Consider the following 72,089-nt stretch of genomic DNA (forward strand, 5'->3'; position numbering starts at 1 on the left):
GAAAAGATAAAGAAGTGTCAAGAGGAAGTAATGGAAAAAGAGAAAAATCAGTTATCTGGAGAAGAGATTAATACTAAAAGGGATGAGCAAGGAATACTAAGGTTTTCATCCAGAATATGGATTCCTCATGTACCTGAATTAAAGAATAAGATCCTCCATGAAGCCCACCATTCGAAATTTTCAATCCACCCGGGAAGCACCAAGATGTATCAAGACTTAAAGAAGAACTTTTGGTGGCCAAATATGAAGCGAGACGTGGCAGAATGGGTTGCGAAGTGCTATACTTGTCAGAAAGTAAAGGCAGAACATCAACGACCAAGCGGATTAATTCAGCCCCTGAAGATTCCAGAATGGAAATGGGAAAATATCGCTATGGACTTTATAGTAGGACTACCGCGAACAAAATCCGGACATGACGCAATATGGGTTATAATTGATCGTCTTACGAAGTCGGCGCATTTCCTTCCAATAAATGAGAAGTCGTCACTGGACAAGTTGGTTCATCTGTATGTGCACGAAATCGTATTAAGGCATGGAGTACCCGTATCAATAGTTTCAGACAGAGATCCCCGATTTAACTCGAGATTCTGGAAGCAATTCCAGGAATGTCTTGGCACGAAGTTGAATATGAGCACGGCGTATCACCCGCAGACTGATGGTCAGAGCGAAAGGACGATTCAAACAATCGAAGACATGTTGCGCAGTTGTGCAATCGATTTTGCAGGAAGTTGGGACGACCACCTGCCATTGATTGAATTCTCATATAACAACAGCTATCATTCCAGTATCGGCATGCCACCATATGAAGCTTTGTACGGGCGAAAATGTAGATCACCAACAAGTTGGGATGAAGTAGGAGAAGGAAGAATTCTCGGCTCAGAATTGGTACAACAGTTGCATGACTCAGTCAAGTTAATTCAGAAAAGGTTGCTTGCTGCTCAAGATAGACAGAGGAAGTATGCGGATCCAGCGCGTAAGGATGTTCAATTCCAAATTGGCGAAGCTGTGTTGCTAAAGGTGTCACCTAGGAAAGGGTTGATGAGATATGGCAAGAAAGGAAAGTTAGCACCTAGATACATAGGTCCTTTTGAGATTTTGAGTCAAGTAGGAAAGGTGGCCTACGAGTTGGCCTTACCACCTCAGTATCGGCATGTGCATAACGTGTTCCATGTGTCGTTACTTAAGAAATATAATCCTGACACTAGCCATGTGATAGAATATGAACCCGTAGAAATTCAGGCAGACCTGTCATTTGTGGAGCAACCGGTTAAAATACTCGACTGGCAAGTAAAGAGTCTTAGAAATAAGTCAGTAAAGTTAGTAAAAGTACTTTGGAAGAACCCTAAGGTCGAAGAGTCGACTTGGGAGTTAGAGTCTGATATGCGTTCCCGGTATCCTCATCTGTTCTCTTAGATTCTGGGGACAGAATCCCTTAAGGGGGAGAGGATGTTACGACCGGCATTTTATGTAATATTATTTGTGAATTTGGTATAATATTAAGTCAAATGAAAATATATTCAATGATTGTACGTTTGTGTGAGTGAAAATTTCTGCATTATAAATTTGCTTTGGGTAGTATATGATTTTTCAAAGCAAGAGTTTATTTAATTTCTTTATTTTTGATTTATAAGGAATATTCTAAGCTTTGGAAAAATCTTCTTTTAAAAGGCATTTTGATCACAAATTTTGAAAATGATTTTATAAAGTCTCTAAAAATACAAGTTATTTTATGGTATAAATTTTATAATTTTTGAACTTGTATTTTATTTTATAAAAATAAATCTTTACAAATTTTATTTGTTATAATTATCAAATTACATGAATAACCTTGCATGCAAACTCTCTTTCTATTCTCTCAAAGGGCAAATAAGACTTTTCCAACCCCACTAACTCATTTGATTATTACCAAATTACTACCTTAGCCTTGCATGCAAAATGGCCTAACTTTAGCCAAGGGACATTTTTGTAAGTTCTCACTTCCACTCATTACTTGTCAACCAAATAGCATAAAACAAACAAATCAAAGTGGAGAGAAGTCATTCATCATTTCACACTCCAACACACCACAAAAATTTCTCTCTTCCCCTCCCTCCCTTTTGCTCTCGGCCGAACCCCATTTCCCCCACTCCCTTCCATTTTTCATTCCATTTCTCATCTTCCCTAGTGTAATTCTTTCACCTACATTTATTTTATATACTTCCCAAGAGTTTTGTGATTTGGAAGATGAAGTTTCATGGTTGCATGTGTAGTTTTGTGTGATCTCCAAAGAGAAACTCTTGATTCTTGTGAATTCAAGAGCTCTCTATGAGATATATTATGTATATGTGCTAACTAAGTGTTTTATGGAGATATCATGCTTTAAAATCCTTTGCATGCTACTGAAATCTCATTATAAATTTATGTTTAGCCATGCATGCTAGTTTTAAGACATTAAAATGATGATCAACCATGTTTTGCATGCTATTCTTTTCGAAATCATGTTGTTATCTATAAAATTCGAAATAGATGTGCTTAAATAGATTGTTTCCATGATGAATTTCTTATTAATACTTAAAAGGAGTTATATTTCATAATTATTAAGGATAAGTATTAGGTGCAAGTCGATTTTGCAAGCATTTACAACTTTATGCCTAGCCGAAATCTTGTTATGTGCTTTCCATGAGTTGCATGTTATATATTTAGTTGCATGTTGTTGTTTTTAGGCATGGATGATCTCACCCAATGTTATTTTGAGAATAAAGGAGTTAGTTCAGTAGATTACCATGTATAAGTCTTGGTTTAAGTATTGAGTTTTTGTTAGTTGAGTTGTCAAGTCAAAACCTTGGAAAAATGAGAGTTATAGTTTCTGCAGAAAAATCAGTTTAATACCCTGAGGTTTAGAGTGAGTTTTGACCATGTCATTGATGTGCACTTTGAGGCCCAAGCTACCAGAAGTTAGTATGGGGAGTATATAATAGGTTTTAGGAGTTGGTTGGAGGTTTGCATGTCATTTGGTTAGGTGCACAAGTAGAATAACAAAATCTGTCCAGCAGGGGACAGTTTTGTTGCAACTTAGAAATAGGGAGATTTGGCCATGTCATGGGTAGGCCCTCATTAGGCCCAATTGGGCCTTAGTTAGAGGGTATGTCAGAGAAGTTTTTCCAACCATAGTTCATAGGATATGAGCTAGAACCATGTGTCACAAGTTAATTCAAGTCAGGGCATTTTCTGCCCAGAAAAACAGGGGAACCTTGGACTTTTAGCTTAGGCCCAAGAAGGCCCAAGCCAGGCCTTTGAGCCACATCAAGCTTGTGAGATGCCCTTAGGTCAGGAGAGTCTTGTGTAAAAATTTTGAAGAAAAACTTGTAGTTTAAGAGTGTCTAATGCACTCAAGAAACCTTAGTTACCATTCTGAAATTTGCACCAGTGAGCACTTTCACTTATCACATAGTTTTAGAACACTTAGAAGTGAGTATTAGGTCAACCACCATAGTTGTAAGATAGTATAAGGTCAGTAGAGAAAAAGGCACAAGTGAGGGTCAATAGGTTTTGGATAATTTAGGAAAGGCACATTGAGTTAGGAAGCCCAAATTTGAAGACTTTGTTTAGTTAGCGACCAAGTGACTTAAGTGGTGAGTCGAGATCATCCAAGCCTAGTGTGGCATTATGGTGTATATGATGTTATTTGGTATTAATATACGATATGTGATTATGTGGCTACGTGTGTACATTTGAAAATATAATGGTGGATATGAATTAAGTGCGTATAGGCCTAAGTGCCATCCATGTTTAATTTCGGGTTGTAAATAGGTTAAGATGGTAAGAATATATTATAATGAGGATTATTATTATTTATGTAGGATCTCGAGACGAGGGAAAACTTGCCATAAAAGTCGAGTGAAGCTCCAGTTGTTGCTCCTACCAGTCAGACCAGACCAGTCTATCTCAAGGCAAGTGATTCAACTTGACCTTCGTATTTACTGTAAACAGTTCATATATATATCGATGCAATTATCCTGAGTCATTTTGATATATTTAAATCAAGCGTATCTTTTGTTTATCTTTGAGTTACATAGAGATGCCATGAACCCTCGAGTACGTATTGCAAGTAGTTCAAAAGTCTTTCATGATAGTTTAATGCCATGATAAAATAGAGATTTGTTATAATACCTTATTGATCCTTTTGATTATCATGCTATTGATCCCTGAGAAATCTTGATATTGCACCCTGATGCTTTGATTCAACTCTTGAAATAACCTCGATAGAAACTTTATCTTGATACCTAAAAGCCAATCATTTCTTAAATTCATTCATGATTGTTTGATAACCCTATCCTTACCCTAAAAGCTTGATACCCTGTTATATCTTGAGCTGATGATCACTTTCTTTATATTTTAACACCTCTATCCTATTGGAACCAGTGATGCTTATCTTCTTGATGTTCTAATACCTATACCTTGTCTACAACCATTGCTTTAAGCCTAGTTTGGCATTACTCTTTCATATTATCCAATAGCCTTGCTCAATTTCCTTGTCAAAGTTCTTGTTTATGGAAACCTCTCAATTACCCTAATATAGTAAAGTCTAGTGGATCATGGCCCTGAGATTTAGTGTCATATTTCCAGTGTTTCAAGTTGATCTATAATCCCTTGATAAAAATGATTACAGTCGAAAGAGATTTTGTCATAAATCGGCATCAGTTTTTAAAATGATTAAAATGTGGATTTTTCAGTCCCAAAGGGGGATAAATGTTTTCTTTGAATGGTGGATCTGGACTGAGACGCGAGTCCTTTCCACACTTATATTAGGCTTAAAAGTTGCCTAGGGATTCCCAATAATGTTTTAGAACCCAGCGAGGTTCGGGATTACTTCGCGGCTGATCACCGGCTGTAATCCGTAGCGTCATAAAATGATTTTGATTAAGAATGATTTTAAAATTGTTTTGATGCAAGCAAAATGATGCCAACTCACATAAGTTTTATCTCTCGTTATCATTGATTATGTCTTTCCATTGTCATTCCTAAAGGTATATCTCGATTTATGTTTTGCGTTGTACTATTAGCACTTGTTGAGCTTTTGGCTCACTTCTTGCTTTACCCTTATATTACAGCTAGCAGCTATGGTTAGATTCAAGCAGACTGCCCGTAAGACCTGTGATGCTGATGCTTATGTTCGAGCTCAGGTAGAATAAGTAATAATAGTTGTGTGAGGACTCGGTATTTGTAATCAGATGTAATAGTTGGTAGTGTTGGGCTGTTCCAAACCCTAAACTGTAAGATCTTGGATTTTGGTTGTGTATTCTTCATTAAAAAGATGTAATAGCTATATTTATTTCGCTATTTAAGTTGGGGGTGTGACAGGTTTTGGTATCAGAGCTACGGTTTAGAGTCCCTGGACAGCCCAAATAGGTTATAGGATTTGTGTGTAGGTTATAGATATTATGCGAGAGAGTAGGTTAAGTAAATTATTATTAATACTCCTCTTATTGGTTGTCAGCAAAGGGCGCATTCCTCATCATCCTCTGGGTCGGACGACACTATTGCTTTCTCCGTGTATGCTGAGTTGAGGCGCGAGTTCGACATGCTTCAGGGCAAGTACGACCGACTGATAGACCGACTGAAGAACGTGTATCCGGACAGCCGAAACTACGAAGGGAAGCCCAATGAGCAGATGATTGCGAGACTTGAGACCTTGGTTCAGTACGTCAACACTAAGCTTGAGGAGATGCCAGCACACCGGGACCGTACCAGCCAGTATGTCATTCAGATGGTGGCGGATGAGCTCCAGAGCATTGTGAATACGCTTCGAGAGGAAAAGACTACCAAGCCCCGTTCAGATGAAGTGGAGCCTTAGTTCTTTCCATTTACCTTTCATGTTGTTGTACTATCAGACTCTATGGAATCCCCAGTTGTTTCCGTCTTTCCTTTAAATAAGCCTGTTATTCCTAGAATCAGACTATGTCCCAATCCTATGTACTGTGACCTTTAAAAATTTCAATAATTATGTGCTATTGTTCCATTTGCTCTCAACTGTTATTTTATGTTTTTATCATCATATTTGCTTAATTTGGAAACTTGACCCCATATGTAAATGAGAATGCCATGCGATACCCTCGAATCATTTTATCATTCATATTTGTTATGACACAACTCTTATTTCAGGATCATGCCTCCCAAAAAGAAGAACCCAACAACCACCTTCACCACAGACCCAAATATTCTTCGACTACTGGAAACCTTGCAACAGCAAACCAATGCTATAGCTCAACAACAACTAACCCTTCAACAACGAATTGAAAACCAAGATAACCGTGAGCCACACCAACCACCTGAACCACCAGTACCACCTAGACAAATTATCACTTTCAAAGCTTTTCAGAATGTGAATCCACCTGTATTTCATGATACCACTGATCCAGTGATAGCAAACACCTGGATCAAGGAGATGGAAAGGGCTTTTGAGTTGGTACAGTTAGGAGACGATCAGAAGACGCCGTATGCCACTTACTTCTTGAAGGGAGAAGTCATCTATTGGTGGGAATCAGTAAAAGCTATGGAAGTCACTCAGCAGGTTTCTTGGGAGAGATTTAAAAAGTTATTTCTGGACAAGTATTACCCTAAGTACATGCAGAATCAGATGGAGCTAAAATTTCTTGAGTTGAAGCAAGGGAACATGACTGTATTGGAGTATGAGAAGAAGTTCACTGAGTTGTCAAGGTTTGTGACAAAGTATACCAGCACTGAGGAGGAAAAAGCAAAGAAATTTCAGCAAGGATTGGAGCCTTGGATCAGAGATAGGGTGGCTATGTTTGAGCTTGAAACTTATGCGGGAGTAGTATAGAAAGCTGCTCTGATTGAGAATAATGGGATGCAGTCAAGGAAAGAGAGGGATAACAAGAAGAGGAAGGTTCCATTTTATGGAGAAAAGTCTGAAGCTGGAAGTTCGCAAGATCGGAATGTAAAGAGGATTGGTTTCCAGAAGGGCGGAAATTTTCAAAGGAAGGGAAATTTGGGCAAAAGGCAAGAATCAAAAGCGAACAATCAGGCAAGCCAAGGGCAAGTTGGAGAAAACAGGTTCCAGAGGCTAGAATGCAAGCACTGTGGAAGAAGGCACCCCGGAGTATGCAATAAGCTGAGTATGACCTGTTATAGGTGCAATCAGAAGGGACATTTGGCAAACGAGTGCAAGATGCCGAAGCCAGGAGTTACGTGTTACAAGTGTGGGAAGACTGGACATATGGCTAGGGAGTGTAAGGCAACAGGACCAGTCAGAGCTCTGATGAACGTGGCAAGTACCAGTGCAAGCGTGCCAGCTGAGGTATTGGCGTTACCTCCACCACCCGCACCAACCCCGCAAGCAACAACAAGGACATTTGATCTAAAGATGAAAGATGCTGTTCAGAATTCTGAGGTGATAGCAGGTACACTTTTACTCAATAATGTCAAAGCTAAAGTATTGATTGATTCAGGAGCAACAAGATCTTTCATATCAGAATCTTTTGTTGATAAGCTCCAATGTCATAAAACGGTTATGAGTGAGGTAGTAAATGTGGTAATTGCGAACCAAGAAAAGATTCCTGTGAATCAAATTTTGTCCAAAATGTGAGATTGATATTTCGGGATATAAGTTCTCAGCCGACTTGATACTCTTCAAGCTGGAAGAGTTTGATATAATTTTAGGAATGGATTGGTTAGGAGAGAATAGCGCTCAGATAAATTGTAAGACCAAGAGAGTGTATTTAAAGATGAAGAGTGGAGAGAAGGTAGTATTTAAGGGGCAGAGGCAAGGGCAACTATTTCTTACAATTATTCAGGCTAAGAAGTTACTTAGAAAAGGTTGTGAGTCGTTCCTAGCATATGTAGTGGATTCAGAGAGAGGCAGCCCCAGCATGGAAGATATTCCTGTAGTTAATGAGTTCCCCGATGTGTTTCCCGACGAACTACCAGGCTTACCACCAGATCGACAAATTGAGTTCGAGATCAACCTTGCTCCAGGCACGGAACCAGTTTCAAAGGCTCCGTATAGGATGGCACCAGCAGAAATGAAAGAGTTGGCGAGCCAGCTACAAGAATTATTGGATAAGGGAGTGATACGACCAAGTACGTCGCCATGGGGAGCACCTGTTCTCTTTGTGAAGAAGAAAGATGGGAGTATGCGTCTATGCATAGATTACCGGGAGTTGAATAAAGTAACGATCAAGAACCGCTACCCGCTACCAAGGATAGATGACCTTTTTGATCAGTTAAAGGGAGCAAAATGCTTTTCGAAGATTGATTTGAGATCGGGATACCATCAATTAAAGATCAAGGAAGAAGATATTCCCAAGACCGCATTTAGGACCAAATATGAGCATTATGAATTCCTAGTAATGCCGTTTGGATTGACCAACGCTCCGGCCGTATTTATGGATCTGATGAATCGAGTATTTAAGAAGTATTTGGATAAATTTGTCGTGGTATTTATTGATGACATCCTTATTTATTCTAAGTCGGAAGAAGAACATATGCAGCACCTCTGGATAGTATTGGAGATACTCCGACAAGAGAAGTTGTATGCCAAGTTTACCAAATGTGAGTTTTGGTTAAAGGAAGTTCAATTTTTGGGGAATGTTATTGGAAATGAGGGAGTTAAAGTGGATCCGGCGAAGATTGAGGCAGTTATGAGTTGGGAGAGGCCAAAGACTCCTACGGAAGTGCGAAGTTTTCTAGGATTGGCCGGATACTATAGAAGATTCGTCAAGGATTTCTCGAAGATCGCCACGCCATTGACCAAGTTAACCAGAAAGAATCAAAAGTTTGAATGGAGTGCAGAATGTGAAAATAGCTTTCAAGAGTTAAAACAGAATTTGGTAACAGCTCCGGTGTTGGTACTTCCAGATGATCAAGGGAATTTTGTAATATTCAGCGACACTTCACATAAGGGTTTGGGTTGTGTGTTGATGCAACACAGTAAGGTAATAGCATATGTGTCAAGACAGTTGAAGCCGCACGAGTTAAAGTATCCGACGCATGACTTGGAACTAGCCGCCATAGTGTTCGCACTCAAGATTTGGAGACACTATCTCTATGGAGAGAAGTGTGAAATCTACACGGATCACAAGAGTTTAAAGTACATTTTTACTCAGAAAGAGCTCAATATGAGGCAGAGGAGATGGCTGGAATTGATCAAGGACTATGACTGTTCGATAAATTACCATCCTGGAAAGGCGAACGTAGTGGCCGATGCGCTGAGTCGGAAGGAGAGATTGAATATGATGATAACATCAAAAGAGTTATCTGAAGAAATCAGAAAATTTGAATTGGAACTTTGTGCTTATGGGAAAGTCAAAGAAGTTTATCGTGCAATGACCTTTCAGCCAACACTAATGGAAAAGATAAAGAAGTGTCAAGAGGAAGTAATGGAAAAAAGAGAAAAATCAGTTATCTGGAGAAGAGATTAATACTAAAAGGGATGAGCAAGGAATACTAAGGTTTTTATCCAGAATATGGATTCCTCATGTACCTGAATTAAAGAATAAGATCCTCCATGAAGCCCACCATTCGAAATTTTCAATCCACCCGGGAAGCACCAAGATGTATTAAGACTTAAAGAAGAACTTTTGGTGGCCAAATATGAAGCGAGACGTGGCAGAATGGGTTGCAAAGTGTTATACTTGTCAGAAAGTAAAGGCAGAACATCAACGACCAAGCGGATTAATTCAGCCCCTGAAGATTCCAGAATGGAAATGGGAAAATATCGCTATGGACTTTATAGTAGGACTACCGCGAACAAAATCCGGACATAACGCAATATGGGTTATAATTGATCGTCTTACGAAGTCGGCGCATTTCCTTCCAATAAATGAGAAGTCGTCACTGGACAAGTTGGTTCATCTGTATGTGCACGAAATCGTATTAAGGCATGGAGTACCCGTATCAATAGTTTCAGACAGAGATCCCCGATTTAACTCGAGATTCTGGAAGCAATTCCAGGAATGTCTTGGCACGAAGTTGAATATGAGCACGGCGTATCACCCGCAGACTGATGGTCAGAGCGAAAGGACGATTCAAATAATCGAAGACATGTTGCGCAGTTATGCAATCGATTTTGCAGGAAGTTGGGACGACCACCTGCCATTGATTGAATTCTCATATAACAACAGCTATCATTCCAGTATCGGCATGCCACCATATGAAGCTTTGTACGGGCGAAAATATAGATCACCAACAAGTTGGGATGAAGTAGGAGAAGGAAGAATTCTCGGCTCAGAATTGGTACAACAGTTGCATGACTCAGTCAAGTTAATTCAGAAAAGGTTGCTTGCTGCTCAAGATAGACAGAGGAAGTATGCGGATCCAGCGCGTAAGGATGTTCAATTCCAAATTGGCGAAGCTGTGTTGCTAAAGGTGTCACCTAGGAAAGGGTTGATGAGATATGGCAAGAAAGGAAAGTTAGCACCTAGATATATAGGTCCTTTTGAGATTTTGAGTCAAGTAGGAAAGGTGGCCTACGAGTTGGCCTTACCACCTCAGTATCGGCATGTGCATAACGTGTTCCATGTGTCGTTACTTAAGAAATATAATCCTGACACTAGCCATGTGATAGAATATGAACCCGTAGAAATTCAGGCAGACCTGTCATTTGTGGAGCAACCGGTTAAAATACTCGACTGGCAAGTAAAGAGTCTTAGAAATAAGTCAGTAAAGTTAGTAAAAGTACTTTGGAAGAACCCTAAGGTCGAAGAGTCGACTTGGGAGTTAGAGTCTGATATGCGTTCCCGGTATCCTCATCTGTTCTCTTAGATTCTGGGGACAGAATCCCTTAAGGGGGAGAGGATGTTACGACCGGCATTTTATGTAATATTATTTGTGAATTTGGTATAATATTAAGTCAAATGAAAATATATTCAATGATTGTACGTTTGTGTGAGTGAAAATTTCTGCATTATAAATTTCTGCATGCAAAATGGCCTAACTTTAGCCAAGGGACATTTTTGTAAGTTCTCACTTCCACTCATTACTTGTCAACCAAATAGCATAAAACAAACAAATCAAAGTGGAGAGAAGTCATTCATCATTTCACACTCCAATACACCACAAAAATTTCTCTCTTCCCCTCCCTCCCTTTTGCTCTCGGCCGAACCCCATTTCCCCCACTCCCTTCCATTTTTCATTCCATTTCTCATCTTCCCTAGTGTAATTCTTTCACCTACATTTATTTTATATACTTCCCAAGAGTTTTGTGATTTGGAAGATGAAGTTTCATGGTTGCATGTGTAGTTTTGTGTGATCTCCAAAGAGAAACTCTTGATTCTTGTGAATTCAAGAGCTCTCTATGAGATATATTATGTATATGTGCTAACTAAGTGTTTTATGGAGATATCATGCTTTAAAATCCTTTGCATGCTACTGAAATCTCATTATAAATTTATGTTTAGCCATGCATGCTAGTTTTAAGACATTAAAATGATGATCAACCATGTTTTGCATGCTATTCTTTTCGAAATCATGTTGTTATCTATAAAATTCGAAATAGATGTGCTTAAATAGATTGTTTCCATGATGAATTTCTTATTAATACTTAAAAGGAGTTATATTTCATAATTATTAAGGATAAGTATTAGGTGCAAGTCAATTTTGCAAGCATTTACAACTTTATGCCTAGCCGAAATCTTGTTATGTGCTTTCCATGAGTTGCATGTTATATATTTAGTTGCATGTTGTTGTTTTTAGGCATGGATGATCTCACCCAATGTTATTTTGAGAATAAAGGAGTTAGTTCAGTAGATTACCATGTATAAGTCTTGGTTTAAGTATTGAGTTTTTGTTAGTTGAGTTGTCAAGTCAAAATCTTGGAAAAATGAGAGTTATAGTTTCTGCAGAAAAATCAGTTTAATACCCTGAGGTTTAGAGTGAGTTTTGACCATGTCATTGATGTGCACTTTGAGGCCCAAGCTACCAGAAGTTAGTATGGGGAGTATATAATAGGTTTTAGGAGTTGGTTGGAGGTTTGCATGTCATTTGGTTAGGTGCACAAGTAGAATAACAAAATCTGTCCAGCAGGGGACAGTTTTGTTGCAACTTAGAAATAGGGAGATTTGGCCATGTCATGGGTAGGCCCTCATTAGGCCCAATTGGGCCTTAGTTAGAGGGTATGTCAGAGAAGTTTTTCCAAACATAGTTCATAGGATATGAGCTAGAACCATGTGTCACAAGTTAATTCAAGTCAGGGCATTTTCTGCCCAGAAAAACAGGGGAACCTTGGACTTTTAGCTTAGGCCCAAGAAGGCCCAAGCCAGGCCTTTTAGCCACATCAAGCTTGTGAGATGCCCTTAGGTCAGGAGAGTCTTGTGTAAAAATTTTGAAGAAAAACTTGTAGTTTAAGAGTGTCTAATGCACTCAAGAAACCTTAGTTACCATTCTGAAATTTGCACCAGTGAGCACTTTCACTTATCACATAGTTTTAGAACACTTAGAAGTGAGTATTAGGTCAACCACCATAGTTGTAAGATATTATAAGGTCAGTAGAGAAAAAGGCACAAGTGAGGGTCAATAGGTTTTGGATAATTTAGGAAAGGCACATTGAGTTAGGAAGCCCAAATTTGAAGACTTTGTTTAGTTAGCGACCAAGTGACTTAAGTGGTGAGTCGAGATCATCCAAGCCTAGTGTGGCATTATGGTGTATATGATGTTATTTGGTATTAATATACGATATGTGATTATGTGGCTACGTGTGTACATTTGAAAATATAATGGTGGATATGAATTAAGTGCGTATAGGCCTAAGTGCCATCCATGTTTAATTTCAGGTTGTAAATAGGTTAAGATGGTAAGAATATATTATAATGAGGATTATTATTATTTATGTAGGATCTCGAGACGAGGGAAAACTTGCCATAAAAGTCGAGTGAAGCTCCAGTTGTTGCTCCTACCAGTCAGACCAGACCAGTCTATCTCAAGGCAAGTGATTCAACTTGACCTTCGTATTTACTGTAAACAGTTCATATATATATCGATGCAATTATCCTGAGTCATTTTGATATATTTAAATCAAGCGTATCTTTTGTTTATCTTTGAGTTACATAGAAATGCCATGAACCCTCGAGTACGTATTGCAAGTAGTTCAAAAGTCTTTCATGATAGTTTAATGCCATGATAAAATAGAGATTTGTTATAATACCTTATTGATCCTTTTGATTATCATGCTATTGATCCCGGAGAAATCTTGATATTGCACCCTGATGCTTTGATTCAACTCTTGAAATAACCTCGATAGAAACTTTATCTTGATACCTAAAAGCCAATCATTTCTTAAATTCATTCATGATTGTTTGATAATCCTATCCTTACCCTAAAAGCTTGATACCCTGTTATATCTTGAGCTGATGATCACTTTCTTTATATTTTAACACCTCTATCCTATTGGAACCAGTGATGCTTATCTTCTTGATGTTCTAATACCTATACCTTGTCTACAACCATTGCTTTAAGCCTAGTTTGGCATTACTCTTTCATATTATCCAATAGCCTTGCTCAATTTCCTTGTCAAAGTTCTTGTTTATGGAAACCTCTCAATTACCCTAATATAGTAAAGTCTAGTGGATCATGGCCCTGAGATTTAGTGTCATATTTCCAGTGTTTCAAGTTGATCTATAATCCCTTGATAAAAATGATTACAGTCGAAAGAGATTTTGTCATAAATCGGCATCAGTTTTTAAAATGATTAAAATGTGGATTTTTCAGTCCCAAAGGGGGATAAATGTTTTCTTTGAATGGTGGATCTGGACTGAGACGCGAGTCCTTTCCACACTTATATTAGGCTTAAAAGTTGCCTAGGGATTCCCAATAATGTTTTAGAACCCAGCGAGGTTCGGGATTACTTCGCGGCTGATCACCGGCTGTAATCCGTAGCGTCATAAAATGATTTTGATTAAGAATGATTTTAAAATTGTTTTGATGCAAGCATAATGATGCCAACTCACATAAGTTTTATCTCTCGTTATCATTGATTATGTCTTTCCATTGTCATTCCTAAAGGTATATCTCGATTTATGTTTTGCGTTGTACTATTAGCACTTGTTGAGCTTTTGGCTCACTTCTTGCTTTACCCTTATATTACAGCTAGCAGCTATGGTTAGATTCAAGCAGACTGCCCGTAAGACCTGTGATGCTGATGCTTATGTTCGAGCTCAGGTAGAATAAGTAATAATAGTTGTGTGAGGACTCGGTATTTGTAATCAGATGTAATAGTTGGTAGTGTTGGGCTGTTCCAAACCCTAAACTGTAAGATCTTGGATTTTGGTTGTGTATTCTTCATTAAAAAGATGTAATAGCTATATTTATTTCGCTATTTAAGTTGGGGGTGTGACAATTTTGAGTACCGATGAGGCACAGAAGACTGTATTTGCTACCTACCTTCTTGAAGGAGAGGCCAACTACTGGTGGGAGGCCAAGAAAAATATGGAGACAGATGCTATCATAACCTGGGAGAGGTTCAGTCAGTTGTTTTTGGGAAAGTATTTCCCGAGGTTTATGGAGAACCAGATGGAGCTCAAGTTCTTGGAGCTAAAGCAGAATAACTTATCCGTAGCAGAGTACGAAGCAAAATTTACTGAGTTATCAAGGTTCGTACCGGAGTTTGTGAGCACCGAGGAAAAGAAAGCTAGGAGGTTTCAGCAAGGACTGAAACCGTGGATTCAGAATAGGGTGGCAATCCTTGAGCTTACTGATTATGCCACTCTGGTGCAAAAGGCAACAATTGTAGAAGCCGAAAGTGAACAGATGCAAAAGGAAAGAGAGAAGAAGGGAATAATGAGGAAAAGTATGAGCATGGGTGGAGGTTCCGCAGGAATGAGCTTCCCAACTAGAGTTAATCGAGGAGCAGTGTCCCTACCGGGACGAAAAACTGGGTTTAAGCGGCCATTGAGCGTGAATGTGAGCCAGAGCGGCCAGAAGTCAAGAATGTCCTATTCCAACCAGTCTCGACCCCCATTGCCAGCCTGTAACACTTGTGGAAGGATGCATACTGGGGAGTGTAAAGGAAAGCCAGTAACCTGCTTTAAGTGCGGTCGAGAGGGTCACTATTCAACTAAGTGCCCTTCATCAACCCCTACTGTCATTCCAACCACCACTTGTCATCAGTGTGGACGCCCGGGTCATTGGAAGAGGGAATGCCCAATGAACAAACCAGCAGCTTCAGGAGCCAGCAGGGCTGCCTCCAATAAGCCACCTACTGTGAGGACTTTCAACATGACAGTCCAGGATGCTATGAAAGACTCAGATGTGATAGCAGGTACCCTTTCTCTAAATTCAGTCAGTGCAAACATTCTATTTGATTCGGGAGCAACTAAATCTTTTATATCAAAGGACCTTGCGCGTAAGTTAAGACTTAAGGCTGAACCCTTGATAGAACCCTTACAAGTAGAAATAGCCAATCATGAAATTATTCCTATTAACCAGATTCACCCCGCCTGTGAGTTAGGCATATGGGAGCAATCTTTTAGTGTTGATCTGATTCCTTTTAAATTAGGGGAGTTTGATGTAATTTTGGGAATGGACTGGCTATCTAGCAATGATGCTCAGATAGACTGTAAGGGGAAGAAAGTTAAGTTAAATATCCCAGGAAAGAAAGAAGTTATATTTAGAGGAAAGAGGCAGACGCATAAATTTTTGACTATGGCCCAGGCCAAAAGAATGCTACGAAAAGGAAATGAGGCTTACCTAGCCTATGTGGTGGACACGCAGAAGGAGGTGCCCAACTTACAAGATATTCCGGTAGTCAACGAATTTGAAGACGTATTCCCACAAGACCTTCCGGGATTACCACCCGATAGAGTGATTGAATTTGCTATTGAGCTGGCCCCAGGGACGGCGCCAGTTTCAAAAGCACCTTACCAGTTAGCCCCATTAGAAATGAAGGAATTAGCTACCCAATTGCAGGAACTTTTGGATAAGGGTATGATAAGACCCAGTGTATCTCCGTGGGGAGCACCAGTGTTATTTGTTAAGAAGAAGGATGGGAGCATGAGGCTGTGCATCGACTATCGAGAGTTGAACAAGCTAACCATAAAGAACAGGTACTCGTTACCTAGAATAGACGATCTGTTCGACCAGCTAAAGGATGCTGTTTATTTTTCCAAGATTGACCTGAGAACTGGATATCACCAACTAAAGATTAAGCCCGAAGATATTCCCAAGACAGCGTTCCGTACCAGGTATGGGCACTATGAGTTTTTGGTAATGTCCTTTGGATTAACCACGCCCCAGCGGCTTTCATGGATTTAATGAACAGAGTATTTAAGAAGTACTTGGACAAGTGTGTGATAGTTTTTATCGATGATATTTTAATCTACACAAGGACTGAGGCAGAACATGCAGAGCATTTGAGGATAGCTCTAGGAATATTCAGAGAGGAACAATTATATGCCAAATTCTCGAAGTGTGAATTCTGGCGGAATGAAGTACAGTTTTTAGGACATGTGATCAATAAAGAAGGAGTATTGGTCGACCCCTCCAAGATAGAGGCGGTCTCAAATTGGGAAAGGCCAACCACACCCACAGAGGTAAGGAGTTTCATAGGATTGGCCGGCTACTATCGTAGATTTGTACAGGACTTTGCGAAGATCGCAACCCCTTTGACACGACTTACTCGAAAGACAGAGAAGTTTGAATGGACGGAGAAATGCGAGAACAGTTTTCAGGAATTAAAGAAAAGGTTGGTAACGGCCCCGGTGTTGGCATTGCCCGATGGAAAAGGAGATTTTGTGATATATAGTGACGCGTCGCACAAAGGATTAGGGTGTGTGCTTATGCAGCACGGTAAGGTGATTGCGTATGCATCGAGACAACGAAAGGAATACGAGATTAGATATCCTACTCATGACCTTGAGCTCGCGGCAATAGTTTTTGCCCTAAAAATTTGGAGGCACTACTTGTATGGAGAGAAGTGCGAGATTTTCACAGACCATAAGAGCCTCAAGTACATATTTACGCAGAAAGAGCTCAACATGCGCCAGAGGAGATGGTTAGAGCTAATCAAGGACTATGATTGTGAGATTCTCTATCATCCGGGGAAAGCCAATGTGGTGGCTGATGCCCTTAGTAGAAAGGAAAGACTCAGAATGATAACGACTTCGGAAGAATTGATAAAGGATTTTGAGAGAATGGAAATAGAAGTAAAGGTAACCGGAACCGGAACTGAAAAGCTGTTTGAGATCTCAATGCAGCCAGAGTTATTGGAAAAGATCAGATTGTGCCAAGAGAAAATAATGAATGAAGGCAGAGAGTCAATGACTGGAGAAGAGATCCATACTGAGAAAGATGATAAAGGGATAATGAGGTACTCTTACCGGATTTGGGTTCCGAACGTTCAAGAGCTTAAAGATGAGATTTTGGATGAAAGCCATAGTTCAAGGTATTCCATTCACCCGGGAAGCACCAAGATGTATAGGGATTTGAAGGAATATTACTGGTGGCCCAACATAAAGAGGGACGTAGCAGAATGGGTAAGTAAATGTTTGACTTGCCAAAGAGTAAAGGCAGAGCACCAAAGACCCAGTGGACTTTTACGACCCCTGGAGATTCCCGAATGGAAATGGGAACAAATAGCCATGGATTTTGTTGTCGGTTTACCAAGGACGAAAGCCAACCATGATGCCATATGGGTTATTATAGACCGACTGACAAAGTCAGCTCATTTCATTCCTATCAATGAGAGATACACAGTCAATAGACTGGTGGACATTTACCTTAAGGAAATAGTGACGCGACATGGAGTCCCAGCGTCCATTGTCTCAGACCGAGACCCCAGGTTCAACTCCAGATTTTGGAGGAGCTTTCAAGAATGTGCGGGGACCAAGTTAAATATGAGTACCGCGTACCATCCTCAGACGGATGGGCAGAGTGAAAGGACCATCCAGACACTAGAGGATATGTTGAGAGTCTGTGCAATAGACTTTAAAGGAAGTTGGGATGATCACTTGCCGTTGATCGAGTTTTCTTATAACAATAGCTTTCATGCGAGCATCGGAATGCCGCCTTATGAGGCCCTGTACGGAAGAAGGTGTCGATCTCCCTTATACTGGGATGAAGTAGGAGAGTGGAAGATGCTCGGACCCGAAGTGGTCCAAAGGACCAAAGACATAGTGGATCTCATCAGAGGACGGCTGATAGCAGCTCAAGACAGACATAAGAAATATGCAGACCTAGCCCGAAAGGACAAGGAGTATGGAGTAGGGGACTTAGTACTACTAAAATTATCCCCTTGGAAAGGGTTAATGAGATTCGGAAAGAAAGGAAAACTAAGCCCAAGATATATTGGACCTTTTGAGATACTAAGACAGATTGGGAAGTTGGCTTACGAGCTAGCCTTACCCCCGAACCTACAACAAGTTCATAATGTGTTCCATGTGTCAATGCTAAGGAAGTATCATCGGGATGCCAGACACATAGTGGAGTACGAGCATGTGGATATGCAACCAGATCTGACTTACGTGGAGAAACCAGTAAAGATTATGGATAAGAAGGAGCAGGTGCTTTGAAACAAAGTGATCAAGCTAGTAAGAGTGCTATGGCAGAATCATAATGTGGAAGAATCAAATTGGGAGCAAGAGAGCGCAATGCTAGAAAAGTACCCCCATTTGTTTTCTATTTGATTCTGGGACGGAATCCTTTTAAGGAGGGGATACTGTAATAACCCCAAAATTTTGAACTTTTTGTAACCCTTATGAATAGTGTTTTTGCTGATATTGCTGAATAAGAAAACTTTTCATGCCATACTATGTAGGGGTTCTTTTATTGTTATTCTGAGATCGTAATAGTACTCCTTATGATAAATAAGTATATGTAAAGATCGTCAGAATCCAAATCCGAACACTTTGATTTTTCCCGAAAATCCACCAGATATCGAAAGAATTGAGTATAAGGTAACAGGATAAAAAGGATTTAAATTCAAGGATTGTAAGAGAGGATCATAAAAGGAATATAATGTATTGAGAAAGGTTAAGGGAACCCAAGTAATAAGATCCCGGGTATGATCCCTCAAACGATAAACGAAAACGAAAGTTAAGCGAACCGTATAACAGATCAACGGTCATTAGCCAAGTAATTAGAAGCTAATCAAAGAGATTAGTGGGGATGATGTCATCAAACCAATGAGAAGAGGACAAAGGTGGGAGGGTGACATCACATGGTGACATAAGCATGACCAAAGCAAGTGTGTTGTTGGTTGAATTAGAACCACACAAAAGTTACCATGGTAAAAGGTAAGAAAATAAAACAAAACAAATCAAAATCAACCAACCAACAAATCATTTCACCAAAACACAAAATTATTTCATTTCTTCATCCAAAAAGCTCTCAGCTTTTTCTTCTTCTTCAAAGCAAGAAATTCAAAATCTTAGTTCCAAGCTTTGTTAATTAGCAAGGTAATTATCCAAGACTCCTTATGCATAGATATAGCTATCCTATAAGTTTGAGCTCCTAAATCATTCACAATCTCTCCCTAAAAATCAAGGAAGAAGATGGTGAATAGTGTTTTTCAAGAACTAAAATTTTTGTTCTTGAGTTTTTCTTTAGATTAAGCTTGGATAAAGACTTTTAAGGGTGATTCCAAGCTAGTTACTTGATTCTCCACTCTCCAAGGAAGGTATAACCCCTCAAAACCCTAACTTTACTTGAGTATTAGGTTTAGTTATGTTGTTATAGTTCATGAGAGGCTTGTTTGTTATGAATGTAGAGGATAGTTGGTGTTGTAATGTTTTGGAGTTGTAATTCTTGGAGTATTGATTAATGAACTTAAGTATAGTTTAAATTCATGTTTCAGAATAGTATAAATTGATAATGTTGAGTTTTTGGGGCTGTTATGGTGAAGTATGGATGGATTTTTGATTGGATTGTGATTGTGGGTTGGTTTGGAGTAGAATAAAATTGGTAATCGCGTAAACATAGCCGTCGTAATGTCCGATTTACTTTAGACTGTTTTTGCTCTTAACATTAGGACCCGTGAACTCACTGCTAGGTTTTGACCATTGCCATGATTAGATAGTTCATGTTACGAGCTTCGTTTTGATATATGGTTCGTTTGATTCCGATGTACGGTTTAGGAGAAACGACCGTTTGAAGTAACGGCGTTTCGCGAACGAACCATTACCCCTCGCCTTACTTTGAAACATAGGTTAAAGACCTTAAAGGACTAATTGGAGTATGAAACATTTATTTAAAGTGTAATAGGCAGTTGGTAAGACACTCGCGAAAGAATCGCCTTAAAACTCGTAATGGTTAATTAATTAAAAATGGTGGAGCCGAGTGTACTCGAGCTACTTAAGAGAATCAGTAAGCGCAAAGCGAGCGTTAGAGTCTAAATTGGTTAAAGTATAGATTTATAAGTGACTTTGGTTTAATTCCAACTTATATGTTGTTTATAGGTTACCAGACTCATCCCAAGCCATTTGTAACCCCCAGTCGCTTATGCAAGTTTTCTACCCGTATAACTGTTGTTGTGATGTATATGTGTATATTCATTATCTTGTGATAGATGCATGATTGTTATTAGCAAATTCTTGCGATATATTGGAGCATGTGATATGGTATATATGCATGTCTGTTTCGTAATCTTGATATATATTTGTTGGTTCAAATGCTTATAGTTGCATAATACCTATGCTAGAGATAAGCAGTAGTTGCGTATACCCTGAGGATAGGGGACCCAAAGGTGAACCCTTTTCTAAAACCGGGAGTAGATGTTCCCGAATATATGATATATATATTTATATATATATATATAGTTTTCAAAACTATTAATCGAATAAGGTTTATTCGATAAGTTTATATTATTTAATGAATATTACTTGAATATTCATTCGAGGACTTATGACTCAGTTTATATTATTTAATGAATATTACTTGAATATTCATTCGAGGACTTATGACTTAGTTTATATTATTTAATGAATATTACTTGAATATTCATTCGAGGACTTATGACTCAGTTTATATTATTTAATGAATATTACTTGAATATTCATTCGAGGACTTATGACTCAGTTGATATTATTTAATGAATATTATTTGAATATTCATTTGAGGACCTATGACTCCGATTATTTACTGAATAATATTCTTTATTTTATTAAAGAATAATGTGTCGATAATCAAACTTACTTTTTATTATTCAAATAAAGATATTACTTTCGTATAAGTATATCTTTGGTTATTTACTATTCATTTCAAGTATAAGTTTTACAACTTCTACTTCAATTATTTTTAAAAAGATTATTCTTTATGGGAATGTTATTTAAATAATAATATTCAGATATTTTCTAATATATTGGGACTGATTTACTTTATTAAATCAGCATTACTCCAAACACTCTTTAAAGTGTTTTCGAGTCTTTAAAATGATTTTTAAAAGTTAGAGCGGATCCCAAAACTCATTTTTTTATATATTTAAGATCTTCCTTTTAAAGGGGATTTAAATACTCGCTCAAAACCGGAGGGATCCGGCTCTGTGGTGTATTTTATATTCGCAACAAGGTTGCTGTTTTGATAAATGAATTGATTACTTACGCAACGTTCGGGAAGTAAGTCCATCTATCGAGTCGGCATAAGCAACATGGGCTCAGTGGGCGTCCATGAAAGTGTAAGTGGCTCAGTGGGAGTCCAACAAATGCGTAAGTGGCTGAGTGGCAGCCCAACATAAGGTCCTATTGCGACCAGGGTGATGACCAGTGGGGAATTCGTCCATCTACTAGTAGAAAAGGTTACTTATTGGTATCTTTGCCTGATCAGCAAGATACCGGGTTTATGCCACAATTCTTTTCCTTTCCAAAAATTCATTGGATGTTACAAACTCTGTTCATACTTTACATGACAGAGGTTTTCAGGAAATGTATAAAGAGATATATATGTGGATATATATATCGGGACTTAATGAAGTATATCATAACTTCACTTCATTCAATAATACTTCAAAGATTTAATCTATTCAAATCTTGTCTTGTAGTCTCATCTATGTGATGAACTGTTGAAAGCTCATTATACTTTGAACAGTGGTAGTTCAAGTAGCTTTATAAATGATATAAGTATAGTGAAGTATTTGGTAACTTCATCCCTTATTTTTGCTTACATCCAGTAAGTAATTATCTTACACTTGATAAAGGATTTTAGTAAGTTATCCATTTAGATACTTGCATTATTGTTTACACTATATATTATCTTGCGAGCTGTAATGCTCACTCTTGCTTTATTTCTTCATCACACAACAACAGTTAGGAAAGATGGCCAGACTCAAGCAGACCCAGCGCAAGAGCGTGGGAAGCGCCCCGCGCCTTCCCGTTGAGATCATAGCTGCTATAGCTGCAGAGGTAGATCTATCTGTAGATCAGACCTTCTACTTTTGGGAATCAATTATGTATAATTATAACTTGTGGCAGATAATGACAATTAATTGTAAACTTATCAAGTAATCATTTTGGGTTGTAATAACTTTTAAATTGTGGATTCAAAGACTTGTACTTATTTCAATTTCATCTCTGAGACTATAACGGGTTGTGGTGTGTTAGTGTGGGGTCACAGCATGAGGTTATTTATTATTAATTCAGTTAAGTGATATTGTGGAAAGAAAGACCGTGACGACCCGGATCCCTGACCCCGGATCTGGGGGTGTTACACTGGAACAGAGTAGTGAAGCAGCATAGAGTTTGACTTGATAAGTTTTGTTTTATTATCCTGTCTTATTACCATGTAAACTTGGTGATATATAAACCAGGTGTAGCTAGTGGAACAACTAACTATGTAAACACTTTTAGAAGAGAAATAGAAAAGGCTGTAACTGTTAAGAATTTCTTTGTAGTTTGTTTGTTCACTTGTAGACAGTAGGTGGCCAATGAAAAGAATGCAGCAGTTCTGAGCCAATTTGAGCTTCACAGAGTTCTCAAATTGATATATATATATATACATATATATATATATCTGGTGGATACTTTCAAATCCACCAGAAAGTTTTAAAGACTTGTGTTTTTATTACTTTGTGTTTGATTTACTTAACTTGTTATTCTGCACTTTGCAAATCAAAACACTTATATATATACATTGAGTTAGAACATCTTTTGTAATTCAGAAAAAGTTACTAGAATTACATTCAAGCCCCCTTCTAAAATTCTTGTTGTATTGTTAGGGAATAACAATTGGTATCAGAGCAAGCTCTTGAAGTACAAAGAGTTTAAAGATCACAACAAAACAACAAGATGAACAAGAAGGATGTTGGAGTGAAGATTCCAAATCTGGACAAAAACAATTATCACCACTGGAAGGTGAAGATGCACCTACATCTTCTTTCTCAAGATGAGGCCTATGTGGATTGCATAGAGAGAGGTCCTCATGTGCCAATGAGAGCTACAACGGGCAATGAACCATCCGTTCCCAAGCCTAGGCATGAATGGTCAGATCCTGATATTGAGCAAGTCAGGAAAGACAAGAAGGCCATGAATATATTATTCAATAGAGTTGATGGTGATATGTTTGATAACATCATTAACTACAAAACTGCCAAGGAAGTTTGGGACACAATTCAGATTATCTGTGATGGTACTGAGCAAGTAAGGGAGAATAAGATGCAACTGCTAATTCAGCAATATGAGCATTTTCATTGTGAAGAGAGTGAGTCTCTCACTGTCATTTTTAGTAGATTTCAAAAACTACTAAATGCTCTGAAGTTGCATGGAAGAGTCTATCAGACAAAAGACTCCAATCTCAAGTTCCTTAGATCTCTTTCAAAGGAGTGGAAACCAATGACAATCTCACTGAGAAGTTCTCAGGATTACAAGGAGTTTACCTTGGAGAGACTGTATGGCATCGTGAAAACTTATGAGCTTGAAATAGAGCAAGATGAGAGGATGGAGAAAGGAAGGAAGAAAGGAGGGTCCATAGCACTGGTTGCTGAGTTGGAAAAGGAGAAGGAGGTGAATGTGGAAGCTGTTGAGTCTACTTCAAGGGTCTGTGAAAACAAGGGTAAGGGGCTGGTAGCTGAAACTGAAGATCATTTGAGCCAAGATGATATGGATGATATTGATGAACATCTTGCATTTCTTTCCAGAAGATTTTCCAAGCTCAAGTTCAAGAAGAACTTTGGAGGAGCTAAGCCAAGTAGAAACATGGTGGATAAATCAAAATTCAAATGTTTGAAATATGGCTTGGCAGGGCATTTTGCCAGTGAGTGTAGAAAGTCAGATTCCAGCAAAAACAAGTTTGAGCCTGTGGATTATAAACAAAAGTATTTTGAGTTGCTCAAGCAAAAGGAAAGGGCTTTCATTACACAAGAAAATGACTGGGCAGCAGATGGACTGGATGAGGATGAAGATGTCAGCTATGTCAATCTAGCCCTAATGGCCAAGTCTGATGAAACATAAACAAGCTCTTCAAGTAATCAGGTAATCACCACTAACCTAGCACATTTATCTAAAGCTGAGTGTAATGATGCAATTAATGACATGTTTACAGAATTACATCATTTACGTGTTACACTTAAGTCCCTCACTAAGGAAAATGCTAAAATCAAAGAAAACAATCTGTTTTTAAGTGAGAGGAACAATGTGCTAGAGTCTCAGTTTATTGAATTTGAGAAATTGAGAATTGAGTGTAAGATTGCTAAGGATAAATTAACCGAGTTCTTGAAGAAAGAAGAGTTTTGAAGAAGCAACTTGAACGAGAACAAGAGGTGATTAAGGCATGGAAATCATCCAGAGATGTTCATGCTCAAATCACTAAAGTTCAAGGTATTGAGTCCTTTTGTGATGCAGCCTGGAAAAAGAGTAAGGAAAAGCCAGAATCCAATTTGGTTGAAGGATTGCTAACAGATGTAGACTCGATGGATGATGAAAGTCATCCGTCGGATAATCAAAAGGATTATCCGTCGAGTGACATAAATCCTCATCCGTCGGCTGTGAGCAAACCTGTGAGCAAAGCCAAACTTGCTAAGTTAAATGAAAAATATGGATCAGTTTCCAAAAACTTTGTTCCAGGATAATCAAGTCAAGTGAAGAAGGAGAAGAAAGTGAATGTTGGTCATCTGTCCATCAAGCAATTGAATGACATATTAGAAAAGATTGAGGTTAGAACAGAAACTAAAAGGAAAAACAATAGAAATGGGAAAGTAGGGATTAACAAACATAACAACTACACACCTGATAAGTATGCTCCAAGAAAAATCGGTGTTAAGTGTGGTAGCATTAATCATTTGTCTGTTAATTGCAAACTTGCCATGCCTACTCCTATATCTGTATCATCTTCTTTTCCCAACATGAATGCCATGCCTTCTATGCCTTTGAATGCTATGTCTGCTCAGAATATGAATGCACAATTTGCTAATATGCCATTTGCACCTAATCCTTATTACGCTGCATTTAGTATGCCTCAAATGCCATTTAGCATGCCTTACTGGAATAACATGTTTGCAAATAGCATGCCTTTCCCTGTTAATCAAAATGTGCATGATAATTCTATTTTAATAACTGGTTTCAAAGGTCCAACTCAGATGACTAAGGATGAATCAGATATCCCCAAGTCAAATGAGATCAAACCTAAGAAATAAAAGAAGAAAGCTAACAAGGCAGGACCCAAGGAAACTTGGGTACCAAAATCAACTTGATTTGGTTTTGATGTGTACAGGGAAACAGAAAGAATCTTTAGAATCTGGATAATGGTTGTTCAAGACACATGACTGGAGATTCTACCCTGCTCACAGAGTTCAAAGAGAGAGCTGGCCCAAGTATTACCTTTGGAGATGACAGCAAGGGTTATACCGTGGGATATGGCTTGATTTCAAAAGACAATGTCAACATTGAGGAGGTTGACCTAGTGGATGGTATCAAGCATAATTTGCTGAGTATCATCCAGCTTTGTGATAAGGGCAATTCAGTAACCTTCAATTCAGAAGCCTGTGTTGTGACAAACAAAAGAAGCAACAAAGTGGTTCTCACTAGAGTGAGAAAAGGAAATGCGTATCTAGCTGACTTCAAATCATCAAATGTAGAATCTGTCACTTGTCTTCTCAGTAAAGCAAGTCAAGATGAAAGTTGGCTATGGCACAAGAAGCTGTCCCATCTAAACTTCAAGACTATGAATGAGCTTGTCAAGAAAGAACTAGTTAGAGGTATTCCTCAAGTGGAGTTTACAAAAGATGGACTGTGTGATGCTTTCCAAAAGGGAAAGCAAATTAAAGCATCATTCAGGAAGAAGCTTGATTCAACAATTGAAGAACCTTTGTAATTGTTACACATGGATTTATTTGGACCAGTCAATGTGTTGTCCATCTCAAGGAAAAGATTTTTCCTAGTAATTGTGGATGATTTCTCAAAGTTCTCTTGGACATATTTCCTAAAGTTTAAAGATGAAGCTAGTGAAATTATTGTCAATCACATAAGGCAAGTCAACAATCATCCTGATTTGAAAGTAAGAAGAATCAGGAGTGACAATGGAACTGAGTTCAAGAATTCTATAATGAGATCATTTTGTGAAAAGAATGGGATTATGCATGAGTTTTCTGTAGCAAGAACTCCACAACAAAATGGAGTAGTGGAAAGAAAGAACAGATCTCTTATTGAAGCTGCAAGGACAATACTTGAAGAATCAAAGTTACCAACATATTTTTGGGCTGAAGCTGTGAATACTGCCTGCTACACTCAGAATATTTCTTTGATTAATCAAGCAAAGTGTATGACACCCTACCAATTGTTCAAGAACAGGAAACCAACTCTAAATTTTCTTCATGTCTTTGGCTGTAAATGTTTTATCTTGAGAAATCAGACTGATCAACATATGAAGTTTGATGCTAAAGAAGATGAAGGAATTTTTGTTGGATATGCTGTGGGAAAAGCATATAGAGTCTACAATTTTAGAACCAACATTATTATGGAATCAATACATGTTGTGTTTGATAATAAAAAGATTGAAGGACTGCAAGATGAAGATTCTCATGAAAGTCTCAAATTTGATAATGTGGAGATGGTTAGTGATGATAGTGATGATGAAAGTGATCAGGAAACAATGGCCAAGGATAATGCAGAAAAATCTACTACTAATGAAGCACAAAATTCAACATCTGTCGAGTTGCAAAATACTTCATTCATCGGGAGACAATCTGCTTTATCCGTCGGGAGACAATTAGCCTCATCCGTCGAAACACAAAGTGCACCATCCGTCGGGTCATTAAGAGAAGTTGAAAGTCAGAATAGATCACTTACAGAAAATTCTCCTTTCTCAAATCAAAGATTCACAAACTCAGGGGGAGTTTCTAATAATCAAAACTCAGTCACACATCAAGACAACAATGAGGCCACTTCATCTAGAGCTAATCTACCTCAACAAAGGAAATGGACAAAAGATTACCCCTTTGAGATCATCATTGGTGATGTGTCTTCTAGAGTTCAAACAAGAAGAGCAACTCAAGAAGAATGTCTATATAGCAGCTTCCTATCTAAGGAAGAACCAAAGAAGGTAGAAGAAGCTTTGTTGGATCCTTATTGGATTTTAACTATGCAGGAGGAGCTAAACCAATTTGAAAGGAATAAAGTATGGAAGATGGTACCCAAGCCTAAAGGAAAGAATCTAATTGACACCAAATGGGTATTCAGAAACAAGATGGATGAAAATGGCATAGTGATGAGGAACATAGCTAGATTAGTTGCTAAGGGCTATTGTCAACAAGAAGGAATAGATTTTGATGAAACTTTTGTTGCTGTTGCAAGACTTGAAGCCATCAGAATTTTCTTAGCCTATACAACTCATGCCAATTTCAAGGTCTATCAAATGGATGTCAAAAGTGCATTTCTGAATGGAGATTTGGAGGAGGAAGTCTACGTTAGTCAGCATCCTGGTTTTGAAGATTCAAATTTCTCAAATCATGTCTACTATCTTTTGAAAGCACTTTATGGACTGAAGCAAGCACCTAGAGCCTGGTATGACACTTTATCAAAGTTTTTTTTGGAAAATCACTTCACAAGAGGTACCGTTGATAAAACTTTATTCTTTAGAAATGTTAATGGCTCTAGTATACTTGTTCAAATTTAAGTAGATGATATTATATTTGACTCTACAGATGAAAAACTTTGCAAAAAGTTTTCCAAATTGATGCAAAGTAAGTATGAAATGAGCATGATGGGAGAACTAACTTACTTTCTTGGTTTGCAAGTTAAGCAAGTTAGTGATGGAATATTCATTAGTCAACTTAAATACATTCATGATCTTTTAAAGAAGTTTGAACTAATGGATTGCACATCTGCAAAAACTCCCATGGCCACTGCAACTAAGCTTGAATTAAACACTACTGAAAAGTCTGTGGATATTTCAAGTTATAGGGGCATGGTTGGTTCACTTCTGTACTTAATAGCTAGTAGGCCAGATATAATATTTGCCACTTGTCTTTGTGCTAGATTTCAGGCTGATCCTAGAGAATCTCATTTAGTAGCTATTAAGAGAATTTTCAGATATCTCAAGGGAACACCAAAACTTGGCATTTGGTACCCTAGAGATTCTAGTTTTGATCTAACTGGTTATTCATATGCAGATTATGCAGGTTGTAAAATAGACAGAAAAAGTACAACAGGAACCTGTCAATTTCTAGGAAACAAGCTTGTGTACTGGTTCAATAAAAAGCAAAATTCAGTTTCTACTTCTACAGCTGAAGCTGAATATATTGCTGCTGGTAGTTGCTGTGCACAGATTTTATGGATAAAAAACCAATTGTTGGACTATGGTCTACAAGTGGATATGATTCCTATTTTCTACACAAGTGCAATTTCCATCACTGAAAATCCAATACAAAATTCAAGAACAAAGCACATAGACATCAAGTACCACTTCATAAGGGAACATGTGATGAATGGTACTGTGGAACTGCATTTTGTTACAAGTGAAAAACAACTTGCAGATATATTTACCAAGCCTCTGGATGAATCCACCTTTTCAAGGTTGGTAAGTGAATTAGGTATGCTAAATTTTTCTTGAATCATTTCAGATGTTTTGTAAGTTGTTGTGCAGCCAAAAATTTAATTGATTTTTTTTATTTTGGATGAAATTTTGGCTAAGTCAAAACTTACATCCCGATGGATGATCATTATCCATCGAGTTTGCTCATCCGTCAGAATATAATTTGTTTATAAAAACCAATTATTTTCTAGAATTTTATAACTCGACGGATAACTGTCTTATCTTCATCCGTCGAATTGTCTCAATCCTAGCCGTTAATTCTCTAAACATTATCCATCAAGTATACTTACAGTTTGTAAGCATGACACGACGGATAAGTAACGGAATTTTTACAGTTTATTTATTTTTAAACGGCTATTTTGGGCAATTTTTATTGGTCCTTTATTTTCACTTTATTATTTTTGTTAGTTTATCTCTGAGATAGTATAAAAGCTAAATTCTTTTTCATTCTTTTCTTTTATCATTCTCAAGATTTAATTGCTCTAACTTCTTTCTTCTCAAAATTAAACTCTCTCTCTGTAAAGTCCAAATCACTAACAATGGCACCTGTAGTAAAAATCATGTCTCAAACCGGTTATATTTATGAGAAAAATAACTTCTCAGCTTTAGTAAACAAGGAGATTCAGCAATCTAGTGACTATCACAAAATGATGGATTTTGTGAAGAACTACAAACTCAACTATGCCATGATGGAATCACCCACCATTTACTGTGAGGTCGTAGATGAGATGTGGACAACTGTAGTGTACAACTCATCAGACAAAACCATCACGTTCACTCTAAAAGGTAAGGAGTTTTGCATAAACGGTGATATTATCAAAGCATGCTTTAGGATTCTTGATAATACTGTAACTGCTATTCACACAGACACTGACATTGTTAACATGCTTAATTCTATGGGCTATGCACTCACTACCTCTAAGTTAAGTGAAATTAGAAGATTGGGTCTAAGGAAAGAATGGTGTTATCTGTGTGATGTGATAACTAAAGTGTTTTCTGGTAAGATTAGAAACTTTGATTCTATCAATATATCCATGCTCAACATGCTTTACACGCTAGTTACTGATAAGTATTTCAATTTTAGTGACTTAGTTTTGTTTGAGTTAGGCTTTAAATTAGGAGAACTCAATAAGAGAGGTAAAAGTGTCTATTATGCTAGATTCTTAATGATGCTTGCTAACCATCTTATTGAGAAAATTGAGATTGAGAACCCAACCAACAAGCTGAATTGTTGGGTTCAAGAAAGAAGGATTATTGCAGATTTAAATAGAGCAAATCATCACAAGGAGGTGCCCCTGTACTATTTTCCAGTAATGGAGGGACCTCAGGTAAGTCAGGTAAACTCTACTGTCTCTACTCTTCCAACCTCACACATTTCCTTGCCTTCTAGTGTAGCTATGATATCTGTGCCAATGATCAAACAGATGCCTACCCAAGCTACCAAACCAAGAAAAGTGTCTAAATCTTAAGATAAGAAAGCTCCCTCTGATTTCTTTCAAAAAAATCAGTTGTAAAATCTACTAAACCTAAAGAGGGAAGTGTGAAGGAGGGTAAGAAAGGTGAGGGACAGGGTGAAAATCAATGAAGCCCTAAGGATAAGGCTGGTGAGAAGAGTGTACCCAAACCTAGGCACACCACAGTTTTCCAACAAACTGTGGTTGTTAATAAGGAAATTAACTCATCACTGGTTTCATCCTCCCAAAAGGATGTTACCATTGAAACAAGCTCCCAACCAGGAGCACATGCCAAGAGGGGTAGAGATACTAGCTCACCACAAACTTATGCTAGAAAGAAAAAATCAAAAACCCTTGGGGATGAAAAGGGCTCACACATTGTGTAAAATGGTGCTAAAGACACAGTCACTGCACCTTCTCAAAGTCAGGTTGATGTGGCTCCAATAAATGTGGAGTCACAACCAAAATCTCTCATAATTGAAGCACCTGAAACACCAAATTCTCCCACACACTCATTAGATGTTGATATGATTCATACATCTCAACCAAATTCTCCATCTTTAACTCTATTGGAGAAGCCAAAAATCCATGCAAGTGAGCAACATCTTCTAGATGATCTGTTGGCTCACTTGCCATTTCTTTCTGAGACTGTTGAGACATCTGTGCCAAAATTTTCATCAATCTGCACAGAGTCTACAATAGTCTCCACTCTACACTCATTCATTTCTACTCACTCGATGTATATTGTTCATCCATCGAGTAGTTATTGTATCCCGACGGATGTGCCTAACAGCAGTCATCCGTCGGATAGTCAAATTACTACCCCGATGGATATTTCTCATCCGTCGGGAGTCTCTGCACAACTTTAAAGTTCAACTATAGTTAGAAGTGCAGATGACTTAGTAATTGTATAATCACTTTTAGGATTGAGGGAAGGTAGTGATTTGAGTGAGAGTCTAGGTTGCTCCCAGGAAAAAGGAGAGGAAAAGAGTGATCTAATGCAATCCATTTCTTAGGACTGGAAAAAGTGAGTGAGAGGAGTCCCACCTTAGATGGTGAAGGTGAGGGTGTGAGGGTGGGAAGCCAAGGTGAGACCTTGATGCAAGAAAAGAGAGATAATGAGAGAAATGCAGGTACAGGAGAAATAAGGGTGGATGTCATTGTAAGTGAGTTAATGAATGTCCAGAATGCAGACAGGGAGGGACTATCTCAGCAAAGTCAAGCTGTTATAGATTCTACCTCCTTGGATGCTGAGACATTTACTCACCCTGTTCCAGCATATCAACTTCTAGCTAGACAGGGCAATGACAATGTAGAAAGAATGCTAAATTTGGTGCATACCACACAGTTTATGCAAAGAGCAAAGGATGCAATCACAGCTTTTCCCTCTACAGCTTGTGATATTGACTATGAGACTGGTGGTTCAGAAGATTTCTTTGGTGGTAAGGATGAAGAAAGTGAAGAAGAGCCATTGGACATAGGGGGAGAAGTAGGCCCTAGTTCCCGATCAGGCATGCCATCATGGGCCTTCTCCAAGAAATGTGATGAACATCATTTCAAGACCACACTCATCCAACTTATCAGTCAAACACAGTCTGCTCTTCAATCATCCAAAAATGCTAGCACCAAGAAGCTTCTGCAAGCACATCTTGCTTCACTCCAACTACAACAAATTCAAGGCTATCAACAAAGTCAAAATATCACTTCCATAAAAAATGAGGTTGTTCAACTCAAGAAGGACATTTCTGAGAGATTGGAAGCTAGACTTCCAGAAACTACAATGATAGACATTAAAAGACAGCTAATGAAGAACTCTGATCTTGCTACCAAGGTGGATTCCCTGGACAAAAGGATGATTGCTATGGAAGCTTCTCTTACAGAAATTCATCTACACCAAGCACAACAAACATACTTGCTTCAGAAGCTAGTGGCTGCATAGACTTCTTCCTCTACTCAACTTGCTCATAACAAAAAGGGGGAGAAAGAAAGCTCTATTGTCCCAGTCAGTCAAGAGAGTTCAAGGAGTGAGGGGGAGAAAAAAGTGCTCAATATTCAAGTGAGTAAAACAATTGTGCCAACAATTGATTTCACAAAGCCACCTGCTAAAGATAACATAGATCTAATCAAGGAAGCACCAGCCAACTTGAGAGCAACTGAGAAGAAGCAATTGAGTCCAATCAACTGGAAGAAAATTGATGAGAACATCCAGAAGATATTTGGTCCAACACAAAAGCCATACAAAACAGTCATGCATCATTCTTAAGTCAGGCAAGTTTCTGTGAATGATATGAGCATGAACTATCTTGAAAGAGGCCAAACATCATGCATCAAATCTCCAAAGGCAAATCTAATCATGAAGCCAAAGGTGAACTATCCAAAGTTTTCAGACAAGAACCCTTTGGATAAAGTGTATGAGACACCAAAGCCATATAAAAAGAAGCTGTTATCAAGATCTATAGCATTTTACAAAGATCTAGCTGATTCAGCATTGAAAAGAAGAATTGCCAAAGTTTTCAGAAATGGTAAAGAAATCTGTGTGGTGGCTGGACACCCTCAGTTTGTTGAAGCAGAAAGGGAAGAGAAAGGAAGATTAAAGCAAGAAAAGAAACAAGCTGCTCTAGAGGCTAAAAGGCTCAAACAAAAGAAGGAGCAAGCTGCTATCTTGGCCAAGCTTCAAGCTGTGAAAACCACAAAAGAGATTCCTGAACAACCATCTGAAAATGCTGAATCTAAAGATCAGAAAATGCAAGATGCACCTCAACAGACAAAGAAACCAAGGTACAAAAGAAGAATTAAGAAGAAATTGGACTTCAGTGATGAGGAGATGGAAGACTACTTTCCTATTAAGTCTACTACTGCAACTCAAACATCCATGCCCTCTGTGGTACATGGGGAATTCAAGGTGGATCCATTCAAGAACTTTCATGGTGTGCCTATCATTCCAAAGGATGAGCCAATAGACTGGGATAGTCTTGAGCTAAATATTCCTCTATTCAAGAAGCCAAAGAAAACAAAGATAAGAGCAATCAAGAAAGTGAAGCCCTCAACTATCAGATCCAAGTCCCTAACCAAAGCTCAACCCAAAGTCAACAAGGAAGATATAATGTACATCTGTGACATCAATGAATTCTTTGACCTAAACCTCTATTTGGATGAGCTGGAAGAAATAAGAAGAATTGATGCTTATAGACACCTTCCTGAAAGACTGGTATTTAAATACAAGGGAGGGAAAAAGATAACATGGCCTCTTCACAAGATTCTCCAAAAAAGCCAATATGTTCTGATTAAAGTCTACTCATCATTCAAAAAGAACTTTGGATAGAATGTGACTGCAAGAAGAATAGTTCTTAAGAAGATTGAAGAACTGAGGAGTGTCAGAGCTAAAGACGCACTTCCAAAAACATTAACTATTCCTTACACAGGAAGTAGAGTGCATCTAAGGCCCTATTGGTTGATGGAATTCATGGATGACAAGGGAGTAAAGAGATTCTTCAGATTAGAGGACCAGTGTAATAACCCCAATTTTTTTGAAATTTTTTGAAACCCTTATGAATAGTGATTTTGCTGATTATGCTGAATAAGAAAACTTTTCATGCCATACTATGTAGGGGTTCTTCTATTGTTATTCTGAGATCTTATTAGTACTTTATATGGAATATAAGTGTATGTAAAGATCGTCAGAATCCAAATTCGAACACTTTGATTTTTTCCGAAAATCCACCAGATACCGAAAGAATTGAGTATAAGGTAACATGATTAAAAGGATTTAAATTCAAGGATTATAAGAGAGGATCATAAAAGGAATATAATGTATTGAGAAAGGTTAAGGGAACCCAAGTAATAAGATCCCGGGTATGATCCCTCAAACGATAAACGAGAACGAAAGTTAAGTGAACCGTATAACAGATCATCGGTCATTAGCCAAGTAATTAAGAGCTAATCAAAGAGGTTAGTGATGATGATGTCACCACACCAACAAGAAGATCACAAGTGTGGGAAGATGACATAGGAGGATGACATAAGCATGACCAAAGGGAAGGTATTGTTGGTTGATTTCTAGCCACACAAATTTTACCATGGTTAAAAGGTAATTAACAAAAAAAAAGGATTATTTACCAAGCCTTTTATGCACAAAGATCAATAAAACAAAGCAAGCTTCTCTCTCCCCCCTTTTCATCTTCTTCATTTCGAATTTTTCACCAAAATGGTGAATTAGAAATTCAAAACACAAGCTATACTCCATGGAAAATTATAAGGTTTGTTTCTTTGGATCCTATATTTCATAACTAAGAAGAGCAAGTAGTTTGAGTACTTGAATCAAAGGTTTTCTATCTCAAACAAATCATTTTAGTTTAGGGTGAATAGTAACTTTCAAGAACAAATTTTTGATTCTTGATTTTATTTGCAAGGTCAAGGTAGCTTAAGCATATATTAAGGCTTCCATGGACATTCCAAGGATCTTTCATTGATTAAAAGCTTCAAGGAAGGTATAACTCTTCATGATCTTAATATTAAGATTGTTTGATATAAATGATTATGATGATGGAATGATAGATTAAGTGTAGTAGTTGTTTTGTCATGTTGAGATCTTAGTGGTTAAGTGCTTTTGTTGATTTTGGAGTTAAAAAGTAGCACTAGTTGTTCTTGATGATTCATGGTGTGATTTGAGATTGGTTTAAATGGTTTAAAGTGGTTGAGGAGTGATATGGTCATATGGTTGTATTGGGATTGATTGGTGATGGTTTGGTGTTGAATTGGTTGGTAAAATTTTGGGAAATCGCGTAAACATAGTCGTCGTAATGTCCGATTTACTTTAGGCTGTTTTTGTTCTTAACATTAGGACCCGTGAACTCACTTCTAGGTTTTGACCATAGCCATGATTAGATAGTTCATGTTACGAGCTTCGTTTTGATATGTAGTTCGTTTGATTCTGATGTACGGTTTAGGAGAAATGATCGTTTTAAGTAACGGCGTTTCGCGACCGAACCATTACCCCTCGCCTTACTTTGAAACCTTGATTAAGGACCTTAAATGACTAATTGAGGTAAGAAACAATTATGTAAAGTGTATTAGGCAGTTGGTAAGGTACTCGCGAAAGAATCGCCTTAAAACCCTTAATGGTTAATTTATTAAAAATGGTGGAGCCGAGGGTACTCGAGCGACTTAAGTAAATCGTTAAGCGCGAAAGCGAACGTTAGGACTCTAAATGGTTAAAATCTAGTTTCTTAAGCGACCGGGGTTTAATTCCGACTTATGTTGTTGTTCATAGGTTATCGGACCCACTCTAAGCTTAAGTCTATCCGGGAGCACTCAGGCAAGTTTTCTACCCGTTATACTGTTGTTGTGATGTATATGTGTATATGCATGATCTTGCGATAAATGCATATTTGTTATTAGCAAATTCTTGCGATATATTGTATCATGTGATATGGTATATATGCATGCCTGTTTCATATTCTTGGATTATATATCTGTTGGTTAAAATGCTTACAGTTGCATAATACCTATGCTAGAGATAAGCGGTATTTGAATTTACCCTTAGTATAGGGAATCAAAAGGTGAACATATTTCTAAACCGGGAGTCGATGTTCCCGATTATAATATATATATTTTTATATATATATGGTTATAGTTTTCAAAACTATTAATCGAATGAGGTTTATTCGATAACTTTAATTTTATTTTATTATTGAATATTATTTCGAATATTCATCCGAGGACTTATGACTCCTTTATATTATTATTGAATATTATTTCGAATATTCATCCGAGGACTTATGACTCCTTTATTTTATTATTGAATATTATTTCGAATATTCATCCGAGGACTTATGACTCCTTTATATTATTATTGAATATTATTTCGAATATTCATCCGAGGACTTATGACTCCTTTATATTATTATTGAATATTATTTCGAATATTCATCCGAGGACTTATGATTCCTTTATTTTATTATTGCATATTATTTCAAATATTCATCCGAGAACTTATGACCCCTTTATTTTATTATTGAATATTATTTCGAATATTCATCCGAGGACTTATGACTCCTTTATTTTATTATTGAATATTATTTCGAATATTCATTCGAGGGCTTATGACTTCTTTATTTTATTAAATGAATATTATTTTGAATATTCATTCGAGGGCTTATGACTTCTTTATTTTATTAAATGAATATTATTTCGAATATTCATTCGAGGGCTTATGACTTCTTTATTTTATTAAATGAATATTATTTGAATAATCATTCGAGGGCTTATGACTCCTTTAGATTATTTATTAAATATTATTTGAATATTCATTCGAGGGCTTATGACTCAGTTTATATTATTTAATGAATATTATTTGAATATTCATTTGAGGATCTATGACTCCGATTATTTGCTGAGATATATTCTTTATTTTATTAAAGAATAAGGTGTCGATAATCAAACTTATCTTTGATTATTCAAATAAAGATAGTACTTTCGTATAAGTATATCTTTGGTTATTTAATACTCATTTCAAGTATAAGTTTTAAAACTTCTACTTCAATTATTTTTATAAAGATTATTCTTTATGGGAATATTATTTAAATAATAATATTCAGATATTTTCTAATATATTGGGACTGATTTATTTCATTAAATCAGCATTACTCCAAACACTCTTTAAAGTGATTTCGATTCTTCAAAATGATTTTTAAAAGTTAGAGCGGATCCCAAAACTCATTTTTATATTTAAGATCTTCCTTTTAAAGGGGATTTAAATACTCGTTCAAAACTTGAGGGATCCGGCTCAGTGGTGTATTTTACATTCGCAACGAGGTTGCTGTTTTGAGAAAACATCTTGATTACTTGCCCATCGTTCGGGAAGTAAGTTCATCTATTTGAGTCGGCATAAGCAATATGGGCTCAGTGGGCGTCCATGAAAGTGTAAGTGGCTCAGTGGGAGTCCATCAAATGCGTAAGTGGCTGAGTGGCGGTCCAGCATAAGGTCCTATTGCGGCCAGGGTGATGACCAGTGGGGAATTCGTCCATCTACTAGTAGAAAAGGTTACTTATTGGTATCTTTGCCTGATCAGCAAGATATCAGGTTTATGCCAAGGTTTTCTCCTTTCCAAATTCATTGGATATTGCAACTCTGTTTATAATTTTCATAACAGAGGTTTTCAAGGAGTGTATGAAATGTATATATATAGGTGTATATATATATCGGGATTTAATGAAGTATCTCGTAACTTCATTATTTATAATGATATTCAAAGATTGAATCTATTCAAATCTTGTCTTGTAGTCTCATCTATGTGATGAACTTTTGAACTGATTATAACTTGAACGGTGGTAGTTCAAGTAATATTTGGAAAAGATATAAGTATATTGGGGTATCTTGTAACTTCATATTTTCAACTTATATCTAGTTAACGATTATCTTATGCATATCAAAGATTTTCAGAAAAATGTTGAGACAAGGGTAGATATATGAGATCACCTTGCAACGATATTTTTATACAGTTATAAACTGGAACTCTGTGTATATTATGCATGGAAGAGGACTTCCAAGATTTTGAAAAGTATATATGTATATATACTGAATATTTTGCGACTTCATCGCATTAAGATATCAAACTTGGTTCATTTCTTTTGACCAAGACTTTCATGAGTACTATGAGAAGGCTCATATATTGTTAATCATTATACATATTATTTTGGTGGGCTTGCTGCTCACCCTTGCTTTCTTCTTTCATCACACAACAACAGATAGAAAAGATGAACAGGACCAAGCTCCCGATTCGCAAGCGGTTAGAAAACGTTCCGCAGTCTTCTGAAAGCGTTGATGCCGCCGTAGCTGAGGTATGAGCTACCAATAGGCTAGGTTTTCAACTATTGATGAACCAGACTTATGTATAATATGAATTGTAATAATGGCAAGGAATATATAAATTTATTCAGAACCTTTTTAAGGTGTAACGGTTTATAATTGTGGAATATAAGGACTTGTGTTATTTTTGAGTGTTCATCTCTGAGACTATAACTTGTGGTGTGTGTGTTTATTGTGGGGTCATAGTACAGAGTAGTTGATTATTTATTAAGATTGGGTGTTATTAAGGGAAATGGAACTCGTGACAACCCGGATCCCCGACCCCGGATTTGGGGGTGTTACAGAAGTGGTATCAGAGCTAAACGTTATAAACCTCAGAGATGATGTGACGTTAAGATAATAAGTTCACTAAGATAATAAGAACTTTTGCCAAGTTCATAGTCGGACTACCTAACGTAGTACTGACAGTTAAAACCCTTATGGGAACCCTTATAAATATCGTGATAGAAGCGTAGTTCGTTATCGTATATGGTAGCGGGACTCCGAACCCTGAGGTTGAGGAGCAACAACGTGATGATGTTTTATTACTTATTGGAGATCAGATTATGGATCCGATAGAGCGTCCTAACGCGGGACCGGATGATGTTCATATTGAGGATGTAGCGGTTGAGGATGTTGTCCTAGAAGGGATTGTTGCTGAGAAGAATCCCGTGGAGGATCCTGACAAGAATGAATAAAGGACCACTGAGGAATTGATTACTATGGTTAGGGCGACTACCAGAGGTAGGATTGGCCGGTTACTACCAGAGGTTCGTTCAAGTTCCTAAAGATAGTAGCCCCTTTAACGCGGCTTACTCGTAAGACTGAGAAGTTCGAATGGACAGAGAAATACGAGAACAACTTTCAAGAACTGAAGCAAAGATTGGTGATGGCCCCTATGTTGGCATTGCCGGATGGAAAAAGGAGATTTTATGGTTTATATTGACGCTTCGCATAAGGAATTAGGGTGCTCTTATACAGCACAACAAGGTACTCGCGTACGCGTCAAGAAAATTAAGGGAATATAAAATTCGATATCCCCACCTATGAGCTTGGGCTCATGGCAATAGTTTTGCCCTAAAGATTGGACGCACTACTTGTATGGAGAGAAGTGCGAGAATTACCTAAGCCATAAGTGCTCTAGTACATTTTCACGCAGAAAAGAGCTCAACATGCGCCAAATGAGGTGGTTAGAGCTAATCAAGGATTACGATTATGAGATTCTTTATCATTCGGGGAAAGCCAATGTGGTGGCTGATGCCCTTAGTAAAAAGGAGAGACTCAAGATGATAATGTCTTTGAGAGAGTTTATAAGAGATTTTGAGAAAATGGAAATAGAAGTGAAGGTAACCGGAGCCGGTACCGAAAAGATGTTTGAGATTGTAATACAGTCCGAATTATCGGAAAAGAACATATTGTGCCAGAAAAAGTGAATAATGAAGGCAGAGAGCTAACAATTAGATAAAAGATTAATACCAAGAAAGATGATAAGGGAATAATGAGGTATTCCTACAGAATTTGGGTTCCAAATGTTCTAGAGCCTAAAGATGAAATCTTAGATGAAAGCTAGTTTGAGGAATAAGATTTAGAGCAAACCCTGAACGTGATAGTCAGGGAGGTCGCCATCAAGATAGAAGGAACCTATAACATAATGAAGTGGAAAATGAGGATTTTAACGTATAAAATAACCCCAAGTATGGGAGAAGGATGAAACATTTCATACTAAGGAAACAGAAAGTCGAGTAAGGAAAGGAGACCCGAGACGGTTTTCCTATACGGCAATTCATGGACCTGTCTAAAAAGAACTTAGACTATTATCCCCAACCACCACCTTGAGGAAACAATGCGGTAGGAAATTCTTTCATGACCTTTAAATCACTAAGCTCTCAGAGTTCCAAGGAACAGGTTGACCCAGTCGAGGCAAGAGCCTGGCTAAAGGAAATATAGGAATCATTTGAGATTCTAAATGATTGACGAATCACAAAAGACTGTTTTGTCACTTACCCTCCTAAGAGAGAGGCCACCCGCTGGTGAAAGGCCAAGGAAGGCACGGAGCCAGAGGTTAGAATAAACTGATTAAAGTTCAGTCAATTGTTTTCGGGAAAGTAACTCCCAAGGTTATGAAGGTAGTATAAAAAACTTTAGAGCCAGAACAAAAGCAGACAAGTATGATGAATTATGAATTTAAGTTGTAAAAGTTGTCAAGATTCATTCTTAGGACACGAATCTAGAATGACGGGATGTTTGAAATCAATGCTTATGTTGTGGTTGTAATGGAAACGAAAATAAAAGACTGAAAAGGGTAGGAGTATAAAGGGATATAAAGGAAATAGAGTTGAGAAGTGATAAGGGAGTTAGGTATGGGAAACCCTAAGAAACCCTTGCAATAAATATAGAGAAGTGTGTCATCATCAGCACGATGGTGACTGATCATGAGATAAATTCAAGGTTTGAAGACGTAAGCGATACGTATAGTTAATTCCCTTGAAGTTGACAGTATTCGATGAAACTTTGAGATAGATCGATTGATTAATAAGGAAACGCGGATGGACTGAGGAGTCAAGAAAGTAAGAAATTAGGAAAATTGGATGAAGGAAGTGACCTTCAAGAATATGAAGTGTAAGACCGGTGGCTTGATACCCATAAAGGGAGACGCCATGTATGAAAGATATCCCAACATTGAGATGACTGTTGAGATAAACAACAAAAGTAAATAAGGAATTATTAAGAAGAAGTTCACGTTGAACACGACCAATATCTTCCAGAACACCCTTGTTATCGTTACCCAATTTAGGCAATAAAAGCGGATAACCGTTGTTATCTTTTGGAGGCCATATTGATTGACCTCATTTTGAATACAGATGTTATTGTGAAATTCGGCATATACTATCGAGGTGGGAATAATTGAATAAGACACCCTTCTTAGGGATATATGACTTAATTTATCCATGGAAGGATGCATGTACCTTTTTAAAGGTGGAATTAAGGATAAAACATCAGTAACTTAAAATAAATCCTAGGGGAATGCATAAAGGTTGGCATTTCACCCTTAATAGGGATAGTATGAGTTTTGACAGTATGAATTGGAAAGGATTAAGGTAATAACAACCTTTAAGAATTAGTGGAGAAATTTTTCAGAAGTATATAGACAATGATTCTGGTATTAATAAATGGTATCTTGATATGCCCTGTATCTAGGGAATACAGGAGGAACGATTCGAGGATAACCTTAGAGGTTTTACAAGGAGAAAGGTAATATTCAAAATTCTCAAGAATAAAAATGTTGATAAAGGAAATATGACGTAATTATAATGATGCCAAGTGGGGCACGTGTTAAACCACGAGAAAGTATGGATCGAACCAGTAAAGGTCGAAATTGTTCAGAGCAATTAGGGCCTAGGATAAAAGATGTTCTAAGTATGATTGAGAGTCAGTCGTGACAGTGATTAACCTCTAAAGACTGAGGCAATAACTTATGGAAAAATGGTGATATTTTTTTTTACTCATCAGATTTTAAGGAAAACATCTTCACACAAGCAGTGATTGGAAATGAGGTAGAAAATTTAGTGAAGGTGTTAAAATGACATTGATTGTAAGGAAATATTACTATCAAGAAAGGCCAAAGAGGTGGCCGACACTTTAAGTGTAAGAGGACAATTATAGGCGCTCGTGCCAGAGGAATATAGTGATAATGGTTAAGGCTGTGAAGGTTGTATTATGGTGTGGAAGATTGACATTCCTTCTGATGATTGTGTGATACTCAACCATGATAGTAGTTGGGTAAAGATTAATTTTTGTAATCACCGTGAGCGGGCTATCTATCTTAGAGGGTCATATCTTAAGATAAGCCAGGACCATGTTACGAAAGGACTAAATGAACCTTTGAGCTTCATGTCTCCTAATAAAGACATATGGTTAATAATGGTATTAACCTGCTATCGTCGCTTTCATTGAAACTCTTTTGCAATTTTATCTGCTTCATGTCATATGTACGTCAAGTTCAGGAGTGTTCTTCATGAATCATGAACGGTGATCATGTTACCTCCTTAGAAGAATTCGATACGAGATGTATGGACTCCATATGGTTAGCTATTAAGACTTCATGGAAAATGAATGACTACAGTAGGTCAACGATGGACCCTAGTAGTGCAGGAATGATTCTGCGGTTAATGAGCCAATTAATTACAACCGTAAGAGTTGTATTGGAATGGATGTTGAGATTAAGTACCACTAATCGGGTTGTGGTGATGTATAAGTTATCATTGATAGACTAATTAAGTCGATTATCTACCTATTGAATACTTATTCCTTCTTATCAATAGAGAGTCGTATTACTATACGAGGAAGGTTGCAGTGCAAGCATAGAATTTTAGTAACGGTGATGTCTAGAATGAAAACCCAGATTCGATTTTCGATGTCGAGGGAGTTTCAAAGGTGATTGTGTATAAGCTCGAGCAAGAGCATGGGTCCATAGAATGATGGATGGAATAGTAAATATTTAAGCATGTAAAATGCGATGCTATAATACTTGATGTTGATATAAATACACATATGTTTTGTTCTCCTATATCAAACCTCTATAGTTCAGAGGTAGGTTCCAAGCCAGATATTTGGTGGCAGTATATTTTTTTTTCACATATACAATTCTCTTCAATTCGTTCTTTTCTCTTCTTTTCATTTCATATAAGCTGAGAAGAACAACCCTTCCAGAAGGGGAGGTATTGCCGAATGACTATCTATCTGTGTGATAGAAGCCGAGTAGGATACCATATATTGTTTAATTGCTTGTCAAGTACTTAAGGCTGGCCACCTTCTGTACTAACTATGAAATGTAACAAGTGTTCATGATCATAGTGATCTCTCAATAATTTCTTTTACTTCTATATGAAGGACTAAGCTTTCGAAGATAGAAGCAGCTGAAAAAGGAGTAGTAAAGTTGTGGTGGTATGCGGAATGGAAACACATTCGTGATACTAAGGTTGACGAGGTTATTAAAAGGTTATAGAACGCTAACGAGCAAAAGTATAACCAGTATAATATTAGGAACGGAAGGTAGTAGCGATTACGAACTGGAAAAGAATGGGTATTGAGAAGCAAAAGCTCTAATGCTAAAAGCTATAATGAGAGTCTGTGCAATAGACTTGAAAAAAATTGGAATGATCACTTAACACGTATTGAGTTTTCTTACGACAATAGATCTTATGTCATTATCGAGTTGTCGCCTTATGAGATCCTTGAGGGAAGACAATGTCGATCTCCCATATGTTAGGATGAAGTTGTAGAGCGCAAGATGCTCGGACCCGCAGTAGTCCAAAGGACCAAGGATATAATAGATCTAATCAGAGGACGACTGGTAGTAACCTAAGATGGACATAAGAGGTATGCTGATTTGACTCGAAAGGACAAAGAGTATGAAATAGGGGACCTAGTGATGTTATAGGTATCCCTTGGAAAGGATTGATGAGGGTTGGAAAGAAAGGAAAGTTTAAGTCCACGAATTGTTGGACCCTTGGATATACTAAAACATATTGGGAAGTTAGCATACGAGCTAGCCCTACCCCCGAACCTGAAACAAGTTCATAACGTGTTCCACGTATCAATGTTAAGGAAGTGTAATTCGGATGCCAGATAAATAGGGGCATATGAGCGCATAGACATGCAACCCGACGTAACCTATATGGAGCAACCAGGAAGGGTTATAGATTGAAAAGGGACAAGTGCTTAGGAGAAGGGTTATCAAACCAGTCAGAGTTTGATGGTAGAACTACAATGTGGGAAAATTACTTGAGAGTTAGAAAGTGCAATGCTAAGAGAGTATCCCTATTCATTTTCTATCTGATTCCGGGACGGAATCCTTTTAAGGAGGGGAGACTGTAATAACCCCAATTTTTTTGAAATTTTTTAAAACCCTTATGAATAGTGATTTTGCTGATTATGCTGAATAAGAAAACTTTTCATGCCACACTATGTAGGGGTTCTTCTATTGTTACTCTGAGATCTTATTAGTACTTTATATGGAATATAAGTGTATGTAAAGATCGTCAGAATCCAAATTCGAACACTTTGATTTTTCCCGAAAATCCACCAGATACCGAAAGAATTGAGTATAAGGTAACATGATTAAAAGGATTTAAATTCAAGGATTATAAGAGAGGATCATAAAAGGAATATAATGTATTGAGAAAGGTTAAGGGAACCCAAGTAATAAGATCCCGGGTATGATCCCTCAAACGATAAACGAGAACGAAAGTTAAGTGAACCGTATAACAGATCAGCGGTCATTAGCCAAGTAATTAAGAGCTAATCAAAGAGGTTAGTGATGATGATGTCACCACACCAACAAGAAGATGACAAGTATGGGAAGATGACATAGGAGGATGACATAAGCATGACCAAAGGGAAGGTATTGTTGGTTGATTTCTAGCCACACAAATTTTACCATGGTTAAAAGGTAATTAATAAAACAAAAGGATATCAACCAAGCCTTTTATGCACAAAGATCAATAAAACAAAGCAAGCTTCTCTCTCCCTCCTTTTCATCTTCTTCATTTCGAATTTTTCACCAAAATGGTGAATTAGAAATTCAAAACACAAGCTATACTCCGTGGAAAATTATAAGGTTTGTTTCTTTGGATCCTATATTTCATAACTAAGAAGAGCAAGTAGTTTGAGTGCTTGAATCAAAGGTTTTCTATCTCAAACAAATCATTTTAGTTTAGGGTGAATAGTAACTTTCAAGAACAAATTTTTGATTCTTGATTTTATTTGCAAGGTCAAGGTAGCTTAAGCATATATTAAGGCTTCCATGGACATTCCAAGGATCTTTCATTGATTAAAAGCTTCAAGGAAGGTATAACTCTTCATGATCTTAGTATTAAGATTGTTTGATATAAATGATTATGATGATAGAATGATAGATTAAGTGTAGTAGTTGTTTTGTCATGTTGAGATCTTAGTGGTTAAGTGCTTTTGTTGATTTTGGAGTTAAAAAGTAGCACTAGTTGTTCTTGATGATTCATGGTGTGATTTGAGATTGGTTTAAATGGTTTAAAGTGGTTGAGGAGTGATATGGTCATATGGTTGTATTGGGATTGATTGGTGATGGTTTGGTGTTGAATTGGTTGGTAAAATTTTGGGAAATCGCGTAAACATAGTCGTCGTAATGTCCGATTTACTTTAGGCTGTTTTTGTTAGGACCCGTGAACTCACTGCTAGGTTTTGACCATTTCCATGATTAGATAGTTCATGTTACGAGCTTCGTTTTGATATGTAGTTCGTTTGATTCCGATGTACGGTTTAGGAGAAACGACCGTTTTAAGTAACGGCGTTTCGCGACCGAACCATTACCCCTCGCCTTACTTTGAAACCTTGGTTAAGGACCTTAAATGACTAATTGAGGTAAGAAACAATTATGTAAAGTGGATTAGGCAGTTGGTAAGGTACTCGCGAAAGAATCGCCTTAAAAACCTTAATGGTTAATTTATTAAAAATGGTGGAGCCGAGGGTACTCGAGCGACTTAAGTAAATCGTTAAGCGCGAAAGCGAACGTTAGGACTCTAAATGGTTAAAGTCTAGTTTCTTAAGCGACTGGGGTTTAATTCCGACTTATGTTGTTGTTCATAGGTTATCGGACCCACTCCAAGCTTAAGTCTATCCGGGAGCACTCAGGCAAGTTTTTTACCCGTTATACTGTTGTTGTGATGTATATGTGTATATGCATGATCTTGCGATAAATGCATATTTGTTATTAGCAAATTCTTGCGATATATTGTAGCATGTGATATGGTATATATGCATGCCTGTTTCATATTCTTGGATTATATATCTGTTGGTTAAAATGCTTACAGTTGCATAATACCTATGCTAGAGATAAGCGGTATTTGAATTTACCCTTAGTATAGGGAATCAAAAGGTGAACATATTTCTAAACCGGGAGTCGATGTTCCCGAGTATAATATATATATTTTTATATATATATGGTTATAGTTTTCAAAACTATTAATCGAATAAGGTTTATTCGATAACTTTAACTTTATTTTATTATTGAATATTATTTCGAATATTCATCCGAGGACTTATGACTCCTTTATATTATTATTGAATATTATTTCGAATATTCATCCGAGGACTTATGACTCCTTTATTTTATTATTGAATATTATTTCGAATATTCATCCGAGGACTTATGACTCCTTTATATTATTATTGAATATTATTTCGAATATTCATCCGAGGACTTATGACTCCTTTATATTATTATTGAATATTATTTCGAATATTCATCCGAGGACTTATGACTCCTTTATTTTATTATTGAATATTATTTCGAATATTCATCCGAGAACTTATGACCCCTTTATTTTATTATTGAATATTATTTCGAATATTCATCCGAGGACTTATGACTCCTTTATTTTATTATTGAATATTATTTCGAATATTCATTCGAGGGCTTATGTCTTCTTTATTTTATTAAATGAATATTATTTTGAATATTCATTCGAGGGCTTATGACTTCTTTATTTTATTAAATGAATATTATTTTGAATATTCATTCGAGGACTTATGACCCCTTTTATTTTATTATTTGAATATTATTTGAATATTCATTCGAGGGCTTATGACTCCTTTATATTATTTATTAAATATTATTTGAATATTCATTCGAGGGCTTATGACTCAGTTTATAATATTTAATGAATATTATTTGAATATTCATTTGAGGATCTATGACTCCGATTATTTGCTGAGATATATTCTTTATTTTATTAAAGAATAAGGTGTCGATAATCAAACTTATCTTTGATTATTCAAATAAAGATAGTACTTTCGTATAAGTATATCTTTTGTTATTTAATACTCATTTCAAGTATAAGTTTTAAAACTTCTACTTCAATTATTTTTATAAAGATTATTCTTTATGGGAATATTATTTAAATAATAATATTCAGATATTTTCTAATATATTGGGACTGATTTATTTCATTAAATCAGCATTACTCCAAACACTCTTTAAAGTGTTTTCGATTCTTCAAAATGATTTTTAAAAGTTAGAGCGGATCCCAAAACTCATTTTTATATTTAAGATCTTCCTTTTAAAGGGGATTTAAATACTCGTTCAAAACTTGAGGGATCCGGCTCAGTGGTGTATTTTACATTCGCAACGAGGTTGCTGTTTTGAGAAAACATCTTGATTACTTGCCCATCGTTCGGGAAGTAAGTTCATCTATTTGAGTCGGCATAAGCAACATGGGCTCAGTGGGCGTCCATGAAAGTGTAAGTGGCTCAGTGGGAGTCCATCAAATGCGTAAGTGGCTGAGTGGCGGTCCAGCATAAGGTCCTATTGCGGCCAGGGTGATGACCAGTGGAGAATTCATCCATCTACTAGTAGAAAAGGTTACTTATTGGTATCTTTGCCTGATCAGCAAGATATCAGGTTTATGCCAAGGTTTTCTCCTTTCCAAATTCATTGGATATTGCAACTCTGTTTATAATTTTCATAACAGAGGTTTTCAAGGAGTGTATGAAATGTATATATATAGGTGTATATCTCGTAACTTCATTATTTATAATGATATTCAAAGATTGAATCTATTCAAATCTTGTCTTGTAGTCTCATCTATGTGATGAACTTTTGAACTGATTATAACTTGAACGGTGGTAGTTCAAGTAATATTTGGAAAAGATATAAGTATATTGGGGTATCTTGTAACTTCATATTTTCAACTTATATCTAGTTAATGATTATCTTATGCATATCAAAGATTTTCAGAAAAATGTTGAGACAAGGGTAGATATATGAGATCACCTTGCAACGATATTTTTATACAGTTATAAACTGGAACTCTGTGTATATTATGCATGGAAGAGGACTTCCAAGATTTTGAAAAGTATATATGTATATATACTGAATATTTTGCGACTTCATCGCATTAAGATATCAAACTTGGTTCATTTCTTTTGACCAAGACTTTCATGAGTACTATGAGAAGGCTCATATATTGTTAATCATTATACATATTATTTTGGTGGGCTTGCTGCTCACCCTTGCTTTCTTCTTTCATCACACAACAACAGATAGAAAAGATGAACAGGACCAAGCTCCCGATTCGCAAGCGGTTAGAAAACGTTCCGCAGTCTTCTGAAAGCGTTGATGCCGCCGTAGCTGAGGTATGAGCTACCAATAGGCTAGGTTTTCAACTATTGATGAACCATACTTATGTATAATATGAATTGTAATAATGGCAAGGAATATATAAATTTATTCAGAACCTTTTTAAGGTGTAACGGTTTATAATTGTGGAATATAAGGACTTGTGTTATTTTTGAGTGTTCATCTCTGAGACTATAACTTGTGGTGTGTGTGTTTATTGTGGGGTCATAGTACAGAGTAGTTGATTATTTATTAAGATTGGATGTTATTAAGGGAAATGGAACTCGTGACAACCCGGATCCCCAACCCCGGATTTGGGGGTGTTACAACCAGCTGAGCATCTCTAGCAATGAAACTCTTCTGGAAATGCAAGGAATGTTAGATATCTCAGAATCTGATGAACTTGAATTCCACAGACAACTCCAAAATAAGATAGAAGAAAACAACAGGAAGCTGGGGAAGAAATCTAGACAATCAAGGAAATAGAATTATCTGCTCAGACTAGAGGAGCACCTTGAAAATGATTATGAGCAAATCTTTGTACATTTTACCTTGTTTAATTTCTAGTAAATATTGCAGCACTTATTAGTTTTATTTACTACTTTTTAATCTGTATTTTTAGGGTGTTTTATTATCATCAAGTTTCTCTTAATTTATGGCTACAATTCTAGTAGACATAAATTGGGGGAGATTGTTGGAATATATTGTGAACTTTATGATTAGATTAACAAAAAACCTTAGTAGATTTAACTTAGTGTATTTTGTAGCACTCGACGGATGATCAAATATAGTCCCAACGGATGATTCAATATAGTCTCGACGAATGATGATTTGACATCCATCGAGTGAGTAGCTTATGTAATAATAAGAAGTGTAGCACATTTCTGCAAACAACTTTGTATAGATTCTGTAGTAGCATATGAGTCATGTTGACTACTGTTAGACATGCAGAATAGGTTGATTAATTATAAATATGAGATGTCTTGTAATTCTGCATAAGTGAAAAGAAGTCAAGTGTCAAATAGCTACCCGATGGATGATCAACAAAGCTACCCGACGGATGATCAACAAAGCTACCCGATAGATGACAAGCGTGTACCCGACGGATGATCAATTCAAATATCTGTTGACAGTGACAACACAGTCACAGGCGTTGGGTGTTTGTAAAAGGAATGTGGCAGCCTGTTTAACAGAAAATTGAGAACAAAGAAGCATTACCATTTCAATGCAAGTTATGAAGATTTTCAAAGATGCTAGAATAGAGTAGTGAAGCAGCATGGAGTTTGACTTGATAAGTTTTATTTTATTATCCTGTCTTGTTACCATGTAAACTTGGTGATATATAAATCAAGTGTAGCTAGTGGAATAACTAACTAAGCAAACACTTTTAGAAGAGAAATATAAAAGGTTGTAACTGTTAAGAATTTCTCTGTAGTTTGTTTGTTCACTTGTAAAGCAGTTGTGAGCCAATTTGAGTTTCACAGTGTTCTCAAATTGATATATATATATATACATCTCTGGTGGATACTTTCAAATCCACCAGAAAGTTTTAAAGACTTGTGTTTTTATTACTTTGTGTTTGATTTACTTAACTTGTCATTCTGTACTTTGTAAATCAAAACACTTATATATATATATATACATTGAGTTAGAACATCTTTTGTAATTCAGAAAAAGTTACTAGAATTACATTCAACCCTCCTTTTGTAATTCTTGTTATATTGTTAGGGAATAACAAGCCCCTATAAAATATGATCCTGAAGATGAGTAATCATATACCCGCTCAAATTAGGTCTCATATATTTTTATAGAGACATCCTACCCGAATATTCGAATATGATCGATTCGAACCTATGCACAAATTATATTTTTAGCCCATTATATTTATATATAAAAATCCATTTATAGTTTCTATATGTATTTCTATTTTTATAGAATTATATAAATTTTAATTCATAATATTTATTATTTTTATAATATTTTATCAATTTTTTACTAAATGATAATCATTTGAATATTTGAAGTAAAAACAATACTTGATGTTAGTGGATCATATTTGACTCGTATCCGGAGGATCATAAACTACCCGATTGGTAAATAGAAAATATAATACCTGCTCATATTTGGTTTCGATTTAGATCTCATATACCCGAGATGAGTTTGTATCCGAATAATATGATTTCGAATCCAAATCTAAACACAAAAAAAATTAAATGATCCAGACTTGAGTATAGGGGTGTCTGATTTTACTCGGGTCATTTTACCTCCTTAATTGCAGTTTGATGGCCTCTACAATTATTCTTTTGCACAAAAATGACTCTTTTATATTAAAAGTTAATTAATATTTTATGATAATCTTACATTAAGTGTTTTAATTTATGATATGTGGTTATTTTCATTTGTACCTTAAAAAAACTGTAATGCTTAATTGAATATATTATTGGCGAGAATTGAACTTGGAAACTTTGGTAATAATAATACTATCACACTTAATTTAATATGTCGGCGAGAATCGAACCTGAAAACTTTGGTTGTACGGATTTTAAGTATTTTTATTAATGGTTCGGATAATTTGACGGTTGTGATTAAGAGGGATAATAAAAAATAAGGGTTAGGCAATTACTCCCTCCGTCCCTCCCAATTGTTATCGTTTCTGAGAGAGTGCCCGACACGAATTTTAAGATGAAGAAAAAGTATGGTTCTTTATTTTTTTAAAAAAATTTTACTTTTCTGAATAAAAATTTAAACATTCTATTTTTATTCAGAAAAAGAATTTTTTTAAAAAAAGGTATAGAACTATACTTTCTATTCATCTTAAAATGCGTGCCGGACACTCTCACAAAAACGATAACAATTGGGAGGGATGGAGGGAGTACAAATTATACCCCAATTTGATTACTATAGTTTAATATAGATTTCTTCGATACTGCTACACTAAATTACTATTTTCCATGTTGCATTTGAAAAATTATTTTACAACAAATTTGGGAAGTAATTTGCAAATAAAATTTTTACCCATAATATTTTTTTTGGTTAATGGTAGGGGTGAAAAAAATCGAACAAACAGTTGAACTGACATAACCCGCCCCTTATTTTTGGCCAAACGAACCGAATTGTTCAAAACCTGAGATTTATTTGGATTATTTTTTTTTCAACCGGAATATAATGGGTTTGGTAAGGGTTCAACAATTTTTAACCCTTACTCAACCCAACCCAACCGAACCCGAACATGATTTACATAATTGTGATATGTACAGTTTATACATTAGTTACAATCTCATAACCATTTCAACATGTCTGCATCAAAACCTAAAAGTTGATTTATTATGTGGAACTGCATTAATATTCAATAATATGTGAAAGGTTTTATATGCAATCTCAATTGGCATCCACTAAGGTACTAGAGGGGAATTGTGCATAAATTATTGCAATTTTAGAGGCTATATTTTATTTCATTGTGCCTTCATATAGTATAACTATTCCTTACGAGATAAATTCCACATATCAAGTCATGCAAATGGGGTTATTTTATTAATTTGTTACACTGTATCGGAATATATAGTTTTCATATTTATTCTAGTGATGTAAGTAGTCATCCTGGCCATAATTCACCTTCTTAATAATATTTTTATAAAATTATTTAACTCGTTGATATGGGCTAAAATAGGCATGAAAAAATAATTAATGCTATATTAATTAGACTTAATATGGTTCAAAGCTCATTAAATATATTCACTTAAGGATACAACTCTATGAAAAGTAGACTCCAAAGCATATAAACCAACAAGGAATCTGCTTCCTACGATTTAGGATTACAATGTCAATTCAAAGACGAAGACTTGCTGACCAAGTCTGTTACGACTCGTATATTTTTAGTTTTATTTAAATGTGTAATTATTGAATAATTAAATAAATAAAATATGTGTATGGGTTCTGTAAGTTGGATATTATCTTTTTATTAATTATGTGAGATCGTTGGTGTTCAAGACTTATTTTGTATAATTGTTTGTTGAGCTGTATTGCATCGTTGTTACTTGTAAAAGTGGTTTTAGGGCATATTTATTTTAATAAATACTTGGATTATTTCTAAAATTATTTTTATGGTTTTGTAATTACAATAATTATTTTTTGGATTTTATAAAATTTAGAAATCAATATTTTATCAATTATTTAGCCCTGTATGATTTTCTGATTTTATTTATTTGTAAAATCCGTATTTAATTCCAGAATTCTTTAAAAATTACGAAACTCATATTTATTAATTTTGGATTATTCCAAGAATTTTAAAATTATTTTAAAAATTTTTGAGATTAATTTCACTCGCGCGTTGATTCCTTTAATTTATAAAAGCGAGTATAAATTACGTTTTGAAATTATTTTAAAATTATGAAATTTATTTTTTTATAAACTTCGGGATATTTATAACCTTTTAAGACTATTTTCGTGATTTTCTGAATATGTTTTAAGTGCAGCTCGGTTCGTTAATTGTGAAATGCGGGTACGAGTTGCGTTTCAAAAATGCTTATAAAATTATGAAAATTTTATTTTATTAATTTTTTATTATTTTGAGAATTTTATTATTTAGTTGGTAATATTTTCGGATCAGTTTTACCAGCAGCTTTGTTCGATAAACAGTATAAAATGAGACGAGGAAAAAAATCAGATTTGTAAGCAGGGACACGTGGTACACTCTCCTTATTCCACATATACGTGGCAGGAGCTGAGTTGTAGGAAAAAAATAAACAACAAAGGAAACACCCCTGTTCTTCCCCACCCCCATCTCGTCTTCTCCTCTCGATTTCTTATACATTTTTCTCCTTTATTTCTGTTCCCCGTTCTTCCCCCGTCACGCCTTGGGTTCTGGTAAGCCGCTGTGTTCTGGTTGATTATCTCGATTCTGTTTCTGCTGTCTGGTATATACATACGCGCATATGTTTAGGTGCGTGTGTATATCAGTGGGTGACAGGATTGTGGTAGTGACGTGTGATATTTCTGTGTAATTTCCGGCTGCTATTCGTTCTTTTCCGGCCACACCCGCGCGTGTGTGCGTGTGGTGATGTCCTCAAAATTTCTAATTTTTGTTTCTCTATAGTTAATTCTGATGAAAATTATATGATTATTAAGAAATTAAAAATTTTATTTTATCGGTGAATTTCATTTGGACACCCGAATTTATCGGGCAACAATGAATTTTGCCGGCGTTCGCGATGAATTTTTATGAGCGGACGGTGGACCGTGATGATTGTTATCGTTAATTAAATTGATGGTGATTGATGAGTTGTATCGGTGGTTGGGAATGTAAAATTGATTGATTGTTGGGTTGTTGTTGATGTGACGTCGAATGGTTTTGACGGGTAGGCCGATAAACAGAGGATGTGCTGCCCGAATTTTGGGAAAATTAAATTAAAAAATACGGGGATATATCTTGTGATTATCGGGGTTACTAGTTGAATATATATATATATATATACGTATATAGTTATAAATAAGTATTTTACAGGACCTACTGGTATGTTATGATGGAATATTTTACAAAGTATATGACAACCCTATTTTCGAACGTTGGTCATATGTATTTTCTGAAAATAATTATTGAACCAAGTTTTTAATATTGAACCGAATCTTGAATGCATGAATCCTAATTGTTGCGTGTATTATTATAATACGAATAATTACGAGTAGGATTTTGGTATCGTTTGGGGTAGAGTTGATATCGAGGATATGTCGAGCATACCTAGATGTCTAATATAGAGTATTTCGACTCTGTAGGTTTTAATCGGGGACCCGAAAATGGCGTTGGACCAAAGATAACCTAGTGATTAGTTGATAAGCTCAGCAAGGTTCCAAGTGAAGGACCTGAGTGTCAAAGTCGGATCCAGGATAGTCTGTTAGTAAGGCGGTAAAGCTGAGCGTCCAAGTCAGTCCAAGGTCAATCGGTATTAATTGTAAAGCTCTGCAAGGCAAGTACCCCTGACCATTCTTTTCTGGTTCAGTATATATGAACAACTATTGTTTATTCTCGTAATGTAACAAAAATGTTTTAAGTTACGTATCCCCTGTATTTGAAAATGTTGTTTAAATATGTTTTTGGGGAAAAGTAACTTCTGAAAGTACCTATCTCTAAAATGTGATTAAAATGAAAGGAAGTTTTGGATAGTGTGTAGTGATAGAATTATTTTGAAAAGAGATAGGTAAAAGCGGATTTGAAAACTGGATAAAATGAATCAGATATTAGATAACGTTGCGTAAGTGGCTAATTCGGTTGCGCGCATTACATAATCGATTAGTCCAACATAGATAATCAGAGACCTAGCTAGTCTCTACGGATCCGGTTATTTTGTGTGAAAGCCCGATCAGCTTTCCTAGACATTTTGTGTGATAGCCCGGCCAACTATCCTAGATAATTTGTGTGGAAACTTGATCAGCCATCCCTAGATAACATCCAATACATATCTGATTGTAACTTTGTGGTTCCAGTAACGGAACAAGTGATTGAGGTTCCAGTAACGAAACAAGTGATTGAGGTTCCGGTAAGAACAAGTGATTGAGGTTCCAGCAACAGAACAAATTGGGTCCCCATAACGGGACAAATGGTTTTATGGTTCCTGTAATGGAACGAAAGATTTGGAAATGAAAATAACATGCTAAAATTGAACTTTGGTATTTATGCACAGCACACGACCGTTGATTTTGTTTTACAAAGCATGCTAGTTTTGTTATCCAGTTTATACATGTTGTACTTGTCTTCTAACGAACTATGAATTCTGTTCCTATAACTGTTTTATTGAATTTTTTTTTACTTGTTATTCATATAGTGGTACTGCTGAGCAATTGATTGCTCACCCATGCAGAATGTTCTATACATGTATTGCAGATGCCTAGGAGACTCTTCTGTGGTAGTCAGGGCAGAGTTCCAGTTCCTTCTATGTCAGGCTCCTCTGAGGTAGTTGTGTTGGACCAAGGATAGTCTGGTGAGTTGCTGTATTAGGTTAGCTGCATCAAGATGGTTTGTTGTAAGTCGGTTTTGTAATAGTTGTAACCTAAATTATACTTAAACCTGGAAAAGGTCTTGGTAAAGGGGTCGTGGTTATGTATTATTAATGATTTGGATTATATTATATTATTGTTGTTGTTGATGACGTCAACCCCTGACCCCGGGGTTGAGGCCGTCACAGTTGGTATTAGAGCTACAGGTTTGACTCCCTGATTTAGGTTAGGAGTACAGTTAAAAGAGTGCAGGATGGTTTATATAAAGGTAGAAGTCAACAACTCAATCAGAGGAGCGAGTCTAAGAGTCCAGCTGAGGGTTTCGAGGGCGTAACCCTGACGTCTATTGAGAATTGGCTGGAACTGCCCTAGCTTAGAGTATGTCTCCTTCGTATACGTACTACTGGTAAGGTCCAATAGAGATTTCTAACTTTCCTCTCGAGAAAACGAGTCTCATTGAGAGAATTCAACTTTTGAGCGGACCCTTGATGTGTCAGCTGAAGAGACGCCAATGTTATTTCTAAATATCGCATTTTCTATGTCAAAGAATGTTATTGGACCGAGTGTGTGACCTCGGTGAGTTCGGATAGTATGATGATAGTCAGTGGCTGCTATGACAACCAAGTTTCTTGAAGTACGGGGATCGGTACTATTGTTATATCTTAAACCCTTATACTTCTTTCTTGAGACGTATGTTGTTTTCAGAGTAATTGTTTCCTATTCCATAAGTTGCTTACTTTTCCTGCGAGAAAGTTATGAACACGCAGTAAGCCACTTAGGTATCTGTTGATCCCATTATATATTAGATTTTCTCCCTCCCTTTTTGTGAATTTCCTTTTAAACATTTTTTCTTTCCTCGGTGATTCTATCGGTTGAATGGGGAAAACAATGCATATGATTTGACTACTTGTCTGTGTGACAAAGGGTCTGGTGGGACGCCACCGATGTATGTGTTTTGAGCTATGCGATACTAAGACTGGCCATCTTATGTATTTGTATGGTTACTCTCAATCATAACTATATCTTCTTCTCTTGTCCTCCCCGTATCATTAATTCCTTGACTTTGAAATTTCATTTGAAGTCCCGAGGCAGTGAATTGTTAGAAGCTTTTGTAATTAGACAGTCCTGATTATTGAAAGTAAATCAGAGTTGTCTGGAGGAAATAGAAGTTTTACATTGGGTTGTTAGCTATCTCGGAAAAGAAAATAGTAGTAGTTTGGTGGAGGGTCCAGTTATAAAAAAAATTCTTGACTTGTTGCGCCAGCAGCAGCAACAACAGTTGTAGTTAATCCAACAGATTCAACAGCAATAACATCAACGAGGAGAGCTAAACCAAACTACTAGTTTTATGTCCTTTCAGTCTGTTAAGCCCCCAGAGTTCAAGGGCGAAGTGGACCCTGTTGTTGCCATAAATTGGCTTAAAGAAATGGAAAAGGCATTTACCCTCACGCAAGTAAGTGATGATCTTAAGACAGATTATGCAAGCTACTTTCTTAAGAATGAAGCAAATTATTGGTGGGAATCCACTCGTGCGTTGGAAGGAGAAGGCCCTGTTTCTTGGACGAGATTTACAGAATTGTTCTTAGAGAAGTATTTTCCCGATTGTCTAAGGAATCAGTTGGAAGTCGAGTTTATAGAACTGAAACAAGGTGAAAGAAGTGTGTTGGAGTATGAGGCCAAGTTTACAGAATTGGCCCGATTAGTTCTTGAGTATGTAAGTACGGAGATTCAAAAAGCAAGGAGGTTTCAACAAGGGTTGAAGCCTGAAATTCACAGAGGAGTTGTGGCATTGCAACTCAAGACATACTCCTCTATGGTTCAGGCCGCCCTGGTAATAGAAAGTGACCAGAAGTTGGTTGTTAAGGAAGAGAGTGATAAGAAAAGGAAGTCTGAAGGTGTTATGGACAAGGCATACCAAGGAGAATCTAGTCAAGAATTTTGGAATTGGTTTGGCCGAAACAGGAGTAAAAGATTCAGGAGACAGAGTTTCTCCCAGACTAGGTCTGTAATTATCTCAGTTGCTTCTACTCCAGCTCAGTCAGTCAAGTTAGCAGTGGATTGCAAATGCTGTGACAGGAGACACAGTGGTTCATGCAAAAAGAATGTGTAATGTTTCAAGTGCGGTCATAAGGGTCATTATGCATCAGAATGCAATCCAGAAAATCCAGGAGTTACATGTTATAATTGTAGAAAAGTTGGGAATATTGCAAGGAGTTGTAGAACGGTTACTCAAGTACTACATCCCAAGGGCCAACATCCAACACAGCTAGAGGCAGAACTTTCAAAAGGACCAAGGGATCGAGCGTCTAGAATTTGGACGTAGTTGCAGCTGATCTGACACCTTTCGAGCTAGAAGAGTTCGATGTGATTTTAGGTCGGGTTGGTTGTCCTGTAGTAAAGAAAGGAGTGGTTTTTAGAAGAAGCGAATTATAAAGTGTACAGAATTGAAAGGCATATGTCATAGCCTATTTGTTTATTCGAGGATTTACCTCAACTCAAATAAGAATGTAACAAGTAAATAGTGGATCTACCGTCAAAGAGATCTCACAAAGTAACATCTGTCAAAGGATTCAGAAATTATGTTCATCTACAGACTTGAGGAATTACTTCACTGGAAGAAGTTCAAGAAATTGATCAAGCCTCAGTGATATAAATCAAGATTATGGATTTAATCAAGTGACAGAGATCTTGTCAGGGTATCAGATAATTACAGGGATTTAATCTGAAGAAAATCAAGTTATCAAAGTCAAGACATGAAGAAACGTCACGAAAGTTAGTCACTCATGAACCAGACAGTACATCGAGTGTCAACATTGAAGTGGTGGAATTGATTCATAATTGACAGTGATTTTCAGAAGATTTTCAGAAGAGTGGTTGCTGTTGAAGAGTAGTATTAATTCTCTATTAATTAATTAAGTCATATAGTTTAATTAAGAAAATAAATTATATTTGCAAAGATTAATTTATTTATTAATTGAATTAATTGATTAATTAATTCTGAATTAATATTATGAATTTTCAGAATTGATTTTGAATTTATATTCAATATTAATTCAGCATGACAATCAATTGAACTGGTATGACAATCAGATTGGCATACCGAAAGTCATATTAATTCAAATTGATTGTCATACCGAAAGTTCTACCAACTATGGGATTGTCTTGCTAGTTCAACCGATTGTCATACCGATTGTCTTGCTAGTTTGAGTGATTGTCTCACCGATTGTCTTGCTAGTGTAAAAGATTGTCTCACCGAAAGTCATGCCAACTATCAGATTGTCTTGCCAGTTCAATGAAGTTATGTTGATAAAATCATTTAAAAGACAAGAAGAGTAACAGACAATTAATATCACATAATACACTTAACCAACTCAAGAACAGAACAGAAGCAGCCGCCCAAAACATTTCATCTCTCTGCTGAATTCAAGATCATCAATTTCTAGTTTTAAAGTTAAATCCAAACTACTAGAAATCATTCTCTTGTACTTGTGTAACTATCTAGCGGATCAAAATCCCGAGAACTTAATCTCAAATTGCTTCTAGCATTTGATCTTTTTATTGCAAAAATAGAAAAAGTTCATGTCGAATTTATTCTAGATTTGTGATAATTAATTTGAGATTAATCCCTTGTAATCGATACCGTTGTTGTAACACCTTTCAAGTTTAATAATATTTTTATTTAACTTGAATTTTGTTTCACTTTTTTATTCCGCATTAAATTCGATTAAACGGTATAATTTGTATTCAACCCCCCTTCTACAAACATATTGGGACCTAACAATTGGTATCAGAGCCTTCTGATTAACGAACAAATCAAGATCCTAGACTTTTGTGATTTTTCAACTCTGAATTTTTATTTATTCAAAAATTCATAATGACTTCACGAAAAGTTGGAACCGTTAAAATTCCATTGTTTGATAAAGAAAATTATATTATGTGGAAGAAGAAGATGCTATTGTTTTTACAAGTTGCAAATCCCAAATATCTGGACTTGTTAAAGAAGGGTCCAAAAATTCCGATGGTTATTGAACCGGAAGTTATAGAAGATAATGTTGTAATTACCAAAGATAGAACCTATGCAAAAGATCCTCAGGATTTTACTCTTGCTAAACAGGAAGAAGCCTCCTTGGATGCCAGCCTTCAATTAATTTTAGTTGATTCCCTTGATCCCTTGATGAACAGACATGTGATGAACTGTAAAAATTCCAAACACATGTGGGAAACTATTGAGGTGATTAATGAAGGCACAGAGGAAGTTAGGGAGAATAAGTTAGATATCCTAACCTCTGAGTATGAACATTTTAAATCCAATCCGGGAGAAGGAATTACTGAAGTGTTCGAGAGGTACAATGCATTGATCAACAACCTGAACATAAATGGAAAATATTATTCAATCAGGGAGATCAACAAAAAGTTCCTTTTAACACTGCCAACTCATCTTGAACATAAAATCACTGCCATAAGAGAAGCGAGAGATCTGGGTGAGATTTCTTTGGAAAGGCTCTATGGTGTGTTAAAAACCTATGAGTTGGAGCAGATTCATCAAAAGGAAGTCTACGGGAAAGATAGAGTGGTCAGCACATCTACTGCTCTAGTAGCTGAAGGTCAACAACAACAACAACAATCTCAACAGTCAGATAGAATGGTACAGTCTTCCAAGGCTGAGGAAAATGTGTTAGTAGTAGAATATGATCCTCCTACTACAAATCAATCCGGTGATGATTTTTACTCCTTGGAAGAGTTGGAGCAATTGGAAGATAAGTCAATGGCCCAGATTGTCAAGAGATTCTCCAATGTCAGATTTAAGAGAAATCCCAAGTTCAAGTACAAGTCCAACTACAATAGATTCCAGAAAGGTGGATCTTCATCCTCTAACACCAGCAGTGGTGGATATAAAACAGGGATGGTTGATCGGAGCACCATTTGATGCTTTAACTGCAATAAGTTGGGACACTTTGCCACATAATGCAGGAAGCCAAAGCAAGTAAGAAAGAACTCTTATGATTCAAATTAGAAGAGTAACTTTGAAAGGGCTTATCTGGCAAAGGGAAGAAGCTGGGATGATACTGATAGTGAAGATGAAGAAGTTGGGAATCTTGCTCTTATGGCTATTGATGGAAATACTTCATCGTCAAGAAAAGAGGTAAAATTTACTGATGCTGAATTAGTTTATTATCTAGGAGGTTCCTTAGATTGTGCTCGTCGTGATAATGAACTGTTAAGTCAGTAGATCAAAGACCTTGAGAAAGAGGTCAATGAATTAAGACTTGTGCACATTAATCAAGACAAATTAAAAGAACAAGTATCTTTTCTAGAGAATAGAGTTAACTGTTATAGACAACTCGAAACTATTCTCAAAGACAAGATCACCGGTCTTGAGACTAAGGTTAAAGCTTACTTTAATTCTTGTTCGAAGGCTAAAGAGTTCTACAGTAAGAAAGGTGTTAATCAACCATCTGGAATAGGTTTTGATTACAATGCTACTATTGGAGAATTAGGCATAAACTCCCCTCCTCATGTCTGTGCTAAAGGTAGGAAAGTACCACATGTGCTTAAGGGTGTTGATAAACCCCTCTATAAAGGATCAATTGTTGAACCATTTGATGAGACCTCCTTTATTATTCAAGAAGAAATACGTGCTGAAGATCGTGCTAATGAGAAGGTTGGTTCCAAGACAAGTGTGTCGAAAGTTCCAGTCAAAGTTGTGAAAGCAACTGAGACTAACTCAGACACACATGAGTTGGATAACAAAAATGCCATGTCTACCATGCATAATTTGCCTGTTGTTAATCCCTCTCATAAAGTATGTGGTGTTCCTAATTGTATGTCTTGTGCTTTTAATTTGATGTATGCTTATTTTAATGGTAAGCATGTTTCTAGTGATAAGACTACTGCTCATCAACATGTGAATAATAGGAAGCATGATAGGTCTAAGACTGCTAGTCCTCCTAAGGCTAGAAAGGAAACATTTGTGCCTAAGCCTAAACAGAAATTTGTGAAGGCTGTTTACAAGGTCAAATATCCAGTCGTTGAGAAAGTTGAGAACATAAAAGTTAAGAATGTTGTTTTACCTGATAAAGGCCAATTCTACAAGTATGCCGGACCCAATCAAGTTTGGGTTCCGAAGAAGGTTTAATCCATTTGTATTGCAGGGCATTAAATAGGTGGAACCGACAGTGTGGATTCTTGACAGCGGACCGTCAAGACATATGACCGGAGATAGAGCCCTGCTATCAAATGTGGTTGAGAAAGCTGACCCAGTGGTTACCTTTGGAGATAACAGCAAAGGTTTAACTGAGTTATATGGCTGTTTGCAAGCTGGTAATGTTATCATTGAACTCAAACTTCTTTCAACATTAGTGATTTCTTATTTCATCTAAAATCTTTTGAAGTCACTATTATACATCATCTCTTTCAAAAGATTAAATGTATGATTTTCATTCATTATAGATCTTAAGTACATTTTGTGGCGCCCTCCAAACCCGGGTCAGAAGTTTGGGGTCCACAACACATACTCAATATATAAACTTGTATATAAATTATTATTTTAATTCCAAATATTACTTTTAATTCAAAAATAAATCTGAATTAATTATTTAATTAATTTTAGTTAATTTTTAATTAATTAATTAGTCAATTAATTTGAAAATTAATTGATTAATTGATTTAATTAATTATTAATTGATTTTAATTAATTATTTAATTAGATTTAATTATTTAAAAATGATTTAAAAATTCCAAAAAATAGTTTCGAGCTTTAAAATATTACTTTAAATTGTTTTCAAGGCTCGATAATTATTATAAAATTATTTTGAAGCCAGAATTGGCCAACCGAACCCTGTTTATTACTCCGAAATTGATCCAACGACCCGCTTTAATTCCGAAAAATGTTTTAAAAATCATTTTAAATACCCGAAAGCCTGTTTATGACCCGAGACTTCTTTATAAGTGATATGTCATTGATTATTTGACGTGTTATGTGTTATATGTGACTTGTTGATTGACTATTGGTCTATATGTTCGGTGATTACTTGTTTATAGCATAACTTTCAATCCGTTAATCGGATTTGGATGAAACAAAGGGTAGTTGAAACCTTATGACGTCCATGTGACGATTAGAATAATGTGAAATGAATATTGATAGATACCTGTGATGCCTAGCAGAGTAAGCAAGGCGTAGGAAAGGGAAACAGGTGATCAGAGAATGGAATCGACATGTAGAAAATACAGCAAGTGATCGGAAGATAGAATCGAGGCATAGGAAAAGTAGACGAGTGGTTGTTGAAGAGAGTCATTTGACGAGTACAAGTGAAATTGGAATCGATTATGATAAGGCAAGTACTTCTGAACCTTTCTCAAGATATAAAGCAAATATTTTTAAATTCTCTTGTGACATACTGTTAATACCCAAAATAGCTCTGTTTTATACTGTAAATACTTTGAATCCTTCAGCCTTGAACCTGAGCCACATCATTTGATCTTTGAGCCGCAAGCCTTATTCTTTGTGAACCACTTCTTGTTGATTTACCAGATATTAAACCACATAAATACGATACTACTCCACAAATATATAACCATCATATACCAAACACTGGAACAAAATTATTTAAACATACATAAACTTTTATACTCAACCATACCTTGTGATATCAAAGTACTAAAACCTTGTCAAAATACTATTCATCTAATATCCAATTATCCTACCGGCTGGAGGCTACTTCTTTTATATACTCTGATATACCCCTTCAGTAACCATGAATTGTTACCATGTTTTTTTACAAATGTTCTACTGTTATTGATTATGATCTGGTTTATTGAACTCTCTTGTTTATCATATTAAAATGCTTTAGAATTGGATAGCTTTCTTTGTATGGACCAGATTCGTGGTCAGACCATATCGATGGTCAAGTTAGGCCAATGTGTGCCTTGGATCCAGTAGTTAGAGCAGTGCTGTGTGCTCTGCTCGGGGTTAGTGCGTGACTGATCAGCAGCCTAACCTTGGTTTTAAAAACTTAAAATGAATATCCAGTTCTATTGGTTGTTTAACAAGAAACTTGATTCCTTTGAATCATCTCGTTTATTATTGTTTAACCTCAGTTATTGATAATATGACTTGCTGGGCTAGTTAGCTCACTCTTGCGAATTTTTTATGTATTCTACAGTTAAGAAGGATACGGTTGACAGCAAGGTTTCCCAGTTAAATGTTCGAGCTAGGATTCCAGATTATGATTGATTGAGCTAGCAAGAGCTTATTGCAGTAGTGAGATAGTAAGGTTGTAAGAATAATTTCATATCATTTGTAAATTAAATTAGTTGAGATTTAGTACGTTGTAATAAAAGTTAAGGTTGTGGCTTGTTTTCATACTTTAACCTGTTGCGATCCGTGGTTTTGTCAAGCAGGGTCATTACAAATAATAATTTATATACAGGTTTATATATTGAGTATGTGTTGTGGACCCCAAACTTCTGACCCGGGTTTGGAGGGCGCCACAGGTTGGTATCAGAGCTACAGGTTATAAGTCACTGAAACCAGCCTAGATTTTCGGGATTGGGTAGAAGGTTAGGATTGGAATATGAAATAGAAAGATAGGTCATCGTGAGGTTGAGTATGACTGTATAGTAGGTCTCCGGCACGGTTCGTGTTGCGATTTGGGATTCTTACCTAGCGACGTGATAGCCAGGCAACGACAATGGCAGATCCTGATTTCCCTGCATCAACTGATCGTTTGGAGCTTTCCGTTTAAGGATCATCATCTTCTCTCAGATTCAATTTGTGCCTTGTTCCTCCATCAGTATTAATGGTATTACCTTTTATTATGACAGTTGCGCCTCTCCAAGTTACTTAACGCTATTATATTACCTCTTGATACGAGATGACCTATTTGAGAAACATCCATCTGTTTATTCTTGTTTTACTAGACATCGATTGTGAGTGTGTCCTTTTAATTTACCCTACACCCTTTTTTATACCCCAGTTTAAAATATGTTCTATGAAACAATTGTATTTATGAGGATGAACTCGGGTGCTGCAGTAAATGGTGAATATTGAAATACAAATTAAGGTGAGAAGGAGTTTAGAAAGAAGATTCAAGTGTTCCGGAGGATGGCTGTTATTAGGTTACAAGAAGCTATTAGTAAATAGGCCACTCATGACTAGCTTATGGAATGGAGTAGATAAGTGTTGAAGAAAGAGAGTTAGAAGAGATTAGGGATCTGAAGATTTCTTAAAATTATAAAATGGTGTTGTAATAATGTGATATATATTTTAATAAGATGATGTGACATTAGCTGACTTGTTGACTATTGGATAGTCTGTTCCACTTAATTGTCACGCCCCCAACTTAAACAGCAAATTAAATATAACTATTACAACATTTCAAAGATAAGTAAACATAACCAACTCCAAGATCTTACAGTTTAGGGTTTGGAACAGCCCAACACGACCATCTATTACAACTGATTTTAAATAGCGAGTCCTCACACATTCTACTATCTCTTATTCTACCTGAGCTCGAACATAAGCATCAATATCACAGGTCTTACGGGCAGTCTGCTTGAATCTAACCATAGCTGCTAGCTGTAATATCAGGGTAAAGCAAGGAGTGAGCCAAATGCTCAACAAGTGCTAACAGTACGATACAAAACATAAATCGAGATATACATTAAAGAATGACAATGGAAAGACATAACCAATGATAACGAGGGTTAAAACTATGGGTGATGGCATCATTTTTGCTTGTATTAAAACAATTTCAAAATCATGAAAAGACTTTTGAACTACTTGCAATACGTACTCGAGGGTTCATGGCATCTCTATATAATTCAAAGATAAACATAAGATACGCTTGATTTAATATATCAGATGACACAGGATAGTTGTAGCAATGTATGAACTATTAGCAGTAAATACGAAGGTCAAGTTGAATCACTTGCCTTGAGAAAGGCTGGTCTGGTCTGACTGGTAGGAGCAACTGGAGCTTCACTCGACCTTTATGGAAAGTTTTCCCTCGTCTCGAGATCCTACATAAATAATAATAATCCTCATTATAATATATTCTCACCAACTTAACCTATTTATAACCCGAAATTAAACACGGATGGCACTTAGGCCTATATGCACTTAATTTTATATTCACTTTTAAATTACAATTGTACATACATAGCCACATAATCACATATCATATATTAATACCAAATAACACCATATACACCATAATGCAACACTAGGCTTGGATGATCTCGACTCACAACTTAAGTAACTTGGTCGCTAAACTAGACAAAGTCTTCTAATTTTGGCTTCCTAACTCGACGTGCCTTTACTAAACTATCCAAAACCTATTGACCCTCACATGTGCCTTTTGCTCTACTGACCTTTTAATATCTTAAAACTATGGTGGTCAACCTAAATCTCACTCCTAAGTGTTCTAAAACTATGTGATAAGTGAAAGTGCTCACTGGTGCAAATTTCAGAATGACAACTATAGTTTCTTGAGTGTATTAGACACTGTTAAACTACAAGTTTTCCTTCAAAACTTTTATACAAGACTCTCCTGACCTAAGGGCATCTCCTAAACTTGATGTGGCTCAAGGGCCTGGCTTGGGCCTTCTTGGGCCTAAGCTAAAAGTCCAAGGTTCCCCTATTTTTCTGGGCAGAAAACGCCCTGACTTGAATTAACTTGTGACACATGGTTCTAACTCATATCCTATGAACTATGGTATGAACTATGGTTGGAAAAACTTCTCTGACACACCCTCTAACTAAGGCCCAACAGGGCCTAATGAGGGCCTACCCATGACATGGTCAAATCTCCCTATTTCTAAGTTGTAACAAAACTATCCCCTGCTGGACAGATTTTGTTATTCTACTTGTGCACCTAACCAAATGACATGCAAACCTCCAACCAACACCTAAAACCTTTTATATACTCCCAATACTAACTTCTGGTGGCTGGGGCCTCAAAGTTCTTATCAATGACATGGTCAAAACTCACTCTAAACCTCAGGGTACTAAACTGATTTTCTGCAAAAATTATAACTCTCATTTCTCCAAGGTTTTGACTTGACAAACTCAACTACCAACAACCCAATACCCAAACCAAGACTTAATCATGGTGATCTACTGAACTAACTCCCTTATTCTCAAAATAACTTTGGTGGAGATCATCCTTACCTAAGGTGCAATTATGGCAAAACAAAAGAAACTACACTTCACAACTCACAAATCATCAAGTTTTTGAAACAACAAGATATACATTTTTATAAAAGATAACCATGAATTATTACCATGAATCAAGGAGCATTAATCAATATTAACACCTTATTCCTACTGAAATTAAAGCTTACTAACAAAATCTTTCCAAATGATCAAAATCTTCCAACATTCCAAGAGAAATTTACATGCATGCATGTCTTCGAGTTTTACCAATCAAAGAAACATGTTTTCTAAATATATATTACCATGAAATTGACATGCAAGCCTATAATAAGCTATATCTAGATGATCACTTAGCATGCAAAGGGTTTTATCAAGACTTCACTAAGATTTTCATGTTATCATCACAAAAACACACAAAGTGGAACATGACAACCAAAATACCATCCATTCGGCTCCTATCAAGTCATGGCCGAATGGATTAGGGTGAAAACAACAATTGCATGAGTGTAACATACTCATGTCTAGCCATTCTCAACCCTTTGCTACTATAACTCATGGTGAAAGCCTTGAATTCACAAGAATCAAAGATATTCACTTGGAGTTTTAACAACACACCACCATGCAAGGTCAACACATAAGTTTTTCTACTCTAAACTCTTAAGATATACAAGGACAACATGTAGGGAGTAGGATTACTTGATAATAGGATGATTGTTTGAGTGAGAAATAAAGAAAGAAGGGGATGGGGGCTTGGTTTTTGGGAATTGCCGAGAGGGGATGGGGAAAAGCCGAGAGGAAGGGGAAGAAGGAGATGAGAGTGAAGTGGTGGGATGAAGTGAAGTGATGATCACTTCTTTGAGTTGTTTTTATGTCTTGATTTTACTATAATATGAGTGGGTTTGAGAAATGACAAGGGTATCCTTCTATCTAGAACTAAGCTAACTTGCATGCAAGGTCAAGGAGGTAATTTGGCTACTAGTTCATGAGTTAGTGGGTTTGGAATTGTCCTCTTTGTCCTTGAAAAGAATGAAAGGGTGGTTTGCATGCAAGGGCTTTCTTGTAATTTGCTAAATATGACAACTAAAATTTATTAAGATTTATTTTTATAAAATAAAATACAAGTTCAAAAATTATAAAATTTATACCATAAAATAACTTGGATTTTTAGAAATTTTATAAAACTACTTTTGAATTCTGTGAACAAATAACTTTTTAAAAAGATATTTATTCAAGGTTTAAGATATTCCTTATAAATCAAAAATGAAAGAAATAATTAAACTTTTGATTTGAAAAATCATATACCACATATCGAAAATTTAAGACGCAGATATTTACATTCACACAAGCATACAATAGTTGAATATATTGGCATTCGACTTTATAATTACACCAAATTTTACAATTAATATTACACGGAAATGCTGGTTGTAACATCCTCTCCCCCTTAAGGGATTCTATCCCCAGAATCTAAGAGAACAGATGAGGATACCGGGAACGCATATCAGACTCTAACTCCCAAGTCGATTTTTCGACCTTAGGGTTCCTCCAAAGCACTTTTACTAACTTTACTGACTTATTTCTAAGGCTCTTCTCTTCCCAGTCGAGTATTTTAACCGGTTGCTCCATAAATGACAGGTCTGCCTGAATTTCTACAGGTTCATATTTTATCACATGGCTAGCGTCAGGATTATACTTATTAAGCAACGACACATGGAACACATTATGCATATGCTGATACTGAGGTGGTAAGGCCAACTCGTAGGCCACCTTCCCTACTTGACTCAAAATTTCAAAAGGACCTATGTATCTAGGTGCTAACTTCCATTTCTTGCCAAATCTAGACAACCCTTTTCTAGGTGACACCTTCAACAAAACAGCTTCGCCAATTTGGAATTGAACATCCTTACGTGCTGGATCCGCATACTTCCTCTGTCTATCTTGAGCAGCAAGCAACCTTTTCTGAATTAACTTGACTGAATCATGCAACTGTTGTACCAATTCCGAGCCAAAAATTCTTCCTTCTCCTACTTCATCCCAACTTGTTGGTGATCTACATTTTCGCCCGTACAAAGCTTCGTATGGTGGCATGCCGATACTGGAATGATACCTATTGTTGTAAGAGAATTCAATCAACGGCAAGTGATCGTCCCAACTTCCTGCAAAATCGATTGCACAACTGCGCAACATGTCTTCGATTGTTTGAATTGTCCTTTCGCTCTGACCATCAGTCTGCGGGTGGTATGCCGTGCTCATATTCAACTTCGTGCCAAGACATTCCTGAAATTGCTTCCAGAATCTCGAGTTAAATCAGGGATCTCTGTCTGAAACTATTGATACGGGTACTCCATGCCTCAGTACGATTTCGCGCACATACAGATGAACCAATTTGTCCAATGACGACTTCTCGTTTATTGGAAGGAAATGCGCCGACTTCGTAAGACGATCAACTATAACCCATATTACGTCATGCCCGGATTTCGTTCGCGGTAGTCCTACTATAAAGTCCATAGCGATATTTTCCCATTTCCATTCTGGAATCTTCAGGGGCTGAATTAATCCGCTTGGTCGTTGATGTTCTGCCTTCACTTTCTGACAAGTATAACACTTCGCAACCCATTCTGCCACGTCTCGCTTCATATTTGGCCACCAAAAGTTCTTCTTTAAGTCTCGATACATCTTGGTACTTCCCGGGTGGATTGAAAATTTCAAATTGTGGGCTTCGTGGAGGATCTCATTCTTTAATTCAGGTACATGAGGAATCTAAATTCTGGAAGAAAACCTTAGTATCCCTTGCTCATCCCTTTGAGTATTAATCTCCTCTCCAGATAACTGATTCTTCTCTTTCTCCATTACTTCTTCTTGACACTTCTTTATCTTTTCCACTAGTGTTGGCTGAAAGGTCATTACACGACAAACTTCCTCAACTTTTCCGCAAGCACAAAGTTCCAGTTCAAATCTCTTGATTTCTTCAGATAACTCTTTTGATGTTATCATCATATTCAGTCTCTCCTTCCTACTCAGAGAATCGGCCACAACATTCGCCTTTCCAGGATGGTAATTTATCGAGCAGTCATAGTCCTTGATCAATTCCAGCCATCTCCTCTGCCTCATATTGAGCTCCTTCTGAGTGAAAATGTACTTTAAACTCTTGTGATCCGTGTAGATTTCACACTTCTCTTCGTAGAGGTAATGTCTCCAAATCTTAAGTGTGAACACTATGGCGGCTAGTTCCAAGTCATGCGTCGTGTACTTTAACTCATGCGGTTTCAATTGTCTTGACGCATATGCGATCACTTTACTGTGTTGCATCAACACACAACCCTAACCCTTATGTGAAGCGTCGCTGAATATTACAAAGTTCCCTTGATCATTTGGTAGCACTAACACCGGAGCGGTTACCAATCTTTGTTTCAATTCTTGAAAGCTATCCTCACATTCTGCACTCCATTCGAACTTCTGATTCTTTCTGGTTAACTCGTTAATTACAGGAATATCTTCTATGTTAGGGCTGCCTTTTTCTGAATCCACTACATAAGCTAGGAACGACTCACAACCTTTTCTAAGTAGCTTCTTAGCCTGAACAATTGTAAGAAATAGTTGCTCTTGCCTCTGCCCCTTAAATACTACCTTCTCTCCACTCTTCGTCTTTAAATACACTTTCTTGGTCTTACAATTAATCTGAGCGTTATTCTCTCCTAACCAATCCATTTCTAAAATTATATCAAACTCTCCCAACTTGAAGAGTATCAAGTCGGCTGAAAACTTATACCCCGAAATATCAATCTCACACTTTGGACAAAATTGATTCACAGGAATCTTCTCTTGGTTCACAATTACCACATTTACTACCTCACTCATAATCATTTTATCACATTGGAGCTTATCAACAAAAGTTTCTGATATGAAAGATCTTGTTGCTCCCGAATCAATCAATACTTTAGCTTTGACATTATTGAGTAAATGTGTACCTGCTATCACCTCAGAATTCTGAACAGCATCCTTCATCTTCAGATCAAATGTCCTTGCTGTTGCTTGCGGGGTTGGTGTAGGTGGTGGAGGTAATGCCAATACCTCAGCTGGCACGCTTGCACTGGTACTTGCCACGTTCATCAGAGCTTTGACTGGTCCGGTTGCCTTGCACTCCCAAGCTATGTGTCCAGTTCTCCCACACTTGTAACATGTAACTCCTGGCTTCGGTATCTTGCACTCATTTGCCAAATGTCCCTTCTGATTGCACCTATTGTTGGATTTTTAACGCAGCGGGGTCATGGTAAAACACTTTTACACATACAAAATCCAAATAAAAGCATATAAATCGTGAATAAAAATTCGAGGGATCGAATCTAACCTTTTAAAATAATTCGGAGACAACGATCAGAGATCTTTAGCAGTTGCTCCTCAAGTGTGAAGCACTCCACCGGTATCCACCAAGAAAACGATGTTAAGGAGGAGGAAGGAGGTGGAGAGAATTGGGTTTTCCAAACTTTTGGGTTTTCGGGTTGGTTCGAATAAAATTAGGGTCTATAATAGTGTATTTATAGGCAAAATTTTCAGCTGAAATTTTCCCATAAATATTATTATTATTATCCCATTTATTATTCTCATTAATAATTAAAACACCTTTTAGTCATTAATCCTTTTTCTAAACACTTTAGAAATAATTCTCTCTCTTGATTTAATTTCTAAAAATTAAATCCTTTAATTAATAATATTAAGAACTTTTCTTAATTAATTTATAATCAATTAAATATCATTTAATCAATTATTAAATTTGCCAATTAATTATTTATTTCACAAATAAATAATTATTTAGCCATTATTAATTAATTCCTCCACCATTAAATCATTCTCTTTTTATGGTGTGGCCCTGTAGGTTCAATATTAAGCCGGTAGTAGAAATAAATAATAATAAAACTATTTTATCATTATTTATATAAATTCTCTAATTTATTAAATATGATTAATTAATTAATCACATTTATTCTACATCGTGAGGGATACTTCTTAGCATATCGCGACTATCCGGATAATATGAATTCACTGCTTAGAATATCAAGAACCTATTCAGTGAATAGTTATCGTACAATAAACTCCTTCTACCCTACAATGTCCCGATTAAATACAAGGCATGGATCTCGTGTCAAGCCTATCTAATTTAATCACTTGCTTACCATTTACTATGCTTAGTTCTATGCAAATTAGAAACTCCTTTCTAATTTCATTCACTCTGGCCAGAGATTCCTGAACTAGCATAAGTGGATCAGCCTTAAACATTCGCTTCCTTCACTGGAAGGGGTAGATCCTTTATTGATCATACACTATCTTCGTGTACAAATTCCTATACCTAGAAGAGCCCTAATAATTGTCCCTGGAGACTAAGAACTAAACCAAAGCATAGTTCAGTGTACACAAGATGACTATGATGACCTCAAGTCTAAGGATACTTGTACAACTATCACTATGTGAACAATTGTTGACACGTGAGTGAACTCCATCAGTTGTTCAGCTGTGCGAGTCATGTTCAGTGAACTTATTCTATAATAAGCACCTACATAC

The sequence above is a fragment of the Apium graveolens genome, chromosome 7, assembly GCF_009905375.1.
Source record: "Apium graveolens cultivar Ventura chromosome 7, ASM990537v1, whole genome shotgun sequence".
Lineage (NCBI taxonomy): Eukaryota > Viridiplantae > Streptophyta > Magnoliopsida > Apiales > Apiaceae > Apium > Apium graveolens.